Below are 72,089 nucleotides of genomic sequence, written 5' to 3' on the forward strand. Positions count from 1 at the left end.
AAAGGAGAAGATTAATTGTGTGTCGTCTGCATAGCAATGATAGGAGAGACCATGTGAGGTTATGACAGAGCCAAGTGACTTGGTGTATAGCGAGAATAGGAGAGGGCCTAGAACAGAGCCCTGGGGGACACCAGTGGTGAGAGCGCGTGGCGAGGAGACAGATTCTCGCCACGCCACCTGGTAGGAGCGACCTGTCAGGTAGGACGCAATCCAAGCGTGGGCCGCACCGGAGATGCCCATACTCGGAGAGGGTGGAGAGGAGGATCTGATGGTTCACAGTGTCGAAGGCAGCCGATAGGTCTAGAAGGATGAGAGCAGAGGAGAGAGAGTTAGCTTTAGCAGTGCGGAGCGCCTCCGTGATACAGAGAAGAGCAGTCTCAGTTGAATGACTAGTCTTGAAACCTGACTGATTTGGATCAAGAAGGTCATTCTGAGAGAGATAGCGGGAGAGCTGGCCAAGGACGGCACGTTCAAGAGTTTTGGAGAGAAAGAAAGAAGGGATACTGGTCTGTAGTTGTTGACATCGGAGGGATCGAGTGTAGGTTTTTCCAGAAGGGGTGCAACTCTCGCTCTCTTGAAGACGGAAGGGACGTAGCCAGCGGTCAGGGATGAGTTGATGAGCGAGGTGAGGTAAGGGAGAAGGTCTCCGGAAATGGTCTGGAGAAGAGAGGAGGGGATAGGGTCAAGCGGGCAGGTTGTTGGGCGGCCGGCCGTCACAAGAAGCGAGATTTCATCTGGAGAGAGAGGGGAGAAAGAGGTCAGAGCACAGGGTAGGGCAGTGTGAGCAGAACCAGCGGTGTCGTTTGACTTAGCAAACAAGGATCGGATGTCATCGACCTTCTTTTCAAAATGGTTGACGAAGTCATCTGCAGAGAGGGAGGGGGGAGGGGGAGGAGGATTCAGGAGGGAGGAGAAGGTGGCAAAGAGCTTCCTAGGGTTAGAGGCAGATGCTTGGAATTTAGAGTGGAAGAAAGTGGCTTTAGCAGCAGAGACAGAGGAGGAAAATGTAGAGAGGAGGGAGTGAAAGGATGCCAGGTCCGCAGGAGGCGAGTTTTCCTCCATTTCCGCTCGGCTGCCCGGAGCACTGTTCTGTGAGCTCGCAATGAGTCGTCGAGCCACGGAGCGGGAGGGGAGGACCGAGCCGGCCTGGAGGATAGGGGACATAGAGAGTCAAAGGATGCAGAAAGGGTTGAGGAGGCAGAATCAGGAGATAGGTTGGAGAAGGTATGAGCAGAGGGAAGAGATGATAGGATGGAAGAGGAGAGAGTAGCGGGGGAGAGAGAGCGAAGGTTGGGACGGCGCGATACCATCCGAGTAGGGGCAGTGTGGGAAGTGTTGGATGAGAGCGAGAGGGAAAAGGATACAAGGTAGTGGTCGGAGACTTGGAGGGGAGTTGCAATGAGGTTAGTGGAAGAACAGCATCTAGTAAAGATGAGGTCGAGCGCATTGCCTGCCTTGTGAGTAGGGGGGGAAGTTGAGAGGGTGAGGTCAAAAGAGGAGAGGAGTGGAAAGAAGGAGGCAGAGAGGAATGAGTCAAAGGTAGACGTGGGGAGGTTAAAGTCGCCCAGGACTGTGAGAGGTGAGCCGTCCTCAGGAAAGGAGCTTATCAAGGCATCAAGCTCATTGATGAACTCTCCGAGGGAACCTGGAGGGCGATAAATGATAAGGATGTTAAGCTTGAAAGGGCTGGTAACTATTTTAAAGAGATCTTAAAACCTTTTTAGCTTTGCTTTTCTTTAGGGTGCTTGTTTAGACTTTCAGTTTTTGTATTGTTCTTTAGTTTTTTTTTAATCCTCTTGTTTGTTCCGTAGTAAATATTTGTTTTTATTTTCAGCGTTTTTCATTTGTACTTTTTCCTGTGAAGCGCGTTGCATTCATGTGTGAACTGTGCTATATAAAAAAAGCTTGATTTGATTTAGTCATTGTTAAGAAGAGGTTTGGTCAAAATCAGATGTCGGGTACAATATTTATTGAATATTATATGAATCCTATAAACTCAAATTGCCAATTTGTGTTTAAACAATTAGCTACATTTCTCAGAGTTAAAATAAAAACTTAAAAAGCTGCGTTATGAAACACTTCCACTTGCATATAGCCCTAAATGTCTCTGATATAGCGGTAGTAAGGGTTTTCCTCTGGTGAAGGAGAAGCGGACCAAAATGCAGCGTGGTGGTTATTCATGTTCTTTAATAAAGGAACTCGACATGAAATAACTAACAAAACAATAAATGTGTGAAAACCTAAACAGTCCTGGTGAAAACATCTGGTGAAAACACAGAGACAGGAACAATCACCCACAAACACAGTGAAACCCAGGCTACCTAAATATGGTTCACAATCAGAGACAATGACTAACACCTGCCTCTGATTGAGAACCATATCAGGCCAGACATAGAAATAGACAAACAAGACATCCAACATAGAATGCCCACTCAGTTCACACCCTGACCAACCAAAACATAGAAACATACAAAGCAAACTATGGTCCGGGTGTGACAGTATCCCCCCCATGGTGCGGACTCCGGCCGCAAAACCTGAACCTATCGGGGAGGGTCTGGGTGGGCATCTGTCCGCGGTGGCGGCTCTGGTGCTGGATGTGGCCCCCACTTCACCGTAGACTTAGTCCCCCACCTTGTCCGCTTCCGTGGCCTCCTAGCCACGGCGACCCTACTTAATGACACTGGACTGAGGGGCAGCTCGGGACAGAGGGGCAGCTCGGGACAGAGGGGCCGGACAGGCGGGAGACTCCGGCAGCAGCGCCGGACAGGCGGGAGACTCCGGCAGCAGCGCCGGAGAGGAGGAAGGCTCTGGCAGATCCTGGCTGGCTGGCGGTTCTGGCAGATCCTGGAAGAGTCTGGCGGATCTGGAAGAGTCTGGCTGACTGGCGGATCTGGAAGAGTCTGGCAGACTGGCGGATCTGGAAGAGTTTGGCTGACTGGCGGACCCTGGCAGACTGAGGGCTCTGGCTGCTCCATGCTGAATGGCATCTCTGGCTGCTCCATGCAGACTGGCAGCTCTGGCTGCTCCATGCAGACTGGCAGCTCTGGCTGCTCCATGCAGACTGGCAGCTCTGGCTGCTCCATGCAGACTGGCAGCTCTGGCTGCGCTGAACAGGCAGGAGACTCCAGCAGCGCTGTAGAGGAGGAAGGCTCTGGCAGCGCTGAACAGGCGGGAGACTCCGGCAGCGCTATAGAGGAGGAAGGCTCTGGCAGTGCTGGAGAGGTGAGGCGCACTGTAGGCCTGATGCGTGGTGCTGGCACTGGTGGTACTGGGCCAAGGACACGCACAGGAAGCCTGGTGCAGGGAGCTGCCACCGGAGGGCTGGTGTGTGGAGGTGGTACTGGGTAGACCGGACCGTGCAGGCGCACTGGAGCTCTTGAGCACCGAGCCTGCCAACCTTACCTGGTTGAATACTTCCGGTCGCTCTGCCAGTGCGGCGAGGTGGATTAGCCTGCACTGGGCTATGCAGGCGAACCGGGGACACCGTGCGCAAGGCTGGTGCCATGTAAGCCGGCCCAAGGAGACGCTCTGGGGACCAGATGCGTAGAACCGGCTTCATGGCATTTGGCTCGACGCTCAATCTAGCCCGGCCGATACGCGGAGCTGGAATATACCGCACCGGGCTATGCACCCGCACTGGAGACACCGTGCACACCACAGCATAACACGGTGCCTGCCCGGTCTCTCTAGCCCCCCGGTAACCACAGGAAGTTGACGCAGGTCTCCTACCTGGCTTCGCCATACTTCCTGTGAGCCTCCCCCCCAAGAAATTTTTGGGGCTGACTCTCGGGCTTCCATCCGCGTCGCCGTGCTGCCTCCTCATACCAGAGACTCTCCGCTTTCGGCGCCTCCAGTTCTTCCTTGGGGCGGCGATATTCTCCAGGCTGATCCCAGGGTCCTTTACCGTCCAGTTCATCCTCCCATGTCCATTCCTTCTCTTGCTGCTGCTTTTGCTGCAGCTGCACCTTGGGGCAGCTACACTCCCCTGGTTTAGCCCAGAGTCCTCTCCCGTCGAGGATTTCCTCCCATGTCCAAGAGTCATGTGTCTTTGGCCGCTGTTGCTGCTGTCCGTTACCACGCCGCTTGGTCCTGTTGTGGTGGGTGATTCTGTAAGGGTTTTCCTCTGGTGAAGGAGAAGCGGACCAAAATGCAGCGTGGTGGTTATTCATGTTCTTTAATAAAGGAACTTAACATGAAATAACTAACAAAACAATAACTGTGTGAAAACCTAAACAGTCCTATCTGGTGAAAACACAGAGACAGGAACAATCACCCACAAACACACAGTGAAACCCAGGCTACCTAAAAACCTGCCTCTGATTGAGAACCATATCAGGCCAGACATAGAAATAGACAAACAAGACATCCAACATAGAATGCCCACTCAGATCACACCCTGACCAACCAAAACATAGAAACATACAAAGTAAACTATGGTCAGGGTGTGACAGTAGTAAAGAAATGTATTGCACTTAAGATAAATATTTGTGAAACCAAATTTGAAACTATATGAAGTTATTTGTTTGTTTACTGTCCAGTCAATGTTTACAAGCAGCAGTGTCTTCCTGGTTCATTGGTTGTCGTTCCTGCAGAGATCTACAGTATTTAGATAATAAACATGAGAAGGTGCAATGTCTGAAGTCGCAAGTTTTGCTTTTGCCAAAGGCACTTTTCTATCCTTTGACTGACAGATTCAATTCTATTCTATATTATATCTAATACGTGGTGTGTGTTTACCGTGATATATTGGTCCATTAGTTTATTATTTTCTCCATCAAGCTCAATCCATGCAGACCTATGATGTCGGCTGGTTGACTCAGTTTACACTGGTATCTTATAATCTATTTTAGTCTAATCTAACCTGAACACAATCTAATATCATCTAACACACCCACTATAGCTGGCTGCTCTCTGTCACTCACTCCTTTCCCCTCCTCCTCCCTCCCTCTCCCCTCATCCACTCATTCACCCAGTTGCTCTCCTCCTGCCACTCCATGCCACACCACTCCTCTCTGACTGACTGTAGGCTACAGTAACCAACACAAGCTGTATGTGTCTTGTAACATCTCAATCTGCATCCCAAATGGCATTCCCAATGTAGTTCACTACTTTTGACCAGGGCCCATAGGGCTGTACCTGCTATAAAATCTCAGTCTAATGTACTGTACTCGACGTCCTCCTGATCCTGAAGGGAGCTTGGCAGCCAGCCAGCAGGCGGGTTGGTGTCTTCTCCCTACCCTCAAAAGTCAGAACGCAGCACCCTCAACCCTCCACCCTAGACTCTGTGCCTTCAAATAGATGTCTCATCCATAATGCACTAGTACCAGTTCTGCAGATGTGGTTCATGGGACAGACTGATGGACTGATACACATGGAAGCATGTATGAGTACGTGTGCGTGGCACACACACACGGTTCATGGGATAGGCAGATCGACAGACAGACTAACAGGGAAAGACACAAAGGGACTAATATATCTAGGTTCAAATACTATTTGAATTATTTCAAATACATAGAGTTTGCTTTTGCCTGTCTGGAATGCCAGATGAATAGGGTTTGCAGTTGTGTGACTATTCTATTGGTCCTGCTGCACCAGGCAAGCCCAATCAAGCCCAGTTTAAGTATTTGAGATGATTTCAAATAGTATTTGAACCCAGGTCTGCTGACAGATATCTTCACTGAAATGCATGGGTGCAGCCCACAGGACAGGACAGGGCCTCACTGCCAACCCCAAGACAGGGAGTCATCTATAGCTCTCTCTCTCTTTATTCCCTCCCTTTCCTCCCTCTCTCTCTCTCTAACATTGTGGATGGAGTTTAGCTTTCAAGCCCTTTCTTCATGTTTTATTCACTTCATACTGCTCATACTGAATTCAAATTGATGTCCCTCTCCTCTCTCCTCCTTAGGCTGACTGTTTCCCCAACCTGTGCTATAAATTATGAATCTTAACTTCACTGGAAATTTCTCATAGACTTCTTCAGTCTTAATTGTAGGCTATAACGACAAGTGGTGCAGTCTTGGTGCATATGTCACTATGAACTTTAAAAAAAAAATATATATATATACAGTGGGGAGAACAAGTATTTGATACACTGCCCCGATTTTGCAGGTTTTCCTACTTACAAAGCATGTAGAGGTCTGTCATTTTTATCATAGGTACACTTCAACTGTGAGAGACGGAATCTAAAACAAAAATCCAGAAAATCACATTGTATGATTTTTAAGTAATTCGTTTGCATTTTATTGCATGACATAAGTATTTGATACATCAGAAAAGCAGAACTTAATATTTGGTACAGAAACCTTTGTTTACAATTACAGAGATCATATGTTTCCTGTAGTTCTTGACCAGGTTTGCACACACTGCAGCAGGGATTTTGGCCCACTCCTCCATATAGACCTTCTCCAGATCCTTCAGGTTTAGAGGCTGTTGCTGGGCTTTCAGCTCCCTCCAAAGATTTTCTATTGGGTTCAGGTCTGGAGACTGGCTAGGCCACTCCAGGACCTTGAGATGCTTCTTATGGAGCCACTCCTTAGTTGACCTGGCTGTGTGTTTTCGGGTCGTTGTCATGCTGGAAGACCCAGCCACGACCCATCTTCAAAGCTCTTACTGCGGGAAGGAGATTGTTGGCCAAGATCTCGCGATACATGGCCCCATCCATCCTCCCCTCAATACGGTGCAGTCGTCCTGTCCCCTTTGCAGAAAAGCATCCCCAAAGAATGATGTTTCCACCTCCATGCTTCACGGTTGGGATGGTGTTCTTGGGGTTGTACTCATCCTTCTTCTTCCTCCAAACATGGCGAGTGGAGTTTAGACCAAAAAGCTCTATTTTTGTCTCATCAGACCACATGACCTTACTTAAAAATCATACAATGTGATTTTCTGGATTTTTGTTTTAGATTCCGTTTCTCACAGTTGAAGTGTACCTATGATAAATATTACAGATCTCTACATGCTTTGTAAGTAGGAAAACCTGCAAAATCGGCAGTGTATCAAATACTTGTTCTCCCCACTGTATATTAAAAAACGTAAACCTTTATTTAACTAGGCAAATCAATTAAGAACAAATTCTTATTTACAATGACAGCCTACCTGGGAACAATCGGTTAACTGCCTTGACCAGTGGAAGAATGACAGATTTTTACCTTGTCAGCTCGGAATTCTTGATCCAGCTATCTTTCTGTTACTGGCCCAACGCTCTAACTGCTAGGCTACATGCTGCCCCTTTGTTGTGGATTGTACACTATATGGAATTGTGTAGATGTTCAAAATGTGTGTGCGTGTGTGTGATGCATCGCAGTGTACCAGTACCAGCAGGATCAGCGGGAGAGTTGAATTGAGGGATTGACTGTTCTCGGTTGAAGTATTCCCTAGAACACACACACACAAGGGCCCCTGACATGGTAGTGCAGTGGAGGGCCTGTCAGTGTACAGCCAGCCGTGACATCCAAAGAACAGCACACAGACACACACATCCACAAACACACTGTGGATCCTTCTACATGTCTGACTCCATGTCACCCTACCACCACCACACTATCTCCTGTTTTGCTATTATCTTCAAGGTTTGGCTGTTCTGACATGTTCAACTCCATGGTGGTTAGGAGAGGGTGGTGATAAGAGTTTTAAGACGTGGCTTTGGTGGTGGTTTGTTGATAATTTGTGTCTTCAGTTCTTGTGTCTGGTACTCAAGCATAGTGTGATGGAAGGGTAGGGCTGGCCCAGTGCACAATGTCACGTGCACAAGTTTTAATGTCACGTGCACAAGTACAGTGAAATGCCTTTCTTGCAAGCTCAAAACCCAACAATGCAGTAATCAATATCAATTTAGCACTAAACATAACATAAGGGGGAACAAAAACACACAAGAAATAATAAATAAGTAGAACACGAGAAAGTAAGAAGTTATAATCAGGGTCAGTTCCAGTACCATATTGATAATGTGCAGGGATACTGGAGTGACAGAGTGTCACGACATCCGCCAAAGTCGGTTCCTCTCCTTGTTCTGGCGGTCGACGTCACCGCTCTTCTAGCCATCGCAGATCCACCTTTCATTTTCCATTAGTTTTGTCCTGTTTTCCTGCACACCTGGTTTACATCTCATCATCATTACTATGTGTATTTAGCCCTCTGTTCCCTCCAAGTCTGTGTGGGTTATTGTTTATATGTCAAGGTTGACACGCTTCCGGCTGGTTTGCGTCTGGTTTTGTTTCATGCCCGTGCTTTGTGGCAGCCGGTACTTTGTACTTGGGTTTTGTACTTTGTGCTGCCTCACTTGTTCTTTGGGCATTTGTTTTGTGAGGCGCTTGTATTCTGTATTATGATTTCCTAAGTAAAGTGCTTTCCTGCACCTGACTTCCATGCACCAGCTACACCCACCATTGACACAGAGGTGGATCTGTACAGGGATAAGGCATCAGGATATGCAGAGTCGTACAGTATGATTGTATATGCGTGTGTGTACAGTGAGTATAAATATGTGTGCATGTTACAGTATGTGTATGCTGGAGTGTCAGTGAATGTATAGACTCCTGCAAATGTGCATAGAGACAGTGCAAAAAATAAAATACAAGGGTCAACTCAGATGTACCGGTTGCCGTACGAAAGCAGAGAGAATAGTCTATGGCTTGGGTGGCTGGAGTCTTTAAAGATTTTCCAGGCCTTCTATTCACACCGCTTGATATAGGGGTCCTGGATGACAGGGAGCTCGGCCCCAGTGATGTACTGGGCTGTCTGCATCACCCTCTGTAGCACCATGCGATCGAGGGCGGTGCTGTTGCCATACCAAGCGGTGATGCAGCCAGTCAAGATGCTCTCAATGGTGTAGCTGTATAACTTCTTGAGGATTTAAGGGCCCATGCCAAACCTTTTCAACTTCCTGTGGGGGAAGAGGTGCTATCACGTCTTCTTTATGACTGTGTGTGTCAGTGGAGGCTGGTGGAAGGAGCTGTAGGAGGATAGGCTCATTGTAATGGCTGGAATGGAATTCATGGAACAGAGTCAGTTATATGATTTCCATATGTTTGATGTGTTTGATACCGTTCCATTTATTCCATTCAAGCCATTACAATGACATAAGCCATTACAATGACATTAGCAATGTTTTAGCTTCTGCTTGTAAACAGGAAATAGAAGAACAGAGTCATGAACTGATTTGACGAATGGAGGACGAGGGAGGGCCTTGTATGGCTGCTTGTGGGTAGAGTAACAGTGGTCTAGGACTTTATCACCTCCAGTGTCGAAGGAGACGTGTTGATGGAAGTTGGGCATCATGTGTCTTAATGACGTGGAATTAAAATCGCCGGCAACAAGAAAGGCACCCTGCTTCATACAGGTTAAGTGCCAGCCTGTACGATTTCTTAGTATACATTGTGGAATGTATACCGCAGTCACGATAACAGCTGAAAACTCCTTCGAGAGGTAAAATGGTCAGCATTTGACCATTAGGTATTCCAAGAAGGGTGAACAATGGATTGAGAATATCACTGCGCTTGAGTCAGCACACCATTTGTTGTTGATGAAAAGACAAACCACTCACTCTCTCGATTTCCTTGACTTTACTGTCCTGTCCGCTGGGTGAATGGAGAATCCATTCAGGTGTCTGGTTCTCCCTTCACCTTAATCTCGCCAGGACTCCCCTCTCCTGTCTCTGTAACGCTGGCATTTCCACTTGCATAGCCCGAAAATTGGGTCGGCATTTCAGAAATAGACACAGATGAGTCGAAGTTGGTGCCCGAATTATAATTGCCAATGTGTTGTTCAAAGTTCTTGTCGGTTACAAGACATTATAGTGTATACATTTAGTGATAAGATAAACTAATATAATCACAAAATAGCAACGTCGGGTTGGAAAAAATGCCGGTCCTCCACTATGGCGCAATGTTCTTACTTGATTTTATTATTCCTTGGGGATATATAGTGCCTTCAGAAAGTGTTCACACACCCATTGACTTTTTTCAAATGTTGTTGTGTTACAAACTGGGATTAAAATGGATATACTGTAATTTTACGTCAACTATCTACACAAAATACTCCAATGTTGAAGTGGAAGAAATTTTTTAACATTTTTTTTAACGAAAAATATAACACTAATATAGACAACAACTAGACATTTACATACATTTCCACACACATTAATGGCATCACACTTGCTTAGACCCACATGTTCCCACCGTATTCACACCAAATGTTGTTTATAGTGCTCTATGATTTTTTTCAATATTTAATTAATAAAGCATTTGATTCTTCCATTCTCTTAATGTTGGAATATCATGTGACTTCCGGTATTTAAGTAATAGCTTATTCAATATAAGTGACGAAAATAATATTGTCCAACCCATTGGGTATCTCACCGCACTCCCATCTGCCATGTCTCGAAATATGTAGTTAGATAGATTAAAAGTAATACCGACAGACAGCTTTCTAACACTGCCCATAACTTTTGGACTTTACAGCACTCCCAGAAGGCATGAATTATTGAGTCATTATTTGTTTTACACTTAGGACATAACTCTGCCGTTTTGCTGAATACTTTATTATTTTGTCTCTTGTACAGTATAATAAATTCTATACATTTGTTTTAAACTGGATTAAGTGTTAAATTTTGTTAACCATCATTTCGTTCATTTAGTTTCCAACACTTCCTCCATTTCGTGCCAATATCAGTTATTTTTCAGTCTTGATTCCAATAGTTTATGTTTTTCTTCTAGGCTTATATATCTGGATTAGATCACCTTTGGCAGTTATTACAGCTGTGAGTGTTTCTGGGTAAGTCTCTCACACCTGTAAATTGAAATTAATTCCAGGTGACTACCTCATGAAGCTGGTTGAGAGAATGCCAAGAGTGTGCAAAGCTGTCATCAAGGCAAAGGGTGGCTACTTTGAAGAATGTCAAATATAAAATATATTTAGATTTGTTTAACACTTTTTTTGGTGATTACATGATTCCATATCAAATCAAATGTTATTGGTCACACACATATGGTTAGCAGATGTTAATGCGAGTGTAGCAAAATGCTTGTGCTTATAGTTCCGACAGTGCAGTAATATCTAACAAGTAATCTAACAATTACCCAACAACTGTCTAATACACACAAATCTAAAGGGATGGAATAAGAATATGTACATATAAATATATGGATGAGTGATGGCTGAGCGGCATAGGCAAGGTGCAATAGATTGTATAAGGTACAGTATATACATATGAGATAAATAATGTAAGATATGTTAACATTATTAAAGTGGCATTGTTTAAAGTGATTAGTGATCCTTTTGTTAAAGTGGCCAGTGATTTGAGTATCTATGTAGGCAGCAGCCTCTCTGAGTTAGTGATTGGTGTTTAGCTGTCTGATGGTCTTAAGATAGAAGCTGTTTTTCAGTCTTTCGTTCCCAGCTTTGATAGACCTGTACTGACCTCGCCTTTTGGGTGGTAGCAGGGTGAACAGGCAGTGGCTTGGGTGGTTGTTGTCCTTGATGATCTTCTTGCCTTACCGTGACATCGGTTGCTGTAGGTGTCTTGAGTGAGAGGTTGTTTTCCTGACACCACACTCCGAGTGCCCTGTTGGCTGTCTCGTCATTGTTGGTAATCAAGCCCACTACTGTTGTGTCATCTGCAAACTTGATGATTGAGTTGGAGGTGTGCATGACCACGCAGTCATGGGTAAACAGGGAGTACAGGAGGGGGCTGAGCAGTGTTGAGGGTGTGCAAAGTGGAGATGTTGTTTTCTAGCTTCACCACCTGGGGCGGCCCGTCAGAAAATCCAGGACCCAATTGTGCAGGGTGGGGTTGAGATCCAGGACCTCCAGCTTAATGATGAGCTTGGAGGGTACAATGGTGTTGAATGCTGAGCTGTAGTCAATGAACAGGTAGGTATACATACATAGGAATACATAGGTTTTCCTCTTGTCCAGATGGGATAGGGCAGTGTGCAGTGTGATGGCAATTGCATCGTCTGTGGACCTGTTGGGGCGGTATGAAAACTGAAGTGGGTCTAGGGTGTCAGTTAAGGTGGAGGTGATATGATCCTTGACTAGTCTCTTAAAGCACTTCATGATGATAGAAGTGAGTGCTACGGGCGCTAGTTATTTAGTTCAGTTATCTTGACATTATCTAAAGCCTTTTCAAAGTCAGCTATGAATACCAGGACTAGTTTAGCTATTTTTCATAGTGTTTGATTGTTTCCAGTGCTTGTCTTATGTTATCTCCAATGTATCATCCATGTAAAAAAGAACACCTGCCTGATTAGGATTAATAATATCCGACAATACCTTTTTAATTCTATGCATTTTGCATTTTGCTAGAATTTTTGCAAGTGGACTGAATCTTTATATTTACCACTTGGGTCCTGTTTCAGTAATAAATTAAAGCAGACCTTCTTGTTGAGTATTTGATCATTTACAATTTTTATATGAGTGGTTAGAACATGCGAATAACAGTCCTCTGAGTACATCAAAAAAAGGTTTTGTACACATCAACTGGTGGGCCATCCAGCCCTGGAGTTTTCCTGGACTTAAAGGCTTAAATTGCATCAAGAAGTTCCTCCTCTGTAATTTGGCCTTCACATGAGTGTTTCTGTACAGGTGTTAAATTTGCATTCATTTTACATTATTAGTCCTTACAATTAACTTTGGTTAGTGGAGATGGTACTTTGCTTCCTCTTTCAAAATATTGTTTTGTGAATCATGTGTGACTCTGTCATTTCTAACAAGTTTCAGTTAATTATTTTTGGTAGCATTTCTATGTTGACAATTTAAAATGAATTTGGTGTATTTTTCTCCATATTCCACAGTTTGCTTTATTTTTATAAAAATATATTGCACTTGATCTTTCTTGAATATGTTCCTCCATTTCTTTTTGTTTTTCCTCTATGGTACAGTTTTTATTGCTATCTATCTGTACTGTTAGTCCCTAAATTGCTTTTGCTTTAAAGATGAGTATTGAATTGCATGGCCTCTAATGGCACATTTAAAAGTTTCCCATACAATAAGGAGAACTGCAGGACCTACTGTATATTATGTCAGAAAAAGTCAGTTGTATATTCTGGTTAAAAACACCTTGTCATCCAATAGGCTTATAATGACATTTCCAATATCTTTGCCCATGTGAATATTCTGTAAGGGTAATGTATATGCCAATTATCTGATGGTCCAACAGCATTCTGTCCTCTATCAACAAAAATTACAGACCTCTACATGCTTTGTAAGTAGGAAAACCTGCAAAATCGGCAGTGTATCAAATCTCCCCACTGCATGTCCCTTCCATTTTCAGTCATTTAGAGCATTTACACTGTAATGAACTTTGATTATCTTACAGTAACAATTATCTAAATATAGATACATTTGTTTGAATAACCAAATGATAGAATCAGAATCAGACAGACAATTCCTTTCTATCAGTCCCACACAATATGATATGGCTGTAAGAAAGTTAAATGTAACAGAGTAACTAAGAGAGTAACTAAGGAGACCAGTGGAGGTAGTGATAGAGGTAAAATAATGACAATGAAGAGGGAGAGAAAGGGGGGGCGAAGGAAAGAAAGAGTGCCGGATAGGATAGAAAGAAAGGAGCCCTAATGACGTGGCAAAGGGTTGTGTATCGGAGAGGGAGGAGGGGGTAGAGTGAAACAGAGAGGGATAGACTGCTTATAAGCACGCTACAGTTCACTTCACCGCTAGCCTGGAGAGAGAGAACACCACGACTGAGTAGCAGAGCAAGAGAGCGAGATAGACAGAGAGGGGGAGAGAGCTTTCTCTTCCTACCTCCAAAAGAGTAAGTACCCACCATACATTGTATCTTTCTCAAAACTATTCAGCTGCTTCTGTTCTATTCTATTCTCTCTGCATGCATAGGCATTCTGCAGAGAACAGAACATTTGTATTGTATTGTTTTCATGATGTTTTTTTTTTTAGATTTAAACTTGGTGAATTATCTTTTATCAAAATTAGATCAATCAAAACCTAAGAAAGAGTTTATCTTCCAGTACCTTGAGATGAAAATAGAGTCTTATCAAGTTCATACAACAGCTACTGCTTCTGTTAAAATGTTTAGCACTCTGGGACAACTCTCATGGGTAGCAGCTTTTTGCCTGGCTACCCAGACTCTTTGCTCCTGCCAAATGCTACGCCACGCCCACAAACGTTAGTTTCTTCTCCCAAAGAGTCTGGATCTGCGTGCTTCCCCGAGCCTACACCGAATGCAATCACACTCGGGGCCGTCTGATTGGTCCCAGAAGTTGATGGGTTGGGTGAGAGCCAGAACACACATGGGTATAGTGGCGATTTGAAACTTCCTCATTGGCTTTGATACTCTGATTGGTTCGAGATGATCCAACCGCTGATGACTTTGTTTTGTATAAACGCCCCTCATTTTGACATCACCACAAACGACTTCAATGATGGCAGTCTCAGACTTGAAGTATGTAGCGAACGACAGAGCAGTGGAAACAATTCAGTTTGAGTCGTCAGGCAACTGTGCATGTTAAGAAATATGACATCTGATTTAATCTTTCATTGTTCCTTCTCTCAAGCTTACAGTATTGTCAGTCTTATGTCCAATAAACTTGATGTCCAGTGACATGACTCTTGCTCCATTGATGACACTGCTGGTGAATGGTTCTGGTGTATTCTGGGTTATTGCAGAACTGCTGTTATGGTCAACCAGATCTCACAGTCTCAGAATTAGACGTTCATCCATGTTTCTCAAATGTCAAATTTCAAAGTTGTTCCAAACGTCAAAATGCGAAGTGTTTATGGTTAAGTTTAGGCATTAACTCATATTTTTAAAAGTTAGGGTTAAGTTCAGGCATTAACTCCAAATACTTAAGGTTTTATCTATGAATGGTTAAGTTAAGATTTGGAAATGGCTTAAAATAAAAAATAATATCAAAAACATATTTTTATTGATGTATTTGAACTTGCTACCTTTGGAATCAGAGGCAGATGTTACGCCAATCCACCATCCCCGCCCACAACGCCCTAGAAAACCCGAAATCTACTTCAAGGTGACAGCGCTCACTGTTGCCCCTAGTGGTCAGTTTCCACGTCATCTCCCTACGTCTTCAGACATGGATGGACGTCGAATACTGACTTGTAATCAAGGGTGACCTAGCTGGTTATGTTCAGTAGCTGAGGAGAGGCAGTGGTGGGGAAGAAGCTGTGCATATACTGGCAGGCATTCATGCTTTATCCTCTCTTCTCTCTGTGTGTGTGTGTGTGTGTGTGTGTGTGTGTGTGTGTGTGTGTGTGTGTGTGTGTGTGTGTGTGTGTGTGTGTGTGTGTGTGTGTGTGTGTGTGTGTGTGTGCATCCGCGTGCGTGTGTGTGTGTGTGTGTCCACGTGCGTGCGTGCGTGCGTGTGTATGCGCTCAGTGTGTGGTTGTGCGCTCAGTGTATGTGTGTGTGCTGTATATGTGTGGAGGGAAGGAGTGCATTTGGGACCGCTATGCTTCCTGTGTGGGGTCAATTAAATACTGCGTGAGACAGAGCACTAAAAGCCTGTCCTGTGAGGAGAGGTGTGCCTTCTGTGTGTGTGTGCGTGTGTTGGTGTGTGCATGTGTGTGTGCATTCATATTTGTGTGTGTGTGTGTGTGTTTGCACTGGCGTGTCAGATTGCAATGCTTTGATTAAATTTGATGAACCAGCTCAGTCTAGAGAGGTGAAGACTCAGTTTCTGTCTCTCTCTGTTTCCTTCCTGTCTCAAGAAAAATACTCTTTAGTCAATCTACGAGTTGTTTTCTATTGGAATACAAGTGGAAATATAATGGAAATGTCACACCCTGACCATAGTTTGCTTTGTATGTTTCTATGTTTTAGTTGGTCAGGGTGTGATCTGAGTGGGCATTCTATGTTGGATGTCTTGTTTGTCTATTTCTATGTCTGGCCTGATATGGTTCTCAATCAGAGGCAGATGTTAGTCATTGTCTCTGATTGGGAACCATATTTAGGTAGCCTGGGTTTCACTGTGTGTTTGTGGGTGATTGTTCCTGTCTCTGCACCAGATAGGACTGGTTAGGTTTTCACATTTTCTTGTTTTGTTAGTTATTTCATGTCTAGTTCCTTTATTAAAGAACATGAATAACCACCACGCTGCATTTTGGTCCGCTTCTCCTTCACCAGAGGAAAACCCTTACAGGAAATGTGTGCCCTCTATACAGCTGGTTACACTTTAGAATTTCATGAATAAGTCATTACAAATGCTTGTAATTGTTAATAAATTCCTCATTACATGCCTCATTTTAAAACATAAAGGCTCATACATGCTTATAACAAGTTATAAAGCATTACATGTGCAGGCATTAAGTACATTCGTATCCTGTGTTACCCTGTTGGTTTACAAGGCAAGCGCTATCTAGGACACCTCACAACCCCATATTTACACCAATTCACCCACCAGAATGAACTAAAACCAAGTTCCCCAGTAGTAGAACCATAGAGGACTCTTGACAGAGTCGAAGATGAGTGCTCTATATCTCCCGATGGCCAAAACATCCATGCACTGACAGCTGCCATCTTTTCACTCATTATTGAATTTGAAGTAGGCTGCTGAGTGCCAGGCTTTCAATATAAACCTTCTCCATAGCAACATAATGTCTTAGATAATTAGCAGTATTCTTTTCAGATGAGCAAATAAGAAAAAAAAAGGCAAAATGATACGAATTGAATGACTTTAAGGGGGGAACAATATACATATTCATACATGTATGAAAATGACATTCCTAAATCCCTCTCATCAATACAATAATCCCGACACACCAATTGTACAAAGCTGAATCCTGGCATAGCCTAATTAGGCCAAATTCTAAATAACATGCACTAACCAGAAGGATTCAGACATTAAAGGATGCCTACAGCACAGTACTGTAGGTACTACAGTAGGTACAGTACATGGTGGCTGTACTATATGGATTAGCTGAATAAAGTAGTGTTTGGTGATGTATAATACACAGGAGGCATGCAGCACAGTGCTGCAGGTCTAGTTACAGTACATGGCTTCTATGGGTCTAATGAAGATGCAATTAAAATGTGAAGAGTACAGGCAGCACAGTACTGTAGGTACACATGATGGCTGTATATGGGTTAGCTCCAGTAGCTCCTCAGCGGAGATACTTTGAAGCAGCAGCAGCTCGGTGGAGTCAGGTTGAGGAGTCCCTGCGGGGATAAAAGACTAAGTATTCACAGCAACAGCACAGCGATGCAAGGCCAAGCCCACAGCCAGCCAGGCAGCCTAGTTGATGAAAGAAATGGCACCTTAGTCACTATAATAGTGCACAGCTTTCAACTAGGGCCACAGGCTCTGGTCAAAAGAAGTGCACTGCATAGGGAACCCCTGGTCAAAAGTAGTGTACTTACTCAGGGTTGGGTAGGTTACTTTCTAAATGTAATCGGTTACAGTTACCTGTCCAAAACTGTCATCAGTAACGTAACTTTTGGACTACCCAAATTCTGTAACGTAATTACATTCTGAGAATGCCAAGAGTGTTTGAAGAGGTCATTAAGGCAAAGGGTGGCTACTTTGAAGAATCTAAATTATAAAATATATTTAGATTTGTTTAACCCTTTTTTGGTTACTACATGATTCCATGTGTGTTTTTTAATAGTTTTGATGTCTTCATTATTATTCTACAATGTAGAAAATAGTAAAAAATAAAGAAAAACCCTTGAATGAGTAGTTGTGTCCAAACTTTTGACTGGTACTGTATGCATGTGTGTGTGTATATACAGTGGGGAGAACAAGTATTTGATAACCTGCAAAACCGGCAGTGTTTCCTACTTACAAAGTATGTAGAGGTCTGACATTTTTATCATTGGTACACTTCAACTGTGAGAGACGGAATCTAAAACAAAAAGCCAGAAAATCACATTGTATGTTTTTTAAGTAATTAATTTGCATGTTATTGCATGACATAAGTATTTGATCACCTACCAACCAGTAAGAATTCCGGCTCTCACAGACCTGTTAGTTTTTCTTTAAGAAGCCCTCCTGTTCTCCACTCATTACCTGTATTACATGATTCCATGTGTGTTTTTTTAAATAGTTTTGATGTCTTCATTATTATTCTACAATGTAGAAAATAGTAAAAAATAAAGAAAAACCCTTGAATGAGTAGTTGTGTCCAAACTTTTTACTGGTACTGTATGCATGTGTGTGTGTATATACAGTGGGGAGAACAAGTATTTGATAACCTGCAAAACCGGCAGTGTTTCCTACTTACAAAGCATGTGGAGGTCTGTCATTTTTATCATAGGTACACTTCAACTGTGAGAGACGGAATCTCAAACAAAAAGCCAGAAAATCACATTGTATGTTTTTTAAGTAATTAATTTGCATGTTATTGCATGACATAAGTATTTGATCACCTACCAACCAGTAAGAATTCCGGCTCTCACAGACCTGTTAGTTTTTCTTTAAGAAGCCCTCCTGTTCTCCACTCATTACCTGTATCAAATACTTGTTCTCCCCACTCTGTATATAAGTTGGATGGATATAATGGATGTAGCAACTACTGTGTGCAAGTTTGAGCATGTGCCTATTAGGCCTATGGACTTTTCTTTTTTTTATCAGCATGAATCAGATTGAATAAATAAAAATAAATTAGATTGCAATAAAATCCCCACTTTTATTCCATAGGCTGGGATCTGCACTATGCAGCTGTTGCAGGAGAGCATTTTTCACTGGCTTCAAAGACAATGATTGATAGGCAGCTTAAACTTGAATTCAACCATTATTGGCTTCAAATACACATTTGGATTTGTGAACAGCCATCCACAACAACCACTTTCCGTAAGGCGGCAATAGCTAAATGAGAGAGCAGCAGTGTGATTCACATCAATGCCCATATCGCCGTAGACTACACCACTGCTGTCATCCTTAACTCCAAGCGTTTACTCAAGGTGGATAATGTTTGGATGCCGACAGCAGTCACACCATTGGAAGGCGTAGCTTGGACTGTAGCCTACTAAAGCCTATTCCTGCTCTTTTCCTCGAGATCGATCCAACATATTTTGGTGTGTCATCATAGTGGTCTCTGACTTATGGTCAGACTCGCTCAGGTTGAACAAACTTAAAACCTGCGCCTTTATTCAACGGTGATTTGAATGTCATTGAGAAAACTCAATATTAGGAAGGTCTTCCTCATGTTTAGTACACTTCAGTTATTTGGGGAACGCCATTTCGGTGATAACCATAGAGATCACTACCTGGATCACTCCCTGGCCTGGGCATACATTCTCACCCCAGCCTTGGCTCTTGTTCCTCCTGCTCCTCCTGTCGTACCGTATGCCTCTGTCTATGCCTGTGTCGGTGTTTGTTCCTTCCTGATGATTCATATCATTACAGTGTCCTCATTGCATCAGCAGTGTTTCTAGCAGTGACTGGAGATGAGACACCTCCTATTTTTAACAGGGGGCATACAGGCAGGTGTGTGTGTGTGTGCACGTACGGTGGGAAGGAGGGAAGAACACTTGTCTGTGAGAACTGAGTGTCCTTGGTGGGGTAGCAGAGAAGCTAGGCTAGGACAGCTCACTGCTGGAGAGAGATGAAAGGTGCAGTGATGCATTTTTGTTGTAACGACGTGCAACGATGGTGGTGGTAGTTGATTGAAAGACGCACAGACGCACACACACACACACACACACACATACACACACAGACACAGACACAGACACAGACACATAGGCAGGAGTGCAGTAAGAAAGCACTGTGTGGTAATTAGATCAGGGGAGGTCATGGAGAGGAGATGATGACTGTCTCGCTGTCCTGGTGCTGGTCGCTTAGAACAGGATAAATGATCAATCTGTGTGTCTCTCATATTGATTGACTCGGGTCTTGCTCTCAATGTCTTGATCCCATTGCGTCGCCAGGGGACTATCTGGGCCGAGTTGAATGTCCTCGGACTGTAATTATATCGCTGTTAGCTCACATGCTCTGGTGCTCTGGTTGGTGTGTCAAAAACATATATCGTATTGGGTACCTGGGTGACAATACTTGACATAGCTCTCCTGTAACAGATGTTGTTCAGTGAACATCTGAACATCTGTTTTTTATGTGCACTCATCTTTTTAGTCAGTTTGAAGGAAACACCTCTGGTGGAAAAATGTGTTGGTTTTTTTAATGCATATTTTAGAACATTCGCAAAAATTCGCAAAATCTGTCGACAATTGCTGGAAAACTAGCTGTTCTGCTCTGCTGTTAGTTGTGTGGAAAACCTACATGACCCACTTGGAACTGGGTACCAGGACGGCCCCTGCTCTTGTACGGAGGGACCGGTTTTCATACTGGCTTTGATATTTTCTCCCTTTTCGAGAAAGCTTTTTGCAAGTAGGATGGATGTGTTACCAGGTCAGCACAGGGATGCGTTGGCTTGCATTGACTTGACTCAGTAGAGTGAAGTAGTGGAATGAGCTCATAGAAGATGTCAAATCACATTCAGGTCTTCGGAGTGGAGGCAACTGGCCTAAAGACTAATCCCTATACAGTATGGTGTTAACCGATGGCATGTCTGGCTTCAGTGGATTTGATTGGTCAAAGATATGAGGTCACAGGAGAGGAACAGGTCAAATCACACCCAGGGCAGGGCTGTAGACTGGAGCAACCTCTCTAATGACTGTGCGGGATCGGATCTCTATACGCAGTAGCTATAGTGTCCACTGTCTGATCAAATATCTGGCTCCAGTGGATTTGAGTATTGTTGTGTGCAATTGTCTAATTCGATTTAGTCTCTCTCTCTGTCTCTCTGTCTCTCTCTCTCTCTCTCTCTCTCTCTCTGTCTCTCTCTCTCTCTCTCTGTCTCTCTCTCTCTCTGTGTGTGTCTCTCTCTCTCTCTATCTCTCTGTGTCTCCCTCTCTATCTCTCTGTCTCTCTGTCTCTCTCTGTCTCTCTGTCTCTCTCTCTCTCTCTCTCTCTCTCTCTCTCTCTCTCTCGGGAATTCAACAATGCGCGGTGAACTTTGACAACCCCCAGTCCCATCCAGCCGTCCTCCTAGAGTCGCTCCACCACCCACCCCCCACCTATCCTCCTAGCCACCTAGCCTCCAAGGATTGTCACGGGTGTTCAGAGATATGCGGTGCCGGGGCTGTGAGGAAAGTAGGAGAGGGAGGAGAGGAGAATGGAGGGAGGCTATATTTAGAACGACCAACTCACAGCAAAAAAACATTCCGTTTTCAATCTCCAGTCCTTGGTCTGCTGAGATACTAACATTCTCTCTTTTTTTTTCTCTCTCTCTCTCTCTCTCGCACTTTCATTCTCTCTCTCTCTCTCTCTCTCACTCTCTCAATCTCTCGCTCCTCTTCTTTCTCTCTTTTGCTATCCCACCACTCTCGCTGCTCCCTCCCTCCTTCCTTTTTCACTCTGTTTTCGCCTCACTCTTTCTTTGTAATTTCTCTCTCGATCTGCACTCCCCTCCCTCTGAGTGAGTTAGAACTCCTCTGCGACTCGGTAGCTGTTCCAGCACAACACTAATGATGCAAATAGTCATCCCATCTTCTCGGTTCTAAGACCAGGGCTTTTGAAGTTTGTGTGTCTCTCTGTTTGTATGTGCATGTGTGTCCCTCTGTTTGTGCCTGTGTGTGTGAGCATGTGAGCATGTGTGTTTGAGCATGTGTGGTGAGCATGTGTGTGTCCACGTGCATGCCTGTGTGAGTGTGTGTGTAATTGTGTGTGTGTGTGTGTGTGTGTGGCCGTGTGCGTGCGTGTTTGTTTGCAATGCCTTGAATTAAATAAAAACGGCAACACATCCATAAAATATAGCCCTTAGATGTTTCAGCTGAAAGCAGTTGGTGCACTTTATTCTTTAGCAGCCAAAGTTGAATGAGAGGGAGAGTGGGGAGAGTGTATACTACCAGGTTAATGGCCCATCTTAAGTAGGGTCCTTAGTGCCTGGGGTAGCCTGAGTGGGAGAGCATGGGCCCAGGAACAATAGGGCTGGTGTGTGTGCGTGCGTGTGTGCGTGCGTGTGTGCGTGCAGTGCTGGGGAAGCTACTTCTAAAAATCTAGTTTACCAAACTGTCAATTACTTCGCACTGGAAGAAGTTAAGCTACACTAAAGTTACCCCTATGGAAAATATAGTTAACTGAAAAGTAGTTAAATACATCCAAACTAGTTCTTGACAAATAATCATATCTAAATCTGAAATATCATAGACTACAAATTGCATGAACAGATCATTCTGGAGTCAGATGTTAACGAAGTAAACACACAAACTATGTTTAAACTTAGAATAAGGCATGTCTGATGCCGAAAAAGAAAGACAATCATTGCTTGCTGTGTGTGCTTGAATGCATTTGTTAGTGTGTACATTACCCGTACATGCATTTGTGTACATTTCCCGCTATAGGATATCTCTCTACTAGCCTGTATAGAGACATATGATGGATATGGAGTGGAGATGAATCCTTGATGCTGACTCACCCCCTGCATCTCTATAGCTCCATGCATCACCTCTCTGACAGCAGCACGGAGCAGCACTGAGCGGACACACCCTTCCCTGCCCTGCCCTGCTCTCTGTCTCTGTTGTAGAACGGCTACACAAGCCCATTCTACCCTCCTTTCTCTGTCTCTGTCTCCATCTTAGGACTGCTATGGTAGCCCCTCCTCTGTCTCTCTGTCTCTCTGTCTTAGGAATGCTTGTTAGTCACTCTGACAACCCTACCATGCCCTGTCTCTGTCTTAGTTAGCCAACCCTGGTCTGCTCGCTCTGTCTCTGCTAGTTAGCCAGTCTAACATAACTCTGCCCTTCTCTCTGTCTCTTTCTCGATGAATCTTTCCTCGATTTCCCATGTCATCGCTCCTCGCTCCTTTCTCGAAAGCCATTGGAAGACAAGGTCCAAGGAGAAGGAAGCGAAGGGAGAGGACGCAAGGGACCGAGGAAAGGACTATTTGAGAACAAGCTATTGTCTCAGCACTGCTAGTGAACTATGGAAGCCATAGAGGAGGGACCAGGCAGTCGCTGGACTCTAATTGTAAACACAGCACTTTGCCGATGAAGGATGGTAAAAACCACACAGCTAATTGACAAAGTTTTAAGGCAGATATATTAAGTTATGGACTATATAGTCTTCGTAACCCTCCCTCTATTGGTTGTTACAATAGTATCATTATTATTGCTGAGTTCAGTTACATAACAGCTAGATCTCTTTGTTTAGTTTCTTTATGGAGGTGGCTGAAGACTACAGTGATGATGGGCCAATCAGAAATGACATCCTATTCCTTAGATAGTGCACCTTATTTCATATAGTACACTACAGTAACTTCTCATGAGGAATAGGGTGCTGTGTCAGTCACAGCCAGTGTTTTTCATCATGATAACCGACCACTCTCTGCTACTGGCCCATGGTGTTGGTTATATATCCTTCATGATCACAGTTATCACATAGAGAGGTTATCATAGAGGTATCACATAGGGAGGTTATCATAGAGAGTTATCACATAGAGAGGTTATCATAGAGCATTATCACACAGAGTTTATCATAGTGAGATTATAATATAGAGAGTTATCACATAGGGAGGTTATCATAGAGAGGTATATATCATAGAGAGTTATCACATAGAGAGGTTATCATAGAGCCTTATCACAGAGAGGTTATCATAGAGAGTTATCACATATAGAGCTTATCACACTGAGAGGTTATCACAAAGTGAGATTGTCATAGAGAGCTTTCACATAGAGAGGTTATCACATATAGAGGTTATCACATAGAGAGGTTATCATAGAGTGTTATCACATAGCGAGGTTATCATAGAGTTATCACAGAGATCCTATAGAGGGGGATGTGTTGTAAACAGTGGGAATATGTGTAATGTAAAGGGAGGGGTTCTAAATACAGTTACAAGCAGGAGAAACATAGTCTCCTTCCTGCAGAGGACAGGGATGTATTTTACCTGGCAGGAGAAATGAGGTCTGTGTGTTCTACAGACTAGAGAGAAGGGAGAAGGGGTATACTACAGTACAGGGGATAAGCAGTGTCATGGTAACTGGAGGGGCGTGTAGAAGAAGAATCGAGAGAAGGGGAAAGAAAGGAACAAGGTCTTCTTGCATAAAGGAACACAAAAAGAAGGAAGGAAAAGAAGGGAGAAAGAAAGTGTTTGAAGATTGGGAGAGAGACACTAGAGCAGAACCAACCCAGCCAGTGAGAGGGCATATATGGCACACCAAGCACCAGTACTGCAGTTAGGGCATACATCTTGTATAGGAAATGGCTGTTGAGGCATTCACCCCAGCCAAGGCAGGCAGGCAGGCAGTGCACTAACGTCAGGATGGAGCACTTAGGCCGAGCCTGTGCGCACTGCCTCTCTCTCTGCCTGTAACTAACGACGGGCTTGGAGGCTGGGGGAGAAGAGGAGGGGAGGGGTCTGCATGTGTGAGATGGAGAGGAAGAGAGAGAAGGCAGTGGTAGAAGCATGTCCGACTCGAGCGCTACAGGACTCATCGGTAATAAGGTATTGTGTTGCTCTCTGTTGCTTTCTCTCTCTTTCTCTCTCTCTCTCTCTCTCTCTGCAGCATCAGGCCATCTGTCTGTCTTTCCATCTGCTCTCTGTTTCCACAATCTGGTACCTCTCTTCTAATCTATTGCTCTAATGCTCTCCTCCTCACTCTCCTCCTACCGCTCCTCTCCTCTCTTCCGTTCTCTACCCCTCCTCGTGTTTTAAAAGTACTCGACCTACCTCAGTAGAAAGCCTGTTCTTGTTCAGTCACTCTGTAAGCATACCCCCCACTCTTCCCCTGCCTTTCCCCTTCCTTGTCAGGTATACAGGAACACATGTCTTCCCATCTCCCCTCTCTGGACTTTCTCTGCTCCACTTTGTACTTTGCATGTTGCTGTTGCAGTCTTGTGCGAGACATTTGTGCTGAGTACCGAGTTTGGAGGTGATAAAAGGGGATCAATTCCGTTAAAAGATATAGAATGGTATAACAAGTATGACATGTCATAAGAGATTTTGTGTAAAACAAATTCAAGCTAAATCGTGTTATCTCAATCAACAAAAACGTGGGTTTGCTAAAACAGAATATGAGCGGCTGAATGGAAATTGTCCATGAGTTTGTCTGAACTGTCATTTGGGGGAATGTGGTATTATTATTATTTATACTGGGCTCCTGAGTGGTGCAGCGGTCTAAGGCACTGCATCTCAGTGCTAGAGGCCTCACTATAGACACCCTGGTTCAAATCCAGGCTGTATCACAACTGGCTGTGATTGAGAGTCCCATAGGGTGGTGCACAATTGGGTTTGGCTGGTGTACGCTGTTATTGTAAATAAGAATGTGTTCTTAACTGACTTGGCTTGTTAAATAAGTCCAATACTGAGAGATGCTGACTCAACTGACTGCTGTGTGTGGGGTGCCACCACCTGGACAGACTATGTTGTTGCTACCTCGTGTATTATTCGCTGTTGCTGTGTGAAAGAGAAAATGCTTTATTATTTTCTTGTCAGAGAGGAATACGTGAAATGTGTGTGTCTGTGAGAGTGTGGTAGCTACTGTCGGCAATGTGCAAGGGTACCCCTGCACATCAACCCGGTTCTGGTATGTATATAGCCAAGTTATTGTTACTCCTTATTTCTCTCTCTCTCTCTCTCTCTCTCTCTCTCTCGCTACACCATATATGTTACAGCCACGCCAACTGAATGTCATCCCCTTCTAGGATCTTGTGTCTCTCCTAGTATCACATGACTGTATTGATCTGGCTTTGCTCAGATTCACAGACCAGGGAAGTGGAAATTGGAATAATCTAGACTCTATACTTTAGCTATGGTGTGGGACTGTGAGACCAGGACAGTGTCAGAGAGAGAGCGCCTTTATATCCATCGAGTCTATCCCTCTTCCGCTCTACCCCTATCCACTCCTTCTCCCTGCTCTCCGGCCCTCTTTCCTCTTTCCTCTCCCCTCCTCTCTCCTCCCGTCTCTCACACTTTACTCTGAGGATGCACTGGGTGGAACTTGACAGAATCCAGCCGGGGTTCCAACTTGCTGCTACTGGAAAGAGAGCAATGGCGTGTATTCATGGGATGCCAAGGGAATTGACCATGTTTCATAATTTTCCTTCAATTTGCAAGAGGCTGAATGTATCTCATGGGAGAAAGCATCCGAGCGAGTGAAACAGCGCCCCTCTGTCTCTCTATGTGTAGGACACCTATCTGATGCTGTCTGGTCCAAACGAGTATGACATTGTTGCCGCCTATTGCATTGAAGGCGAACGAAGCCAGCGAGCATCTGGCCACCCCATCTGGCCATTCAGCGTTGAGCTCAATGGCCATTCAGCAATGAGCTCCTGGCGCACCAAAACAAATTGTCAAGGGAAGCCAATTGGATTTGGCGTCACTCCTATGAAATCCCATTGGTAGTATACGTCATTGACAGAAAAACTTGATTTGTGTTGTTTTCCTCAGTGGGCTAGCTTAGCCAGCTAGCTAAAATTGTCCCTTTCCTAAATTAGCCATGGATGGAGATAGGGACTTGTATTTGTGGTTTTACTTAATTCTCCGTACTAGCCAATGATTATAAAGGCGATTCTGATCCAACCATTAATTCATACATTTTTGTGCCCTGTCCTGATAGGATGGAAGTTGAATATGTAGCCAGACATAGAAGGCTAAAGTTAACTAGCTTAACGTTGCCCATGAATGGAAGTTAGGCTAGCGAGCAAGCATTTTAGCCAGGTAGCCAAGGACAACAAAAACTAAAAGTGTGTACTGTATGACAGTGATAGACCGTTTCGTCAACATGAACGAGAGAAGGATGGCATTGGCGTTTCTCTACAAGTAGGGTGAGTCAACATTTTTTTCTACTTGCACGAACACACACACACACACACACACACACACACACACACACACACACACACACACACACACACACATACGTAAATCAGAACCATGGACAGCCACATCATATTTAGCTTACATTGATTGGACTAAATTGTCACTGTATTAGACGAAGCAGAGGTGATTTGATGATGTTGAAACGTTGAAGTTGAAACAGTGCTGGAATTAGTGGAGGCAGCTCCTGTTGTCTTTGTGACTTGAGGTAACTCTCCGTGGTCCCAAATCAATAGTTATTTTAGTGGTACAAAAATGTTGGAAACATTAACTTGCTTGGCCATGCTGCAGGTCATGTAACTGTCTGTTGCTGTACATGCAATATGCTTTGTGGACTCCACCGGGCAGAGGTTGCTATCCGGTTTTGAGATAATAAAAAAAAAAGTGTGGTTGAATTTATTCTGCCTCTGTGTCTTCTTATTATCTCGTCCTTTAGGTCTACGCATCACAGTCGCAGGGCATATAGATGAACAGGCTACAGTGCAAACAAAGCAATTGTCACCACACATAGGTTGTAATGTGGCATTGGTTGGGCCCCCCAGATAGCATAAGAACATGGCGGCTGGGTTTACACCTGCATGCAGAAAGGCATCTAGTGTGAAACACATACAACCGTTTCCTGTATTAGTCACTCCCATCCGCAGCACTACTAATCATTATTATAAGGCATTATAAAGGCTCATAGATGCTTCTAACAAGTTATAGAGCGTTAGCATAGATGATATGTTACACACAACATATCTTTTTCCTGTGTATTGTGTATTCGTCTCGTCCACCGCACTACTCACCGAACTGAACTAGCGCCTTTCTTGTTAATTCTGCTTTGTTTCTTCCTGTGGTCGAAGTGTCTTTGGACGCCAGCCCCTCTCGGCACGCTTTGATATTTAAATGATATCCACAGATATCCACAGTGTACTCTGGATCTCTAAATCCAGCTTGGTGCCCAAATGATTTTGGGACGAGGGGATGGGGAGAGAGGGGAGGAGACAGGTGAAAAGAGAAAAAGATTAAGCCCCCAAAAATTTTGGGATGGGGGAGAGAGAGGGGAAGAAGGGGAGCAGGGGGTGGAGAAAGACAAGTTAAAAAAAGAAGAAAAAAAATAGAGGAAAAACTGTGCTCTGGATCGAGCCTGCAGAAATGACTTGGGAGGGGGAGGGAGTGAGGGCGGGGGGAGGGGGGGAGAGGTGGAGGGAGGGAGGGAGGGAGGGGGGGGGGGGGGGGGGGGGAGGGAGGGAGGGAAGGGGGAGAAAAAAAGAGAGAGAGACAGGTGAAAAAAGAGAAGGCTGCCTGCTGCTGTGCCGTTGTTATTGAGCTATATTTGGAGCTGCTTTGGAAGTGGTGTGTGTGGGTGTTTTATGTGTATCAGCCTGGCATGTGAGGAGTCAGTCTTCCTCTGGTGTGTGTGGGCCAGCTGAGACTGAAAGGAGACAGGGATTGGAAAGTGGTGACGGTGAGTGAACAGCGTGTTGGGTTTAGGACTAACCGAGGAGGGGGAGATGAATTTTTTCCTTTGACAGGTTTGTCTGACAGTGAGCTGATACGACGAGGCAATTAGTGTCTTGGACTGCTCTTCCTTTAACCAGGTTTCTTTCCGAAAGTGTTGAGATATTTTAATAACTTGATACCTATCTTGGCTATGCTGTTCATGTCTCCAAAGTTATGGCTGTGATTGTGTGGTGACTTACTGATGGTGAGCGATATGATAATTGATAACACTTGATAATACTGTTTCGATTAGAAGATACACGCATGTTCAGAATCGTGTGGCTGAATGTGGTTGCAGCATTCTATTGCAGCACAATCGACGGTAGACGTACTGTATATAATACAAGGTTTCCCTTCATTCACTTTAGTAAATAAACATTGGAACGCTACCATATGTACTGCATGTTGTTGCAGTGCTTGCCTCACATACATGCTCCCCAGAGAGGACTGCTTTGGAAAGCAGGAACTGAAGAGGAACTGGAACTGCCAGTCCCAGCTAGGCAGGTCACATGGGTGCAGGGCCAGGCCAGACAGGTACATGCAGCAGGTAAAGGGACAGTACGTGCTCATCTCAGGTACTGGAGCAGGGAGTCCACATAAAGCCATCTGATCTGAAGTAATGGGTGACACTGAGAGCTTGGATTTGATTGATAGAAACATTATCAGCAATACAGTCGAAGTAAGTTTACATGAAATGGGCTCCTGTGTGGTGTTATGTTTCTCCCCTTCCTGTAGGCTGACTCTCTCATTCTTCCTCTCTCTGTCTCTCTGTTTCTATGTCTCTCTGTTTCTCTTTCTCTGTCTCTCCCTCCCTCTCTCTAGGGTTCAGCTGATTCCTACACTAGTAGACCCTCGGATTCCGACGTGTCCCTGGAGGACGACCCCGAGGCGTCTCGGCTTGAAGCCGAGCGCCAGGCCCAACTGCAGCTGGAGAGAGCCAAGGTAAGCAACTTCTCCTCCACCCGCTAGTCAGAGAGCCAAGATAAGCAACCTCTCCTCCACCCGCTAGTCAGAGAGCCAAGATAAGCAACCTCTCCTCCACCCGCTAGTCAGAGAGCCAAGATAAGCAAACTCTCCTTCACCCGCATCAGAGAGCCAAGATTCCTCCCCGCTAGTCAGAGAGCCAAGATAAGCAACCTCTCCTTCACCCGCTAGTCAGAGAGCCAAGATAAGCAACCTCTCCTCCACCCGCTAGTCAGAGAGCCAAGATAAGCAACCTCTCATCCAACCGCTAGTCAGAGAGCCAAGATAAGCAACCTCTCCTCCACCCTCAAGTCAGAGAGCCAAGATAAGCAACCTCTCCTCCGCCCGCTAGTCAGAGAGCCACGGTAGGCAACCTTTCCTCCACCCACTAGTCAGAGAGCCAAGATAAGCAACCTCTCCTCCACCTGCTAGTCAGAGAGCCAAGATAAGCAGCCTCTCCTCCACCCGCTAGTCAGAGAGCCAAGATAGGCAACCTCTCCTCCACCCACTAGTCAGAGAGCCAAGATAAGCAACCTCTCTTCCACCCGCTAGTCAGAGAGCCACGGTAGGCAACCTCTCCTCCGCCCGCTAGTCAGAGAGCCAAGATAAGCAACCTCTCCTCCACCTGCTAGTCAGAGAGCCAAGATAAGCAACCTCTCCTCCACCCTCTAGTCAGAGAGCCAAGATAAGCAACTCTCTTCCACCTGCTAGTCAGAGAGCCAAGGTAGGCAACCTCTCCTCCACCTGCTAGTCAGAGACCCAAGATAAGCAACCTCTCCTCCACCTGCTAGTCAGAGAGCCAAGATAAGCAACCTCTCCTCCACCCTCGAGTCAGAGAGCCAAGATAAGCAACCTCTCCTCCACCCGCTAGTCAGAGAGCTACGGTAGGCAACCTTTCCTCCACCCACTAGTCAGAGAGCCAAGATAAGCAACCTCTAATCCACCCACTAGTCAGAGAGACACGGTAGGCAACCTCTCCTCCACCCGCTAGTCAGAGAGCCAAGATAAGCAACCTCTCCTCCACCCGCTAGTCAGAGAGCCAAGATAAGCAGCCTCTCCTCCACCCGCTAGTCAGAGAGCCAAGATAAGCAACCTCTCCTCCACCTGCTAGTCAGAGAGCCAAGATAAGCAACCTCTCCTCCACCCTCGAGTCAGAGAGCCAAGATAAGCAGCCTCTCCTCCACCCGCTAGTCAGAGAGCCACGGTAGGCAACCTCTCCTCCACCCAATAGTCAGAGAGCCAAGGTAGGTAACCTCTCCTCCACCTGCTAGTCAGAGAGCCAAGATAAGCAACCTCTAATCCACCCACTAGTCAGAGAGCCACGGCAGGCAACCTCTCCTCCACCCGCTAGTCAGAGAGCCAAGATTAGTAGAGTTAGTAAGCAGAGTCAGGAGTTTTTTTAGTGAATTAGCTTGAAGCCAAACGTCAGGCCCAACTGAGTTATGGTAAGAGTTCAACTTTAGTCAGTAGAGTTTATATAGGAGTTTATTCAGGCCCAACTGCAGCTGGAGAGAGCTAAGGGGAGTGACCCTTCTTCAAGCTCTCTTTTCGCCTCAACTATTCCTCTGATCGTAAATGTGAACGTGTTCTCAGGCAACTAAGTGTTGAATATTTAAAAAATGAAGCAGTTATTCAGGTCCAGATAGCCAAGGAGAGATCCCCATAGGATGGAATATTGTCAGGTAACAGAATCATTTCATAAACACCTCATATATGTTGTGTCTCTCTGTCCTCCCCAGTCGAAACCGGTAGCATTTGCAGTGAAGACCAACGTGAGTTACTGTGGGGCTCTAGATGGGGACTGTCCTGTCCAAGGTGCTGCTATCAACTTTGAAACCAAAGACTTTCTACATATAAAAGAGGTGAGTGAAGCTCCGTCTGCATCATCATCAACAATCCCTGTCACTATATCACTAACAATCCCTGTCCCTGTCACTATAGAGCCACATTCACCACTACTGCCATATTGTTGGAACAGCATTGACAGCAATTTCATTTGGACTTGACTGATGTCCATTTTGTCTCTATGTCTGCAGAAATACAGCAATGACTGGTGGATCGGTCGGCTGGTGAAGGAGGGGGCGGACATCACCTTCATCCCCAGCCCGGTGAAACTGGAGGCCATGCGGATCAAACAGGAACAAAAACAGGCACAGAGGTCAGGGTTCATCCTCTCTCATACATCCCCATGCTACATTCAAAATCTCTTTCTCAGTATTCTTTCCTTGATTCCTTGTCCTTCTACTATCCTCTCCCTGCCTCCTCAAAACGTCAGCAAGGAATTCCTTGCATGACAGTTGGATGCACAGTTGGAAGCACAGTTGGCAGCTCAGTTGGTAGAGCATGGTGCTTGCAACACTAGGATAGTGGGTTCAATTCCTGGGTCTACCCTTAGGTAAAATGTATGCACGCATGATGTTGGCTAAAAGCGTCTGCTAAATGGCATGTATTTATTATATTATGTTAAGCAAGGAGAGGATTCAAGGAAAGATAACATGCTTGTATCGTCCTTGAATCCTCAACTTGTTCTCACGCACCATGTTGCTGTCCTGCAGGAAAGCAGCGAACGCATCGTCCAGCTGGAGGTCCACACCACCATCTGCAGGTGATTGACCTCACGCTTCCTTCTCGTACCTGATTCATGTGATGGCAAAGAAAAATGTCCGTCATGGAGGGACATTACAATTCTATACTACGCTATGTCGCAAAGCCTGTTTAGTCATTAGACTCGACCATGTGCGCAGTATCCCGAGTGAAATAAAGTCAATTCAGGAAGAATGCCTGAAATTCAGATTCCAACCCTGACAGTGTTGCTGTTTTTTACTGGATGAATGGGTATCAAAGGGAGCCACAGGATATCCTCTTTTCAGACACCATACCATCTGCTCTCCATGCAGACATGCGTCTTTGCTTTAATGCTAAATCTGTTTTCTCTTGTTTTTACAAGCCAAACAGAAGCCAAAGCAGGTATGTTGGTCGTGCAGGTTATTCTACTCTGTGTCAGATCCAGGAATAAAAATGGTACCCCCTGAATGTAGCCTCCTTATTGTTCTTTTATTGTGTAACTTGTTTTTGTGACTTCTTTTTTTTCGTGGTTGCTTTAGTTTATTTAGAAAATAACTCTTATTTTCCTTAAAATGCATTGTTGGTTAAGGGCTTGTAAGTACGTATTTCATGACGAGGTTGTGATCGGCGCGTGTGACAAATACAATTTGATTGATTTGATTTCTTGATGTGTAAAATACTCGACTCCACAGTCTTTTGTTCTTATTTAATTACACTTTGGTAGATCCTATTCTCAATGACTAGGGGGGTTATGCTTAGCCTCGTAATTACCAGGCTGATTATCGCTCCGTGTAGCAACATTTTGGGAATTTTCAATACATTTCCTGATCTTCCCAAAATCCCGGTTGGAGGCTCCCAGAATAAGAAGGGAATGACCTGACAACCAGGGAATTTATTAAAAGTTACCCGAATTTTGCAACCCTAAGCGAAACAGAATGTAAGCTTGCAAGACTTCCAGATGGTTGTATGAGGTTAGGTTATGCTTGGGCCCAGAGTTTTCCCTGACCACATGATCTGGTCAGGAAAAACTCAGGGCTCCGTCATGGTCTTTAAAGTATAAGTTGTTACAAGCCCAGTGTGTGTTGTCTCCTGTGCAGACAGAGCATCTACCACCCTATGATGTTGTTCCCTCCATGAGGCCGGTGGTGTTGGTGGGGCCCTCCCTGAAAGGCTATGAGGTGAGAAGCTGGTTGAAACACACACATGCAAGTACGCACGCACACACACCCTCACAGAGACACACAAGTATGCACGCACACACATCCTCACAGAGATACACAAGTATGCACGCACGCACACCCTCACAGAGACACACAAGTACGCACGCACACACACCCTCACAGAGACACACAAGTACGCACGCACACACACCCTCACAGAGACACACAAGTACGCACGCACACACACCCTCACAGAGACACACAAGTACGCACACACACCCTCACAGAGACACACAAGTATGCACGCACACACACCCTCATAGAGACACACGAGTACGCATGCACACACACCCTCACAGAGACACACAAGTATGCACGCACACACACAAACTTCCATCCCATTAGTCCATTAGGCCAACCCCATAAACTTATTATGATCAAATTACACTACATTATGATACAGTAACTATATGAATCATGTGCTGCCCACTCACAATCACATAGAAAATCAACACGTAGCCTATGTCTTATACTGTACATGCCCCATACAGATTACAATAGATGGGTAGGGATATAAGGGATAAGATGATACTGCATGCCATTTGACTGTAATGAGCTTGACTTAGCTTGCACCTAACAAACAAGTCTGCACAACTATAAGGCATATAATTAGATGAAATCTCTCTCTCCTTTAACATTTTCACTCTGCCTCTCTCTGCCACCCCTCTCTCTCTCTCTCTCTCTCTCTCTCTCTCTCTCCCGTGTGACTGCGGAGGCTGAGAGCCAAGCCGTTTGTTTTGTGTGTCTGTGAAATATTTATGCATTTCTCTCGTGATGTGCTTTGGGGATGCTCCGGAGGCATACGTCAGCCTTCTCTCTCTCCTTCTCCATCCCTCCCTCTCTCTGTCTTTCTCTCTCTTTCTCTTCGTCTCTCTCTGTCTTCTCTCATTCTCTCTCTCTTTGTCTTTCTCTGCCTTTCTCTCTCTCCCTTTCCCCTTCTCTCCCTCTCTCCTCCCTCTCTCCCTCTCCAAGACAGCAGGGAAGTTGCAGCAGTAGGAGTTCTTGGTTTTATCCCCTATTTCACAAGGCATCTTTTTATTTTTTTAAAGGAGGCCGCTCCTCGTCTCTCTCTTTCTCTCTCGTTTTCACACACAGGCTGGGCCAGGCAAAGGTTTCTCTGTCTGCTCCTCCAAAGAGATTACCGCTCTCCAAGCTCCACTGCCACAGTCAGACTAACAATGTCTTCAGTGAGATGAAAAGACATTAACACTCAGACCCATGTTGTCTACTTCCTAAAGTTACACAAACAGACCACACACATAGATCTGTCCTTATTTAATAAAGGATATAGAGATGTTGGTTCCTTGACTTTCTAAGCATTTCAGAGAGGGAGAGTGGGAGGGAGAAGGGGAGGCCGAGAGAGAGGTTTGTTGGCGAACAATGGCCAAATCAGATATAAAGTGACATTCAGTTGACCATCTCCGTATTTATTTATTATCACCATCGAAATGCTAGATCCAACAAGAACATCAAGGGGTTAGAAACCCAGTCGATGTTTGCCGATGGTTCAAGTTTTTTCTTAAGTCTGCAATCTAGATCCCTGCACAGTCTCATTGAAGATTTTGATCGCTTTTCTTGTCTCTCTGGACTAAAACCTAATTATGACAAGTGTACCATATCACGTATCGGTAGTTTACCAATTCAACGAGCGGATGGTGAAGTAGACAATACTTGGTATTCATACAGTATCTCAAAAAAACGAAATGAACTTACCACAACCAATTTCAATAGAAAAGTTACAATTAACTCTTTGGTCTTATCACAGTTTGCTGGAATGTTTGCATCATGCAGTTACAGTGCCTTGCGAAAGTATTCGGCCCCCTTGAACTCTGCGACCTTTTGCCACATTTCAGGTTTCAAACAGAAAGATATAAAACTGTATTTTTTGTGAAGAATCAACAACAAGTGGGACACAATCATGAAGTGGAACAACATTTATTGGATATTTCAAACTTTTTTAACAAATCAAAAACTGAAAAATTGGGCGTGCAAAATTATTCAGCCCCTTTACTTTCAGTGCAGCAAACTCTCTCCAGAAGTTCAGTGAGGATCTCTGAATGATCCAATGTTGACCTAAATGACTAATGATGATAAATACAATCCACCTGTGTGTAATCAAGTCTCCGTATAAATGCACCTGCACTGTGATAGTCTCAGAGGTCCGTTAAAAGCGCAGAGAGCATCATGAAGAACAAGGAACACCCCAGGCAGGTCCGAGATACTGTTGTGAAGAAGTTTAAAGCCGGATTTGGTTACAAAAAGATGTCCCAAGCTTTAAACATCCCAAGGAGCACTGTGCAAGCGATAATATTGAAATGGAAGGAGTATCAGACCACTGCAAATCTACCAAGACCTGGCCGTCCCTCTAAACTTTCAGCTCATACAAGGAGAAGACTGATCAGAGATGCAGCCAAGAGGCCCATGATCACTCTGGATGAACTGCAGAGATCTACAGCTGAGGTGGGAGACTCTGTCCATAGGACAACAATCAGTCGTATATTGCACAAATCTGGCCTTTATGGAAGAGTGGCAAGAAGAAAGCCATTTCTTAAAGATATCCATAAAAAGTGTCATTTAAAGTTTGCCACAAGCCACCTGGGAGACACACCAAACATGTGGAAGAAGGTGCTCTGGTCAGATGAAACCAAAATTGAACTTTTTGGCAATAATACAACACGTTATGTTTGGCGTAAAAGCAACACAGCTCATCACCCTGAACACACCATCCCCACTGTCAAACATGGTGGTGGCAGCATCATGGTTTGGGGCCTGCTTTTCTTCAGCAGGGACAGGGAAGATGGTTAAAATTGATGGGAAGATGGATGGAGCCAAATACAGGACCATTCTGGAAGAAAACCTGATGGAGTCTGCAAAAGACCTGAGACTGGGACGGAGATTTGTCTTCCAACAAGACAATGATCCAAAACATAAAGCAAAATCTACAATGGAATGGTTCAAAAATAAACATATCCAGGTGTTAGAATGGCCAAGTCAAAGTCCAGACCTGAATCCAATCGAGAATCTGTGGAAAGAACTGAAAACTGCTGTTCACAAATGCTCTCCATCCAACCTCACTGAGCTCGAGCTGTTTTGCAAGGAGCAATGGGAAAAAATGTCAGTCTCTCGATGTGCAAAACTGATAGAGACATACCCCAAGCAACTTACAGCTGTAATCGCAGCAAAAGGTGGCGCTACAAAGTATTAACTTAAGGGGGCTGAATCATTTTGCACGCCCAATTTTTCAGTTTTTGATTTGTTAAAAAAGTTTGAAATATCCAATAAATTTCGTTCCACTTCATGATTGTGTCCCACTTGTTGTTGATTCTTCACAAAAAAATACAGTTTTATATCTTTATGTTTGAAGCCTGAAATGTGGCAAAAGGTCGCAAAGTTCAAGGGGGCCGAATACTTTCGCAAGGCACTGTATATGCAACTGCAGGCCTTGTAAAAAATGTACTCACATCTGTCATCACTATTATGTTGATTGATTGATTCCATTTAATCATTTTGGATTGAAAACGTATTGGCAGTCTAGCTAGCCAAAGTTTGAATACAAACCAAATTTGATCACATTCATATTTTCTCCTGATACACAAATGGACTATAAATACATAACGTTACCAATTAGTTTACCCTGAACAAATGGACAGGGCACATAGGCTGTATGCATCTGCTCTTGTTAGTAGCCTACTGTTGATCAGACTGAAAAATTGTCTAGCTTTCATCCCATACAGCATGTCAGATCTCTAATGTTTAGGTGTAGCCTAGGCTGCTGCAACATTTATATCATTCGTATTTGTTTGTGTCTGTCCGGAGTGATTATGTGTTTTCATCTTTGCTAAATAAATACCCGGAGGAAAGTGGAAAGCCTACCTGAGGGCACGCGAAATGGATGATGCGATGGAAGCTATGAAATCAGTCGGAAGTTCGATATTGTCTGCAAGTAAAGCATTGTTACGTGGGATTAACTCTGCGAGCTCTTTGTAGTTTCCCTTGTCGGGGGAACTGTCCCTCTCGTAGTGTCCTCTAAAAGAAAATTCTTGCATGCCCAAAAAACGCAGTGGTGTTGATAAGCCGCTTGAGAACATCCCTGTTTCTTCTAACTTTCTCGTTGTGTCGCGCAGTTTGAATACGCAGACCTTCGTCATGATGGATGCAGCTTTTCCCCAGTAGCTTGAATCTGATGTGGGCATGTATATGCTGCCTGCTAAACAATCTATGTTCTTCGGGTCACTGTACCCACCTTTTGACCAAGGCTCAGATTTTCCAAAGAGCTGGCAAGGCCAGCAATACAGGCGGCTTGAAGGAAGGCTCCTTGCTAACCGGCTATACTTTTGATACCAGTTGGTGTTGAACGCACTCACCTTTTCATCCTTCTTCATGAAACTTATCTCAGGCAGAGGTCGACCCTCATTTTTAATTTGCACCGTGTTCCCCAGAGAATGACAGAGGTTCTTCAACAAAAAGACCACAACATTTTCGGCAGCGTTGGCCATTCTACCATTCTGGCGGAGAAAACTGCACAATCACGCTGGTAACGTTAGCTAGCTAGCTACTGAAGTTAGCAATGCACATTTAAATAAATTCCACTAGCTGGACACAAAAATAAAGTTCTAAAACCAAGAAAACAATTTATAATATACTTCCTCCGTCTCCTGTAATTGAAAAAAAGATTTTGCTGTGAATATTGTTGGTATTGCTCCTATGTAGCTTGTTTCTGGTCACAGAAAACATCACAACATTCACTTAAAATTAACCTTACAAATAGCAGTGTCGGGTAATTTAGAAATCCATATTCGATCAGTCAATAATATAATAATACTCGTAGGAAATTTTTTCATCTTGAGCTCACAATCTGTGGATACTATTCGATTAGATAGGTTCAAAATTCATGTAAAACATCACAGCACAATTGAAAAATATATGGCACATGGAAACCAAACAAGGGTGGTCCATGGTGATAGGTGGGATGGGCTGAGAGTGGCTGAGGGGTGGGATTAAAGAGCTGAGGTCTATGGTGATAGGTGGGATGGGCTGAGAGTGGCTGAGGGATGGGATTAAAGAGCTGAGGTCTATGGTGATAGGTGGGATGGGCTGAGAGTGGCTGAGGGGTGGGATTAAAGAGCTGAGGTCTATGGTGATAGGTGCGATGGGCTGAGAGTGGCTGAGGGGTGGGATTAAAGAGCTGAGGTCTATGGTGATAGGTGGGATGGGCTGAGGGGTGGGATTAAAGAGCTGAGGTCTATGGTGATAGGTGGGATGGGATGGGCTGAGAGTGGCTGAGCGGTGGGATTAAAGAGCTGAGGTCTATGGTGATAGGTGGGATGGGCTGAGAGTGGCTGAGGGGTGGGATTAAAGAGCTGAGGTCTATGGTGATATGTGGGATGGGCTGAGAGTGGCTGAGGGGTGGGATTAAAGAGCTGAGGTCTATGGTGATAGGTGGGATGGGCTGAGAGTGGCTGAGGGGTGGGATTAAAGAGCTGATGTATGGTAATGTATTATTGTTATGTGACTGCTGTATAGAAAAGTACCATGCATGTGAAATGTATATAGATGTGGCAAAAAAATGTGTCCTCCTGAAGAGAGGGGGGGGGGGGGGTATGGTGGATGGCTTAATAAGCATCCAGTTGTCCAATCATATGGTTCACTGCAGCTCAGCGGTCAGTGGGGGGGTGGTAAGTGTGTTGTTGTGATCGGGAGGGTGGTGTGTTCAGGAAGTGTCAGCATTTGAAGGCCTGTAGACCAGTGTCTGTGATGTCACCAACAACATGCTCTGGAAGACTATTCCATATGGACTTTTAGTATGTAGGAAGCTTCTGTCCAGGGAGCATGTTGTGGCGAACGATCGTTTTGACTAGATGGTATACAGTTCACGTCAGAATTTACCAGAATGGACTTTTCGTAGCAGGTTAGGAGAACTTAGAAAGTCTAAGCTCTTGGGGGAGTGGGGGGGGGGGGGGTGGAATCGTTTTAAGATGGTCATAGCATGGATCATTTAGCTATTTGATTTTGAATGTTAGCTAAATTGTCAGAGGCGGTCTCATATTGTTATACCACCAAAATGTCCCGATTAAGGACAGTAACATGACGTCCATTCTAAAAGCTCTGTGACTCTGGCCATGACCATTCAGGGGTCAGTGCTCTCTCCTAACCAATCATCATCCTCCCCTCTGTGTTCCAGGTAACGGACATGATGCAGAAGGCCCTGTTTGACTTCCTGAAACACAGGTTTGATGGGAGGTGGGTACAGCCAGAACCATTACGGATTAAGTTGTCAAATTGTTTTGTGAAAATGCTTGCTGATTTTGAATGCAGTGTACCCGCTTGTGTGGATGGAATTGTATTCTTAAATAGTCCAATTAAATTGAATCTATCCATCTGAATGTATCTATCTTTTCAGAATCTCTATCACACGGGTGACTGCTGATCTGTCATTAGCCAAAAGGTCTGTACTGAACAAGAAGGCCATCATGGAGAGGTCCAACACACGCTCCAGTCTAGGTGAGTGGAAGATGACTTGTTCTGCATCCCTCATCAGCTTTAATTACTACAATTCTGGAGCTTTCAAATGTTCATCTTCATTTTGCGTCTGGAATAGCCCTCAGTCAGTCCTGTGGGAAATCGTTTAGACAGCTGTGTTGATGGTTGTACTATATCCCTCAGGACCAACATCACACTTTCTCTTCTCTCTTCTCTGTACTTACTGTGCCTTCTGTGGTTCTGTTGGTCTGTGCCACCTGACTGTAATTCTCTGTGTATGTTGGGGTGGTAGCTGAGGTCCAGAGTGAGATTGAGAGAATTTTTGAGCTGGCTAAGACCTTACAGCTCGTAGTTCTGGATGCAGACACCATCAACCACCCAACACAACTCCTCAAAACATCCCTGGCTCCTATCATCGTTTATGTTAAGGTGTCCTCTCCAAAGGTAAGGACTGATCCACCACCTGCACACTGTCAGTCAGTCAGCAAAAGAGCCAGCGAGACAATCAGCCAGCCAGCCAGCCCGCCCGCCAAACCAGTCAGCTAGCCACCTAGTCAACCAGACAGTCAGCCAATAAGCCAGCCAGACAGCTAGTCAGCCAGCCAGACAGCTAGTCAGCTAGTCAACCAGTCAACCAGTCAGCCACCCAGCCAGCTAGTCAGCTAAACAGCCAGTCTGCCAACTAGTAAAGACAGCCAGTAAGCCAGTCAGTTAATATTTTTCTCCCCTCTCCCAGGTTCTTCAGAGGCTCATCAAATCTCGGGGGAAATCTCAAAGTAAACACCTCAACGTACAGATGATGGCAGGAGACAAACTAGCACAGTGTCCACCCGTATGTAATGAAAATAATGCATATACATTTATTTCCATTGTGCAACAATCACAAAGTGTACGGTACTGTCTTTCCACTCTAATGGAATGCATGCCCTCACCAGTTAGGGGCGTTAGCATCATTCCCTTGAGGCTTACCATTTAGATAAAGTGTTCATTTGAGTTGGGTTTTTAACGTTGCCATCTGCAGTGCATTCAGAAAGTATTCAGACCTATTTTTCCACATTATTGTTACGTTACAGCCTTATTCTAAAATGGATTAAATAAAGTTTTTTTCTCATCAATCTACACACAATACCCCATAATGACAAACTGAAAACAGGTTTTAGAAATATTTGCAAACGTATAAAAAATAACAAACAGAAATACCTTATTGACATAAGTATTCAGACCCTTTGCTATGAGACTTAAAATTGAGCTCAGGTGCATCCTGTTTCCATTGATCATCCTTGAAATGTTTCTACAACTTGATTGGAGTCCGCCTTTGGTAAATTCAATTGATTAGACATGATTTGGAAAGGCACAGCCCTGTCTATATAAGGTCCCACAGTTGACAGTGCATGTCAGAGCAAAAACCAAGCCTTTCCATGGTAGAGTGACCTAGGTTGAAGGAATTGTCCGTAGAGCTCCGAGACAGGATTGTGTCGAGGCACAGATCTGGGGAAAGGTACTAAAACATTTTTGCAGCATTGAAGGTCCCCAAGAACACAGTGGCCTCCATCATTCTTAAATGAAAGAAGTTTGGAACCACCAAGACACTTCCTAAAGCTGGCCGCCCAGCCAAACTGAGCAATCGGGAGAGAAGGGCCTTGGTCAAAGAGGTGACCAAGAACCCCATGGTCACTCTAACAGAGGACAACCATCTCTGCAGCACTCCACCAATCAGGCCTTTATGGTAGAGTGGCCAGGCGGAATCCACTCCTCAGTAAAAGGCACATGACAGCCTGCTTGGGAGATTGACAAAAGGCACCTACAGGACTCTCAGACCATGAGAAACAAGATTCTCTGGTCTGATGAAACCAAGACTGAACTCTTTGGCATGAATGCCAAACGTTACATCTGGAGTAAACCTGGCACCATCCCTACGGTGAAGCATGGTGGTGGCAGCATCAAGCTGTGGGGATGTTTTTCAGCGGCAAGGACTGGGAGACAAGTCAGAATTTAGGGAAAGATGAATGGAGCAAAGTACAGAGAGATTATTTTTTTTCAATTTAAAGTTGTATTAAGTTTTCTTGTTTTTCAATCAACCAACAAAACACATTCCACATTCACAGATGTGACAGGCTTAAAAAAATAAAAAATAAAAAGTCAAAAAATATAATAGTATATTTGAAAAAATTAAAATACAATTAAAATTAAAGATTAAGAAAAATAAGTGTTTTTATTTTTATTTGACTTTATCTATTTATTTTCCTTGGTGCATATATATATATATACATATATACATACACACACATACCCATACATACATACATACATACATACATACATACATACATACATACATACATACATACATACATACATACATACATACATACATACATACATACATACATACATACATACATACATACGCACACGTACTCAAAAACAAAATTAAAATAAAAACACACAAAAAAACGTATATAACACTTGCAGCAGCACTATCAAGGTTCTTATCAGCTATTTCTAGCATTCGCTGAGACGACGGGCCAATAATTAGTTTTTAGGTTTTACAGTACCTTACACAACATGTATCTGCGCATTTCCCTAGTCTGTCCAGTTTGAAATATAGTTGAGTAGTGGAGACCAGAGTCTATCAAACTTGGGCTGTCTCTTGTGGAGGTCATAAGTGAGCTTTTCAAGAGGGAGAAAGTCAATAATCTGGTCAATCCACATTTTAAATGTAGGAGGGGTATTAGAGGTCCACAATAGAAGAATACATTTCTTAGCAAAGTATGTAATAGTCATAAGCAAATTTTCTCTGTCAGGATCAAGAACAACGTCCTGCTGGGCATTAAGAAGATAGATACACGGGGTCATATCAAACTGTACCTCTAGTATTTTCTGTGCAGCAGTATGTATAGATTGCCAGAATCTGGCAATCTCACAGAGAGATTCTTGATGAAAACCTGATCCAGAGAGCAAAGACTGGGGCGAAGGTTCACTTCCAACAGGACAACCGCCCTAAGCACACAGCCAAGACAATGCAGTAGTGGCTTCGAGACAAGTCCCTGAATGTCCTTGAGTGGCCCAGCCAGAGCGCAAACTTGAACCTGTTTGAACATCTCTGGAGAGACCTGAAAATAGCTGTGCAGCAACGCTCCCCATCCAACATGACAGAGCCTGAGAGGATCTTCAGAGAAGAATGGGAGAAACTCCCCAAATACAGGTGTGCCCAAGCGTCATACCCAAGAAGACTTGAGGCTGTAATCACTGCCAAAGGTGCTTCAACAAAGTACTAAGTAAAGGGTCTGAATTGATGAGGTAAAATAACTATTTAATCAATTTTAGAATAAGGCTGTAACATAACATAATGTGGCAAAAGTAGAACAGTCTGAATACTTTACAAAATGCACTGTATCTCATCTCTCAGGAGATGTTTGATGTGATCCTGGATGAGAACCAGCTGGAGGATGCATGTGAACACCTGGCAGAGTACCTGGACATCTACTGGCGCGCCACTCACCTGCCCTGTTCCACCCCCCTCAACCCCCTATTGGACCAAAGCGTGGTCACTCCGCCCTCTGCTAACTCCAGCCAACAGGCGAGCTCCTCTCAGCATGATGTTTGATGACCAATAGGTTCCATGCATGTCTTTTTTTAAATTGTGCAGGGCGGAGGGAAGAAAAAAAATGTGACCTTGTATGCCACCAGAATCTGGCCCTGAATCTGTGGTCAATCTGTTGCTTGCTATTCTCTCATTCATCCTTGTCTTTTTGTGTTTCCAGTTCTCAGAGACTCAAGAGTTAATAGAATGATCACTACCTAGCTACCACAGACACACACCTAGGTAAGTAGGACCACCTCAGCGGTCACTATCCCTCCCTACACTCTTAGAAAAACATTTTTTTCTCTAGAACCTAAAACGTTATTCGGCAGTCCCCATAGGGGAACCATTTGAATAACCCTTTTTGGTTCCATGTAGAACCCTTTCCACAGAGGGTTCTACATGGAACCAGAAAGGGTTCTAACCTGCAACCCAAAAGGTTTATACCTGGAACCAAAAAGGGGACAGCCGAAGAACCCTTTTTCAAAGAGTGTACCATTTTTCTTTATTCTGCTCTACTCTGTTTTATTCTATAAGAAGCAGCCACTGCTGTGGTTCAGAGGTAAGGGGTCAGAAGTCCGAGGTCACTGGGGGTCACTTGGGGACCAGGCGTCAGCAGCCTTCGTTCCTGTCTGGATAGGCACCATCTCCACAGGCCTGCCCCTCTCAAGCCTGGAGAGGTAGAAGGAGGTGGACGACAGGGGGACAGGGCAGCTTGCATCTGAGAAAGACAGAAGGAGAAGGAGGTTGAGGAGCAGTAAGAGGAGCATGACGAGGAGGAGGAGGAGGAGAACACCCCCCCCCCCCCCTGATAAAGATGGACCCCCATCTCCACGCTGCCCCCTGCTGGAGAGTCCACCCAGAGTCCCCTGACTGATCCCACAGCCACATGATGCTTCTCAGGGCCACGCACTGCAACAGCACGCAACAGGAAAACAAACCAGAGCAGTGACCAGACCTCCAGCTTGACCCAGACCAAACCCTCTCGCCCCTTACATCCCCAAACCTCACTCTTCGCCCCCACCCTAACCCTCACCGCTATTAGCACTCAAAACCTCTTAGCGATAGCACCCAAACAGTTATGTAAAACCCACTGAACCAGCCCATGTGTTTCCACTAAGGGCAGGCCTTTCCAGACACAGATGGGTTGGTTCAGGTCTGGTCTTAGACAGTTCGCACTCTGAAACAACAAGTGTAATCTAATGCTTAATAATGCTTAGACTGTTGCATAGTGTGGCATAGGTCTCTTCCTAAAATCACTGTCCAATCGGAATTTATGAATGTGCTTAGAGTACAGTACAGTAGGGTAGCGTACAGTACAGTTGGGTAGAGTATAGTACAGTAGGGTAGAGTACAGTAGCCCCCACAATCAACAACTCCTCTCTTTAAAGCTCTAAGGTTTCTTACGCTTTCTAAAGATGTACTGAGGAACATGGCAATGAAAGACAATGACATATCTCCCATATTTACAAACCATTTCTGGATGGCTTCCGCCACCACCATTTTCTGTGAGTCGCGATTTACAGATTGGACCAAATTGTTTGCTGTAATTAGGGCACACTAGGCACCACCGTGTTCCGATGTGTTCAGGCACCTGGTCAGTACCGTATGTAATGACCAGAACTGTTCTCTTCCTTTATTGCTTGCGTTCTCTTGCTTGACAGCTTGTTTTTTTTCATGGCCTGTTTGGTATTGTGTTCCCGTAACAGACTGGTATTGTAGGCCTTATATAGTGACACGGAGGAATAAAGTATGCATGAATCAAAGCACATCAAAGTACAAACTTGCACATTGCCATCTACAGCTCTTGTGTATCTTTATCATGTTTCAACAGAATGTATCAACAGGAGGTCAGAGGAGCTTAGCCATTAAATTCACCAATCTGATCGCAGACAGGCACCCAGATAGGAGGAGTCAGATCGCGCACGTTGTTTTTTATTTATTTTTATGACCAAAAACATCATCAGTACTTGAGGAGATACATTAACCATTTGTAAGTTCAAAACATTTAGGGCACACAGAAAAACTCTCAGAAAAAACAATTCCAGTTTCTCCTTAATGTATTCTTGCATGCCTTATCACTGTACAGCCCACATTACAGGACTTTACTGTGTCTCTCTTCACACTGTTCAACCTGTCAGGATCCAACCTGCTCTCTCCTCAAACACTACATTCCACTCAACATATATAAGCAGTTGATTGCGACTTCTGATAACAAGTTCAGTTTAAGTTCTGATAAAAAAGTGTAGTTAAAGTCCCAGCACTTCAATGGTGAGTAGCCTATAAAGACTATGCTTCCACAATAATTCAATTCTCATGAATTATGATGTAAATCTACCTATCCACCTGTTCCACTGTTATCCAAGCTTGTCCGTTTCACTTCCTGTTTTTCTTTCGTTGGGAGCGAGGGACCTCTAGTGTTGGGCTTGTGTCATGACACCCGAAGTAACACGTTACTGTATGTCATCCAACTTAATACCATCGCCCAAATGTCAACTCATGTATCTGAATAAAATAGATATGTTCACTAGTTATAGTGCTCTGCTTGAGGACAAGGAGAATGATGATATGTTGCCAATATGTAGATCAAAAACTATTTTTATGAGCTTCCAACCATTACAGGAGCTACATGTATGTTTTCGCATTGTAGTAATACATACCTGAAGCTTTCCCAAGCAAACAAGACCATAAATCACAGCGCAGGATGCATCTCACTATTGAAAAACACGCACATGCCATTAATTGATAATTGTTGCTATATCATTACAAAACTGTATATGAATTACGTGAATTACTACCACAGTTATTTAATCGAATGTATGTGCATGATAAATCATATTTATTTTAGTAGAAGCACATATTTATTTTACAAGTAGAAGGGCTTTACAGGATCATAGTCAGTCACTGGAGCTTTTCACATCTCATTCTGAAGAGAAAATGAACTGATGACTTGCGTAGCCAATTAATTACATTATGTATGCACTCTAACGTCACTTACATGTATTGTATAATTAATATTCATTCTCAGTTCTTCCTCAGTGATAACAAGGTGCACAAAATCTATAAACTGTTGACAGAAAATCATCTGGAAAATGTACTGTAGGTCTACCTGATCATGTCTTCAAAGCCTCATAAGCATGTATTTATACATAAATTGTGTATTTTCTCAATTTTTAGTATGAAACGTGGAATCTGTCCAAAATGGCACCATTTTCCCTTTTGCCATTTTCCCTATATTGTACAATATATAGGGAATAAGATGCCGTTCCAGATGCAACCACAGTAGTTATTTGGAACCATCTTGAGTATTGCCTCCATTGATTGACCCCTAACCCAACATGTTACAATTTTGAGAAATTGTGTAAAGGCTGGCTTATACTTAGTCTAAGGATATGTCTGTAGACCACTAGATGGCGACCTCAGACAGTCAGTCGTTAGACCTACTGTAACGTAACCTTGAGACTTGAGAACTACAAAACATGCACACCAACCAAGCACAGTTCTACCACTGAAACACAACAATCAGCATCAATCCCACTTGCAAATATTACATTTTTCATGCAGGTAATTTATATAAATAATAATATAAGTCAAATTGATGGATATCCAAGGCACATGTTTTTCACAATTATCAATGCCTATTGTTTTGCTGTAGTTTTTCCAGACATACCTAAATTCTGTATGCAATACAAAGTCTTCTATCATTGACAAGACAGTAGCTGAGACTATCAAGACTCCTCTTCTGTTAAGACGGGGTAATATTGCACTATTTTCATTTTATGTCTGCTTTATATTTATAATGCTATAAGTGCACTAAATGTAACTCTGCTGTACCCACCACCTACAATACTGAGTATGATGTCTGGTGTGATAGCCCATGTCTATGACTTCAGAAAAGTCAACAATTGAAATGTCCTACTACTGTACCTAATTATGTACAGAATGCATCTGATTTCAATATCACATTAGGAAAAATAAGAAAAAATAAATAAACTGAACGTTTTATTGATGTTTACAAATGGTGTGGTTATTTTACTTCTGAAAACAACAAGTAACCGCAGTAGTTATTTGGAACCATTTTGAGCAGCTACCAAGTGACTACAGTGGCTAACGCCCTTGTCCCGAAGCTAGCACCCGTTAGCCACGAGCCAGGCGCATATCCCGACTCGCAAATGAAATTTCTCCAGCTGCATTACCTATTTTGCCAATTGCCTGGACCCGTCAATCCATCACGACTGGTCTGCCAACGTAATTCCATCCGATGTGCCCTCAACCGGCCTTTGCCGGTTGAGGGCAGCTCCCCTGTTTCATCTATTGCTGTTCACTGGACCCTATGATCACTTGGCTACATAGCTAATGCCTGCTGGAATGTTCATTAATCACGGAATTCTATTTGGTTTGTTTTGTTTATCTGTCGGCCCCAGCCTTGAACTCAGGCCCTGTGTGTAATTTACTGACTGTTTCTGCCCATTCATCGCCATTTTACCTGTTGTTGTAGTCTTAGTTGTTGATGGCTTACCCGTTGTTGTCTTAGCTAGCTCTCCCAACCAACACCTGTGATTGCTTTATGCCTCACTTTATGTCTCTCTCTAATGTCAATATATGCCTTGTATACGGTTGTTTAGGGTAGTTATCATTGTTTTATTTTACTGCAGAGCACCTAGTCCAAATCAACATGCCTCAGATACCTCTTTTGTCCCACCTCCCACACATGCGGTGACCTCACCTAGCATAACTAGTGCCTCCAGAGATGCAACCTCTCTCATCGTCACTCAATGCCTAGGTTTATCTCCACGGTACCCTCACCCTGCCATACCCCTCTCTGTACATTATGCTGTGAATCTATCCTACCACGGCCAGAAATCTGCACCTTTTATTCTCTGTCTCCAACGCACTAGACAACCAGTTTTGATAGCCTTGGTACCCTCATCCTACTCCTCCTCTGTTCCTTGGGTGATGTAGAGGTTAACCCAGTCCCTGTGTGTCCCCAGGCGCTCTCATTTGTTGACTTCTGTAACGTTAAAAGCTTGGTTTCGTGCATGTTAACATCAGAAACCTCCTCCCCAAGCTAGTTTTACTCACTGCTTTAGCACACTCCGCCAACCCTGACGTCCTTGCCATGTCTGAATCCTGGCATAGGAAGGCCACCAAATATTCTGAGATATCTCCAACTACAGCATTTTCCATCAAGATAGAATTGCCAAAGTGGGAATCTACTGCGGAGATAGCCGCAAAGTTCTGTCATACTTTCCAGGTCTATACCCAAACGGTTCGAGCTTCTAACTTTAAAAATGAATCTCTCCAGAAATAAGTCTCTCACTGTTGCCACATGTTATAGACCCTCCTCATTTCCCAGCTGTGCCCTGGAGAACATATGTGAATTGATTGCACCACGTCTATCTTCAGAGTTTGTTCTGTTAGGTGACCTAAACTGGGATATGCTTAACACCCCGGCCTTCCTACTATCTAAGCTAGCTGCCCTCAATCTCACAAAATTATCAAGGACCCCACCAGGTACAACCCTAAATCTGTAAACATTGACACCATCATAGATATTATCCTGACCAACTTGCCCTCCAAATACTGCTGTTTTCAATCAGGATCTCAGTGATCACTGACTCATTACCTGCATCCGTTATGGGTCCGAGGTCAAACAACCCCTCCTCATCACTGTCAAACGCTCCCTAAAACACTTCTGCGAGCAGGCCTTTCTAATCGACCTGGTCCGGGTATCCTGGAAGGATATTAACCTCATCCCGTCAGTAGAGGATGCCTGGTTGTTCTTTAAAAGTAATTTCCTCACCATCTTAAATAAGCATGCCCCTTTCAAAAAATGTGAAACTAAGAACAGATATAGCCCTTGGTTCACTCCAGAACTGACTGCCCTGGACCAGCACAAAAACATCCTGTGGCAGACTAGTCCCCGCGATATGCAACTTTTCGGGGAAGTCAGGAACCAACACACACAGTCAGTTAGGAAAGCAAAGGCTAGATTTTTCAAACAGAAATTTGCATCCTGTAGCTTTTACTCCAAAACGTTTTGGGACACTGTAAAGTCCATGGAGAATAAGAGCACCTCCTCCCAGCTGCCCACTGCACTGAGGCTAGGAAACATTGTCACCACCGTTAAATCCATGATAATCAAGCATTTCAATAAGCATTTCTCTAAGGCTGGCCATGCTTTCCTCCTGGCTACCCCAACCCTGGCCAACAGCTCTGCACGCCCCAGAGCTACTTGCCCAAACCTACCCAGCTTATCCTTCACCCAAATCCAGATACCACATGTTCTGAAAGAGCTGCAAAACCTGGACCCGTACAAATCAACTTGGCTAGACAATCTGGACCCTCTCTTTCTAAAATTATCAGCCGCCATTGTTGCAACCCCTATTACCAGTCTGTTCAACCTCTCTTTCGTATCGTCCGAGATTCTTAAAGATTGGAAAGCTGCCGCGGTGACACTAAAGTTGTAGACTTATATATCTCTCACTAACTTTAAGCATCAGCTATCTGAGCAGCTCACCGATCGCTGCAGCTGTACACAGCCCATCTGTAAATAGCCCATCCACATCCCCATATTGTTTGTATTTACTTTTGGGGGCTTTTTAGACACCAGTATTTCTATTTGCACATCATCATCTGCACATCTATCACTCCAGTGTTAATTTGCTAAATTGTAATTACTTCACTACTATGGCCTATTTATTGCCTCACCTCCTTACTCCATTTGCACACATTGTACATAGATTTTTCTATTGTGTTATTGACTGTTTTTTGTTTATCCCACGTATCCCATGTGTTGTTGCCTACTGTCGCAATGCTTTGCTTTATCTTGGCCAAGTTGCAGTTGTAAATGAGAACTTGTTCTCAACTGGCCTACCTGGTTAAATAAAAAAACAGGACAATGACCCAAAACACACATCCAGTCTGTTTAAGGGCTATTTGACCAAGAAGGAGAGTGATGGTGCTGCATCAGATGACCTGGCCTCCACAATCACCCGACCTCAACCCAATTGAGATGGTTTGGGATGAGTTGGACCGCAGAGTGAAGGAAAAGCACTCAACAAGTGATCAGCATGAGTGGGAATTCCTTCAGGACTGTTGGAAAAGCATTCGTCATGAAGCTGGTTGAGAGAATGCCAAAAGTGTGCAAAGCTGTCATCAAGGCAAAGGGTGGCTCCTTTTGAAGAATCTAAAATCTAAAATATACTGTATTTTGATTTGTTTAACACTATATGTACAGCACTAGTTGAATAGGATGGCCTTGACTATAATACTGTATATACATATGAAATGGGTAAAACAGTATGTAAACATTATTAATGTGACCAGTGTTCCATTATTAATGTGACCAGTGTTCCATGTCTATGTACATAGGGCAGCAGCCTCTAAGGTGCAGGGTTGAGTAACCGGGTGGTAGTCGGCTAGTGACAGTGACTAAGTTCAGGGCAGGGTACTGGTTGGAAGTGGTCTGATGGCCTTGAGATAGAAGCTGTTTTTCAGTCTCTCTGTCCCAGCATTGATGCAGCTATACTGCTTCCGCCTTGGTGGTGGGGTGAACAGGCTGTGGCTCGTGGCTGAGGACCTTGATGATCTTCTTGGCCTTCCTGTGACACCGGGTGCTGTAGATGTCCTGGAAGGCAGGCCCTGGTGTGCCGACAGTGATGTGTTGGGCAGACCACACCACCCTCAGGAGAGCCCTGCGGTTTGGGACGGTGCACTTGCCGTACCATCAGGTATACAACTAGAGATAGGATAGCAGAGAGAGGGGAAGAGAGAGAGATCGAGAGAAAGAGAGAATAAGAGCTAGAAAGAGAGAGAGAGAGACAGATCTGCTGCAGCAACAGAATATTACATTCAATCCCAGCCAAATGTATTAGACTCATCATACTTGCTAGGTCAACACCGCCATCTGATGGTGGCACACTGTTGTTGTTTGCAACTACTTTTTATTTTTTTAACTTTTTTATTTCACCTTTATTTAACCAGGTAGGCCAGTTGAGAACAATTTCTCATTTACAACTGTGACGTGGCCATGATAAAGCAAAGCAGTACGACAAAAACGACAACACGGAGTTACACATTAACACACGTACTGTCAATAACACAATAGAAACGTCTATGTACAGTGTGTGCAAATCTAAAAGAGTAGGGAGATAAGGCAATACATAGGCCGTAGAGGCAAAATAATTACAATTTAGCATTAACACTGGAGTGATAGATGTGCAGATGATGATGTGCAAGTAGAGATACTGGGGTGCAAAAGAGCAAGAGGGTAAGTAATAATATGGGGGAGGAGGTAGTTGTGTGTGCTATTTACAGATTGGCGGTGAAAAGGTACAGTGATCAGTAAGCTGCTCTGACAGCTGATGCTTAAAGTTAGAAAAGGAGATATAAGACTCCAGCTTCAGTGATTTTTGCAATTTGTTCCAGTCGTTGGCATAAACAACTGGAAGGAAAGTCGGCCAAAGTAAGTGTTGGCTTTGGGGATGACCAGTGAAATATACCTGCTGGAGCGCGCTACGGGTAGGTGTTGCTATGGTGACCAGTGAGCTGAGATAAGGAAGGGCTTTACCTTGCAAAGACTTATAGATGACCTGGAGCCAGTGGGTTTGGAGACGAATATGTAGTGAGAGCATACAGGTCGCAGTGGTGGTTAGTACAGTGCCTTGCGAAAGTATTCGGCCCCCTTGAACTTTGCGACCTTTTGCCACATTTCAGGCTTCAAACATAAAGATATGAAACTTTATTTTTTTGTGAAGAATCAACATTTATTGGATATTTCAAACTTTTTTAACAAATCAAAAACTGAACAATTGGGCGAGCCCCCTTAAGTTAATACTTTGTAGCGCCACATTTTCCTGCGATTACAGCTGTAAGTTGCTTGGGGTATGTCTCTATCAGTTATGCACATCGAGAGACTGATATTTTTTTCCCATTCCTCCTTGCAAAACAGCTCGAGCTCAGTGAGGTTGGATGGAGAGCATTTGTGAACAGCAGTTTTCAGTTCTTTCCACAGATTCTCGATTGGATTCAGGTCTGGACTTTTACTTGGCCATTCTAACACCTGGATATGTTTATTTTTGAACCATTCCATTGCAGATTTTGCTTTATGTTTTGGATCATTGTCTTGTTGGAAGACAAATCTCCGTCCCAGTCTCAGGTCTTTTGCAGACCATCAGGTTTTCTTCCAGAATGGTCCTGTATTTGGCTCCATCCGTCTTCCCATCAATTTTAACCATCTTCCCTGTCCCTGCTGAAGAAAAGCAGGCCCAAACCATGATGCTGCCACCACCATGTTTGACAGTGGGGATGGTGTGTTCAAGGTGATGAGCTGTGTTGCTTTTACGCCAAACATAACGTTTTGCATTGTGGCCAAAAAGTTCAATTTTGGTTTCATCTGACCAGAAGAGCACCTTCTTCCACATGTTTGGTGTGTCTCCCAGGTGGCTTGTGGCAAACTTTAAACAACACTTTTTATGGATATCTTTAAGAAATGGCTTTCTTCTTGCCACTCTTCCATAAAGGCCAGATTTGTGCAATATACAACTGATTGTTGTCCTATGGACAGAGTCCCCCACCTCAGCTGTAGATCTCTGCAGTTCATCCAGAGTGATCATGGGCCTCTTGGCTGCATCTCTGATCAGTCTTCTCCTTGTATGAGCTGAAAGTTTAGAGGGACGGCCAGGTCTTGGTAGATTTGCAGTGGTCTGATACTCCTTCCATTTCAATATTATCGCTTGCACAGTGCTCCTTGGGATGTTTAAAGCTTGGGAAATCTTTTTGTATCCAAATCCGGCTTTAAACTTCTTCACAACAGTATCTAAGACCTGCCTGGTGTGTTCCTTGTTCTTCATGATGCTCTCTGCGCTTTTAACGGACCTCTGAGACTATCACAGTGCAGGTGCATTTATACGGAGACTTGATTACACACAGGTGGATTGTATTTATCATCATTAGTCATTTAGGTCAACATTGGATCATTCAGAGATCCTCACTGAACTTCTGGAGAGAGTTTGCTGCACTGAAAGTAAAGGGGCTGAATCATTTTGCACGCCCAATTTTTCAGTTTTTGATTTGTTAAAAAAGTTTGAAATATCCAATAAATGTCGTTCCACTTCATGATTGTGTCCCACTTGTTGTTTATTCTTCACAAAAAAATACAGTTTTATATCTTTATGTTTGAAGCCTGAAAGGTGGCAAAAGGTCGCAAAGTTCAAGGGGGCCGAATACTTTCGCAAGGCACTGTATATGGGGCTTTGATGACAAAATGGATGGCACTGTGATAGACGGCTATTATGTAAATGACATCACCGAAGTCGAGGATCGGAAGGATAGTACATACTACCTCAATAAGCCTGATTAACTGGTGTCTGTATATAGCCTTGCTACTCTTTTTTCAAATGTCTTTTTACTGTTGTTTTATTTCTTTACTTACCTACACACACACACACACACACACACCTTTTTTTCACACCATTGGTTAGAGTCTGTAAGTAAGCATTTCACTGTAAGGTCTACACCTGTTGTATTCGACGCACGTGACAAATAAACTTTGATTTGATTAGTCCGTTTTATGAGGGTATGTTTGGCAGCATGAGTGAAGGAGGCTTTGTTGCGAAATAGGAAGCCAAATCTAGATTTAATTTTGGATTGGAGATGCTTAATGTGAGTCTGGATGGAGAGTTTACAGTCTAACCAGACACCTAGGTATTTGTAGTTGTCCACATATTCTAAGTCAGAACCGTCCAGTAGTGATGCTAGTCGGGCAGGAGGGTGCGGGCAGCAATCAGTTGAAGATCATGCACTTAGGTTTACTAGCATTTAAAAGCAGATGCTTGTTTGGAGGTTTGTTAGCACAGTGTCCAAAGAAGGGCCAGATGTATACAGAATGGTGTCGATTTCTGTTGAAAAACAGATGATAGTTCCAGTGGCGACCCGTCACTCAGGGCGTTTTGAGCCTCACATTTTTTGCTTGCCTGTTTTGCATGTTATTTTGGCATCAATAGTACGCGTCACATATCAGTTTGCAAACAATGTAAAAAAAAATATATATATATATCATTGAGTTAATAAACCCGCATGCAAACATGGTCTCCTTTTTGTTTTCTTGAGTAAGGCAGCTCCAAAATGCAGGTGTTTCAGCCTAGCTCAGTGCTTTATGTAGTGGTGGGGCAAGCCAGTAGAAAATACTGAGTGTTGCGCCGTGATTGGCTCAGTGTTCTCTCTCTCATGGGGACACTACGTCACCGCCAAGTATAAGGGACGACATTGGAAATTCTAGCCCCTTATGTGCTGCCATAGAGTTACATTAGAAGTGTCTATCCAAGAAGGCTCAAGGTCATTGGTCACAGATAAAAGTCCAATCACGTTATATGTACAGTAGCTTTGATTACTCATGTCAAAATCATACTTTCAAAATCTTAGCTAACAGTCATCATCATGAATCAAGATGACAATCTACTGGCAAATCATGTGAAGAGAAATAACGAAGAGAAATTATAGATCAAATGTTTCGGTGCTCATAGTTACAGTGCAGTTAATGTATTGTTTAGTGTTGTAGTGTGTTTGCTGGCACTTTGTTTTTGTTTATTTCCACCAAGATTTACATGCTAAAATCGGCACTGGATAGTCTCGTTAAGGTCAAAGCAGATGCGATGGCGTATCACTGCAGAATACTTTGGTAGCCATGTGTAAAGGAGTTCGTAACTGGCTGCAGGAAAGTCAGGCGCAGGAGAGCAGAAATACATAGCAAACGGAGCCCTTCATTGAGGCAAACAACACACGGCACTCAGAAAACTAAACGCACACGGGTTACAATAACCCGGCGCAAACCAGCCTGGAGTACACATACATTTACATAACAATTCCACACACAGACATGGGGGGAAACAGAGGGTTATATGCAAGACGAGTAATGAGGGAATGCAAACCAGGTGTGCGGGAAAACAAGACAAAACAAATGGAAAATGAAAGGTGGATCAGCGATGGCTAGAAGACCAGTGATGTCGAGCTCCGAACGCCACCCGAACAAGGAGAGGGACCGACCTTGGCGGAAGTCATGACACCATGCTGGTTAAGTGTGCTTTCAATTCTAAATAAATCACTGACAGTGTCATCAGCAAAGCTCCCCCATACCATCACACCTCCTCCTCCATGCAGGGAACCACACATGCAGAGATCATCCGTTCACCTACTCTGCGTCTCACAAAGACATGGCAATTGGAACCAAAAATGTCAAATTTGGAGCAAAGGACAGACTTCCACCGGTCTGATGTCCATAACTCATGTTTTTTGGGGCCAAGCAAGTCTCCTCTTCTTATTGGTGTCCTTAAGTAGTGGTTTCTTTGCAGCAATTCGCTTGATGGTTTTTGCGACTGCACTTGAAGAAACTTTGAAAGTTTCTCTTTGCTTATTTGAGCTGTGCTTGCCATAATATGGACTTGGTCGTTTACCAAATAGGGCTATCTTCTGTATACCAGCCCTACCTTGTCACAACACAAGTGATTAGCTCAAACGCATTAAGAAGGAAAGAAATTCCACAAATTAACTTTTAACAAGGTACACCTGTTAAGTGAAATGCATTCCATTTCATGAAGCTGGTTGAGAGAATGCCAAGAGAGTGCAAAGCTGCCATTAAGGCAAATGGTGGCTACTTTCAAGAATCACAAATATAAAATACATTTTTATTTATTTAACACTTTCTTGGTTACTTATTTCATAGTATTGATGTCTTCACTATTATTCTACAATGTAGAAAATAGTAAAAAATAAAGAAAAACCCTTGAATGAGTAGGTGTGTCCAAACGTTTGTCTGGTACTGTATATACCCTGCTCAAATAAATAAAGGGAACACTAAAATAACACATCCTAGATTTGAATGAATGAAATATTCTTATTAAATACTTTTTTCTTTGCATAGTTGAATGTGCTGACAACAAAATCACACAAAAATGATCAATGGAAATCAAAATTATCAACCCATGGAGGTCTGGATTTGGAGTCACACTCAAACTTAAAGTGGAAAACCACACTACAGGCTGATCCAACTTTGATGTAATGTCCTTAAAACAAGTCAAAATGAGGCTCAGTAGTGTGTGTGGCCTCCACGTGCCTGTATGACCTCCCTACAATGCCTGGGCATGCTCCTGATGAGGTGGCGGATGGTCTCCTGAGGGATCTCCTCCCAGACCTGGACTAAAGCATGAATGGAGTGAGACATGATGTCCCAGATGTGCTCAATTGGATTCAGGTCTGGGGAACGGGCGGGCCAGTCCATAGCATCAATGCCTTCCTCTTGCAGAAACTGCTGACACACTCCAGCCACACGAGGTCTAGCATTGTCTTGCATTAGGAGGAACACAAGGCCAACCACACCAGCATATGGTCTCACAAGGGGTCTGAGGATCTCATCTCGGGACCTAATGGCAGTCAGGCTACCTCTGGCGAGCACATGAAGGGCTGTGCGGCCCCCCAAAAAATGCCACCCCACACCATGACTGACCCAAAGCCAAACCGGTCATGCTGGAGGATGTTGCAGGCAGCAGAACGTTCTCCACGGCGTCTCCAGACTGTCACGTCTGTCACATGTGCTCAGTGTGAACCTGCTTTCATCTGTGAAGAGCACAGGGCGCCAGTGGTGAATTTGCCAATCTTGTTGTTCTCTGGCAAATGCCAAACGTCCTGCACGATGTTGGGCTGTAAGCACAACCCACACCTGTGGATGCCGGGCCCTCATACCACCCTCATGGAGTCTGTTTCTGACCGTTTGAGCAGACACATGCACATTTGTGGCCTGCTGGAGGTCATTTTGCAGGGCTCTGGCAGTGCTCCTCCTGCTCCTCCTTGCACAAAGGCGGAGGTAGCGGTCTTGCTGCTGGGTTGTTTCCCTCCTATGGCCTCCTCCCTCCACGTCTCCTGATGTACTGGCCTGTCTCCTGGTAGCACCTCCATGCTCTGGACACTACGCTGACAGACACAGCAAACCTTCTTGACACATCTCACATTGATGTTCCATCCTGGATGAGCTGCACTACCTGAGCCACTTGTGTGAGTTGTAGACTCCATCTCATGCTACCACTAGAGTGAAAGCACCGCCAGGATTCAAAAGTGACCAAAACATCAGCCAGGAAGCATAGGAACTGAGAAGTGGTCTGTGGTCCCCACCTGCAGAACCACTCCTTTATTGGGGGTGTCTTGCTAAATGCCTATAATTTCCACCTGTTGTCTATTCCATTTGCACAACAGCATGTGAAACTTATTGTCAATCAGTGTTGCTTCCTAAGTGGACAGTTTGATTTCACAGAAGTGTGATTGACTTGGAGTTACATTGTGTTGTTTAAGTGTTCCCTTTATTTTTTTGAGCAGTGTATATATTTATACTTATACTCCGGACTCCAACATTGCTCGTCCTGATATTTATATATTTCTTAATTCCATTCTTTTACTTTTATATTTGTGTGAATTGTGTGTTGTCAGATATTCCTGTACTGTTGGAGCTAGGAACACAGGAATTTCGCTACACCCGCAATAACATCTGTTAAAATGTGTATGCGACCAATAAAATGGCCGCATGATATGATTTGATGCTGTGGTACAAGCATCCATAGAGATGAATGTATCTCTATTCCCGTCTCTCCCCGTCTTGTGCTGTGCTGTGTGCCAGGCTTTGGTCAGGGAGGTCTAGCTCTCTCTCTCCATCTGATTCTGTGGCAACTTTTTCTCCCTGTCTCTCCCTCCATTTCCTGTATGCCAGCCGGCAGGGTAAAGAGTTTGGTCAGGGAGGTCCAGCTCTTTCTCTCCATCTGATGCTGTGGCAACTTTCTCTCCCTCCGTTTCCTGTATGCCAGCAGGCAGGGTAAAGAGTTTGGTCAGGGAGGTCCAGCTGTCCGTCAATAACAGGGCTATGTGACATCAAAGAGATTTAGAAGTGTACGTTAATTCAGTGTCTTTGGCTTCGTGAGGGTTGTCACTGCCATGTGACCTGCTGGCAATGGGACTGGGATGCATTACATTTGCGTCCCAAATGGCACTCTATTCTCTACATATTGCACTACTATGTCAAATGTGGTGTACTATATAGGGAATAGGTTGCAATTTGGTACTGGAACATACAGTACTTACAGAAAGAAAGAGCAAGAGAGAGATCCCTTTCATACATAGACCAAAATCCAACTAATTTACCATGCCTGCTTTTATACCAGCCTTTTTGTATATCTGAAAGGGGTATTGGGTGAGAAACATGACAAATTAAAAACCACCTAAAGACCTACTCATGATTCCTGGATTTTCACAGACCATGTAACCAAAGTACAGGTATTGATTCTGTGTGAATGATTCTCTGCTTTTTTGCAGGTCAATTCATTAACACTTCCATTGTTTAACACCTCCCTAATTTTAAATGCAAACAGCCCCCATGGTTGAACAACACACCCCACCCTTCCAATTTGTCAGTTAACCACTGATCTGTATAAAAGGGGTATGTATACCTGCACATAAGTAGTAAAAACAAAAAGGGGGATATTTGAAAGGGGGTCATATAAATATTTCCTTATATGTTTTATAACATGTAAAGTACCACATCTTCTGTCTGAAATGAGTAAAAGAGACACTGCTGGAGTTCTTCCTCCCTCCCTTATCAGCCCACACTGTTGTTGATTAGTAGAGCTACATGCTATCCATCCCAAATTAATATCACTGTCTCCATAATCTGCCCTCTATAACACATTGCTTTATGCTCCATTTCCTATCAGAAGCTTATTTCTACTTTCTCTATTTCTAATTTCTGTCGTCGTTTTCCTTCCTTGGGCATCATGGCACCATCTCTTTCTGACAGAGTTATTCAACATCAGTACACCCTCACTCACTCATCACTCACTGGGAAAGACAGACAAACCACTTAGACGTATCGAGGAAGAAAACGTCAACACTCTTCCTGAATGGACTTAGATTTCCTTATACATGGGCATCTTTATGAATAGTGCAGATGGGTCGCTCAGTTGCATGTTTGTGTCGAAAACATCAATCACTGTGAATTTCTTCAATTGAATGAATTTCATATCTGCAGGAGGATTCTAAATCTATCTTACAGCTAGATGTATCATACAACTTTTCATGTGGGTCCCTAAGACAATCAAATCCTTCTGAGGGTGTGTAACCCTTTCCTGCCCCCAATGACAAAAATCGCCCTCATTGGCCTGATGGCTGGAATGTTATTCATATTTTTCATAATTCCATAATTCATAATTATTATTTTTTTGTGATGAAAATCCAGTGTTTCTATGTCAAACAGTTTTGTCATATTTTAGTCTTCTGTGAATTATATAAAGTGTAATATTGGGACGCAAACTCAAAAAATGTTATACATTTCAACTCTTTATCTGACAGGGTACAGGTGTTTTATTTTTTTAAGCCCATAACCATGTGTGTGAGGTGTTTACTTTTGTTTGAAAGTAGATGTGTTTAAGATTACCAAGAATCATGCCGTGTGACCCTGATTTAGCCCCTTGCAGTAAAAGGTTAAAAGTTTCAAATGTTAAAAGGTTTTAAGGTACATTTTGAAGGCTTCTGAGTTTAGGTTGCAAATACTGCAGCAACACTGTCTCTGGGGTTACAAGGTGTCATCTCTCTGCCCTCCCAACAGTCACAGTTCATCTCCCTTTGTGTCGGCCATATTGGGAGGTGTCACTTTAAGCCCCCTGATTATTCACAGCCACCTGTCCTTCCACTGTCTCGCTGTGTCCTCTGGAGTCATGCATAATATGGTCCTCTGTGGCTCAGTTGGAAGAGCATGGCACTTGCGATGCCAGGATAGTGGGAACCGGGACCACCCATACGTGAAATGTATGCATTCATGACTGTGAGTCGCTTTGGTTAAAAGTGTCTGCGAAATTGCGTTTATTTGAGTTTGATCTACATAAGATCATATTAGCCTGCTAAGGTAAGTGGTCTCAAACAAAATGTCCACTTACTGTAATGGGTCCTTTGCACGTTAGTGGTGAGGCTATTGCAGCTCAGTGCCCAGTACTCCCCCTCAGTCCTCTGTTCCCTCTCTTTGCTCTGTGACAGAATGTGAGCCTACAGCGCTGATTTACTCTTTTATTCACTAGGCCCCGTCTGCTTACTTAAGAGCAGAACATGAAGGTGTGTGTGTCTTTGTCGAAGTACAGTTGAAGTCAGGAATCTATCATATACCTCAGCCAAATACATTTGTTTCACAATTCCTGACATTTTAATCCTAGTAAAAATTCCCTGTCTTAGGTCAGTTAGGATCACCACTTTAAGAATGTGAAATGTCAAAATAAGAGTAGAGATAATGATTTATTTCAGCTTTTATTTCTTTAATCACATTCACAGTGGGTCAGAAGTTTACATACACTCAATTAGTATTTAGTAGCGTTGCCTTTAAATTGGGTCAAACATTTCAGGTAGCCTTCTACAAGCTTCCCACAATAAGTTGAGTTAATTTTGGTCCATTCCTCCTGACAGAGCTGGTGTAACTGAGTCAGGTTTGTAGGCCTCCTTGCTCGCACACGCTTTTTCAATTCTGCCCACAATTTTTCTATGGGATTGTGAGGTCAGGGCTTTGTGATGGCCACTCCAATACCTTGACTTTGTTGTCCTTAAGCCATTTTGCCACAAATTTGGAAGTATGCTTGGAGTCATTGTCCATTTGGAAGACTTATTTGTGACCAAGCTTTAACTTCCTGACTGATATGTCTTGAGATGTTGCTTCAATATATCCACATAATTTTCAATCCTAATGAAGCCATCTATTTTGTGAAGTGCACCAGTCCCTCCTGCAGCAAAGCACCCCCACAACATGATGCTGCCCCCTGGTCATTATGGCCAAACAGTTCTATTTTTGTTTCATCAGACCAGAGGACATTTCTCCAAAAAGTACGATCTTTGTCCCCATGTGCAGTTGCAAACCGTAGTCTGGCTTTTTTATGGCGGTTTTGGAGTAGTGGCTTCTACCTTGCTGAGCGGCCTTTCGTGTTATGTCGATATAGGACTTGTTTTACTGTGGATATAGACACTTTTTAACTTGTTTCCTTCAGCATCTTCACAAGGTCCTTTGCTGTTGTTCTGGGATTGATTTGCACTTTTCACACCAAAGTACGTTCACCTCTAGGAGACAGAACGCGTCTCCTTCCTGAGCAGTATGATGGCTGCATGGTCCCATGGTGTTTATACTTGCACATTGTTATTGCTGTTACCTTCAGGTGTTTGGAAATTGCTCCCAAGGATGAGCCAGACTTGGAGGTCTACAATTTGTTTTCTGAGGTCTTGGCTGATTTCTTTAGATTTTGCCATGATGTCAAGCAAAGCGGCACTGAGTTTGAAGATGGGCCTTGAAATACATCCACAGGTACACCTCCAACTGACTCAAATTATGTCAATTAGCCTATCAGAAGCCTCTAAAGCCATGACATCATTTTCTGGAATTTTCCAAGCTGTTTAATGGCACAGTCAACTTAGTGTCTGTAAACTTCTGACCCACTGGAATTGTGATACAGTGAATTATAAGTTAAATAATCTGTCTGTAAACAATTGTTGGAGAAGTGTATTGTGTCATGCACAAAGTAGATGTCCTAACCGACTTGCCAAAACTATAGTTTGTTAACATGAAATGTGTGGAGTGGTTGAAAAACAAGTTTTAATGACTCCAACCTAAGTGTATGTAAACTTCCCACTTCATCTGTATGTGTTCATACCTGTGCATTAAGTGTGTGTGTGTGCACGCACGTGTATGTTTGTGATTTCCATCACTAACACAGAAAGGCTGCTGCCTACATACAGACTTGAAATCATCGGCCACTTTAATAAATCGATCACAAGTAACTTTAATAATGCCACTTTAATAATGTTTACATATCTTGCATTACTCATCTCATATGTATATACTGTATTTTATACCTTCTATTGCATCTTACCTATGCCCCTCTGTCATTGCTTATCCATATATTTATATGTAAATATTCTTATTCCATCCCTTTCTTAGATTTGTGTGTATTAGGTAGTTGTTGTGGAATTGTTAGATCACATGTTAGATCTTGCTGCACTTTCAGAACTAGAAGTGCAAGCATTTCGCTACACTCGCAATAACATCTGCCAACCATGTGCATGTGGCCAATGCAATTTGATTTGAATCTGTCCAAGCTGTTTCTCACATTCTGTTCTGTGATTCATAGCCGACGCTACATGGCTTTTTGTCTGCTTGATTTAGCAGAACAGACCCTCTTCTTTTCTTAGTAATGCTGCTGACAGATTTACCGACTTACTTCACCAACAGGGCACACACACACACAGAGCAGAGCAGAGCTAATGTGCTGCTGGCAACAACCATTGGGTCTTGGCTTAGACCTCCACAAGACAGATTGGAAGCTCTCCTCAAGCTGTTCTTCCTTTACAACAACAGCCAGCGTCTCCACATTGGGAGAATAGCAGCACTATATCAGTCTTTCCTCTCTCGCTCTCTTTCTCTGTTTCTCTCCCTTTTTCTCTCTTAGGGGTTAGGTTTATGATCATAACTAGGGTTAGGGTTAGGAGATAGGGTTCAGTTTAGGGTTAAGGTTAAGTGTTTGGGGTGAGGGAAAATAGGATTTTGAATGGGAATCAAATATTTGTTCCCACAAGGATAGTAAAACAAATGTGTGTGTGAGAGAGAGAAAGGGAGAGAGATGGACGGAAGGAAATAGATGGGGAAAGAGCGAGCGAGAGAGCATACTGTGCAGTGTAGACCAACAATAATGTTGCTGAATATCATATGCTTTAGAAACTATTCAGGGATATTGCTGTAGTTAAAGGAGATTTTCAAAGTACCATGCTGTGGGTTTACCCATTCATCCATGTCGTGAGTGTTCTCAATGTCCACCCCGATGGATCGTCTTCCCCTCTCTCAATACACGCAGAGTGAAAAGCCCTTTGTCTGACTGTCTGTCTGTCCGTCCCCGTCTGTCTTGTCTGTCTGTCCGTCCCTCTTCACGATTCTCATGACATTTCATTTTTCACTGCTGCTGTCATGGAAACTAAATATGGTTTTCTACTATCATTTACACCACGGGAAAAATGCAACACATGATTACAAATGTCATAAGGCACACAGGAACTCTTTGCGGTTTTTAATAACTCCCCAGACACCGTTTTCATAGAATAGTCTCTCATGCAAAGTATTTTGTTTTATTTTATTCCACCTTTATTTAACCAGGTAGGCTAGTTGAGAACAAGTTCTCATTTTCAACTGCGAACTGGCCAAGATAACTGGCCAACTGCAAAGCAGTTCGACACATACAACAACACAAAGTTACACATGGAATAAACAAACATACAGTCAATAATATAGTAGAAAAAGTCTATATACAGTATGTGCAAATGAGGCAGGATAAGGGAGGTAAGGGTAAGTAGTTACAATATAGCAATTAAACATATTTATATATATAAATATATATACATATAAATATATATAAATAATTTATATATAAATATATATAAATAAAATATATATACATATAAATATATATAAATATAAAAATATATAAATATATATGCAAGAATATGCAAGTAGAGATACTGGGGTGCAAAGGAGCAAGATAAATAAATACAGTTTGGGGAAATCAAATGATGTATTACATATGGCAAAGAAATATGAACTTACAATGCATTTGAAAAGTATTCAGACCCCTTGACTTTTTCACATTTTCTTACGTTACAGCCTTATTCAAAAATGGATGAAATTATTTTCCCCCTCATCAATCTACACATAACACCCCATAACGACAAAGCAAAAACAGTTCTTTGTTTTAAAAAAAATCACATTTATTTATATTTTTTTTTAAACTGAAATATCACATTTACATAAGTATTCGGACCCTTTACTCACTACTTTGTTGAAGCACCTATTACAGCCTAGAGTCTTCTTGGGTATTGCGCCACAAGCTTGGCACACCTGTATTTGGGGAGTTTCTCCCAATCTTCTCTGCAGATCCTCTCGAGGTCTGTCGTGTTGGATGGGGAGCGTCGCTGCACAGCTATTTTCAGGTCTCTCCAGAGATGTCAAATCAAATCAAACTTTATTTGTCACATGATCCGAATACAACAAGTGTAGACCTTGCTGTGAAATGCTTACCTACAAGCCCTTAACCAACAATGCAGTTCAAGAAAGACTTGAAGGGGGTACCAGTACCGAGTCAATGTGCGGGGGTACAGGTTAGTTGAGGTAATTTGTACATGTAGGTAGGGGTAAAGTGACAATGCATAGATAATAAACAGCGAGTAGCAGCAATAAACAGTGAGTGGCCATTTGATTAGTTATTCAGCAGTCTTATAGCTTGGGGGTAGAAGCTGTTAAGGACCCTTTTGGTCAAACTTGACTATGTTGTTGGACGTGTTTGGCCTTTGCAGTCATGGGTGAACAGAGAAAATAGGTCCTGGATAAGCAGGAAGCTTGAGGGGCCCAGTGTGAGGATCAGCATGGCAGACTCTCTGTTGCCTTAAGGTAGGATGCCGAAGAGTTGCATACAAGGCAGTGATGCAACCGATCAGGATGTCGATGGTGCAGCTGTATAACTTTTTAGGCTCTAGGGTCCCATGCCAAATCAGAGGTTGTTGTCTTGGTGGGCACTATGGTGTCTGACCTGCTCCCTGTAGTCAATGACTCATCTCAATCAGGTGTTACCCCTGTTGTGTCCAGGTTAATTATGTTGTTGGAGTGCGATCGAGATTGCATCAGTGTGGGTGAACAGAGAAAACAGGAGGGGACTAAGCACGCACCTACTGTCTCAGGGGCCCAGTATTTATGGATCAGCATGGCAGGGGGCTAGGGTGCAGTCTGTTACCACCTGGGTATTTCTCCTGTCTTATCAGGATCCAGTTGAATTTAGGGAAGTGTTTAGCACCAGGGTCCTTAGGTTAGTGATTTCTTTCTTGGGCACTATGGTGTCTGAAAGCTGAGCTGTAGACCATGAAAGGCATTCTCACATAGGTGTTATTTTTGTCCAGTCCAAAGGGCAGTTTGGAGTGCTGCTCCAGTTTGCATCATCTGTGGATCTGTTGGGGCGGTATGGAACCCTGACCTGTTCACCGGACGTGCTACTGTCCCAGCTGTTTTATGCTCTAGAGACAGCATGAGGGGCTAAAGATTGTTATATCTGAATTTCCCTGTCATTTATCCTGAGGTGTCCTGTGTGAATTTAAGACATACCACTGTTATTATTATTTGACCCTGTTGGTCATCTATGAACATTCTGAACCTGATCTTGGACCATGTTCTGTTAGGACTACCTGGCCTGATGACTCCTTGCTGTCCTCAGTCCACCTGGTTCCTCTCTGCTCCAGTTTCAACTAGGTTCTGCCTTTCTAGGGGCTATGGAACCCTGACCTGTTCACGGACGTGCTACCTGTCCCAGGTTTCTGTGCAGCAGAGATATTAGCTGAAGTAAGAAGGGCTTTAAACATTTTTTTGATTGAATTTGATTTGAGTCTAGGGTATCTGGGATGATGCTGCTGATGTGAGCCATGACCAGCCTTTCTAAGCATTACATGGCTACTGACGAAAGTGCTAAAGGGCGGTAATCATTTAGGTAGGTTACCTTCACTTCCTTGGGCACAGGGACTATGGTGGTCTGCTTGAAACATCTAGGTATTACAGACTCGGTCAGGGAGAGGTTGAAAATGTCAGTGAAGACACTTGCCAGTTGGTCCGCGCATGCTTTGAGTACACGTCCAGCCATCCCTCTGTTCCCATTCTGTGTCAGGTTCAAGTCTGGGCTCTGGCTGGGCGCCTCAAGGACATTCAGAGTCTTATCCCGAATCCACTCCTGCATTGTCTTGGCTGTGTGCTTAGGGTCGTTGTCCTGTTGGAAGATGAAACTTCACCCCAGTCTGAGGTCCTGAGCGCTCTGGAGCATGTTTTCATCAAGGATCTCTCTCTGTAATTTGCTCCTTTCATCTTTCCCTCGATCCTGAATTGTCTCCCAGTCCCTGCCGCTGAAGAACATCCCCACAGCACAATGCTGTTACCACCACGCTTCACCGTAGGGATGGTGCCAGGTATCCTCCAGATGTGACGCTTGGCATTCAGGCCAAAGGGGTTTCATCTGACCAGAGAATCTTGTTTCTCATGGTCTGAGAGTCCTCACCAAGGCCCTTTTCCCCCAACTGCTCAGTTTTGCCGGGCGGCAAGCTCTAGAAAGAGTTTTGGTGCTTCCAAACTTATTCCATTTAAGAATGATGGAGACCACTGTGTTCATATGGAAATTTAATGCTGAATAAATGTTTTGGTACCCTTCACCAGATCTGTGCCTCGACGCAATCCTTTCTTGGAGCTCTATGGACAATTCCTTCGACATCGTGGCTTGGTTTTTGCTCTGACATGCACTGTCAACAGTTGGACCTTACATAGACAGGTGTGTGCCTTTCCAAATCATGTCCAACCAATTGAATTTACCACATATGAACTACAATCAAGTTGTAGAAACATCTCAAGGAAAATCAATGCAAACAAGATGCATCTGAACTCGATTTCGAGTCTCATAGGAAAGGGTCTGAATACTTATGTGTAACGATCATCGTTGCATGAAGAAGTGAACCAAAGCGCAGCGTGGTAAGTGTTCATGATTTATTAAAAGAACTGAACACTGAATAACAAAACCAACAAAGAGCACGAACGAAACCGTTCTGTCTGGTGCAGACACAAAATCAGAAAACAACTACCCACAAAACACAGGTGGGAAAAGGCTACCTAAGTATGGTTCTCAATCAGAGACAACGATAGACAGCTGCCTCTGATTGAGAACCACACCCAGCCAAACACACAGAAATAGAAAACATAGAACAAAACATAGAATGCCCACCCCAACTCACGCCCTGACCAAACCAAAATAGAGACATAAAAGGATCTCTAAGGTCAGGGTGTGACATTATGTAGATAAGGTATTTCTGTTTTTAATTTTTTAAACATTTGCAAAAATTTATAAAAACCTGTTTTCGCTTTGTCATTATGGGGTATTGTGTGTAGATTGATGAGGAAACACATTAATTGAATCCATTTTAGAATAAGGCTGTAACGTAACAAAATGTGGAAAAAGGGAAGATGTCTGTATACTTTCCGAATGCACTGTAATAATGAAAGAAAAGCTCAATAGCGAGAGATCAGATTTGTTGCGCTGGGGGAGCTGTATCCGAAGACACTTGAGCCAACCCAAAACCCTAGTTAAAGGCAGCATGTATTGTCCTGTGTGAATATAACAGTGTGTCCAATTCCCTCTCTCCATTCAGTCAAACCTGGCCTCGGGTTTTCTATGTCACGTATGACGTCTGGACCTCAAATGTGATGTTTTTCCATGTCACTGGGTTTGGCTAGATGGTGATTTTCATCCACTGATGCCTCTTTGTAAAGATAAACACTGCATTGTTTGGAAGTCTTAGGACAAAAGGAGGACTGGCTCACGTGACTGACACTCGGTTAACCTGACTCCTAGACTTACAAAAGGCTGTCTTACAGTACGTTATTTGACTGAGCACCATAGCATCATGGGCCTGGAATTGTACCTGTGCATTTTTTACAATCAAAACGTTGTTTTCTAGCTGATCACTGGCATTTTTTATCGTTGCCTCTTTGAACACTCTTGTGAACAAACATAAAGAACCATTTACATAATTAGGAAGGGAAGACATTGGCGTACAAGGAACACAACTGTTAGATGAGTTCAGGCTGAAATGCTCTCCTGGTCACACCCCTGTTCCAAACAAAAAGCACAGAATCAGGAAAATAAATGCAGATTTACCAACTGGCTTCCTCCAAACAATCAAAGTCCCGACGTATGCAGAGAGAGAGAGAGAGCAATGAAAGTGAGGAAAGACAGAGAGAAGGAAGCTCTGAAGTACTCTTACATAGGAATTTCTTCAGATGGTGCAGCAGACAGTGTTGCATAGTAACAGGGCTGTAATTCTGTATCTTACCTGGGCCCAGCCAGGCATTGATTAAAAAATGTCTGTTTTATCTTCCAATCCCATTCCTTTTGTTGTGTAGTGATGCACACACACTCACACACATGCGCACACATACACACGCACACACACTGCACATCTCCGCAAACCTCTTTTATTTATGACTGCCATTAGACATCTGAGAGGTGTTTAGCCTACTGAGCGAGGAAGGAGGAGGAGGATCAGAAGAGAAAGAGAGAGAACTGTGTGTGGAGAAACTGGTGAAGAACTCCTGTTCCCCCGTGAGATAGGAATAACGACATCAAACAGGATTACCAGTCATTTGAACTGTGGCCAGCGTACACCGATCTCTCTCGCTCAAATGTCCACAACACCCTAAGCATTTCATCTGGACGCTTTCACCACTGAACTCTGAGCAACACTGTACATGAAGAATTGGGCCAGGGACGTTGAGGGTTGTCAGCGGAAGGATTGTAAGCTAGAGATGTAGGATCTTCATTTGAGCCAGTTTGCTTCAGCAGGACATTTGGATTATTATGTGGATTATAATTCACGGACATTTTTGTAGGGGTTGACATTTTTCTTCAGGGAAAATCCAGTCTGCAATTTCAAAGTGGAAATTACAAACTTCATAAGCCTTTTTAAAAACTCAAATACACTGCAAATTTCCAACAACAAAACAGTGATCAAATTAAGAACCTACATCTGTACATCACATACTGTACAGTACCTTTCTCAAATGCCATGACCTATTCAACTTGTGCCGACGAAGCCAGCAAGGGGCAAGTAAATGTCACCTAGTGTGTCCCCAGTCGCTATACATGGAGGGTTTGGTGTTGGCATGGGTTGGCATGGTCTGTGTTGTCACTCCTCATTGGCATTAGGCTACAGGCCATTACCACCATGACTGTGAATGTCATGTCTAGGCTTGTATAGTATTGGATAAAGTTTCTGGTAGAACAGTTGAAGTGGGTATGTCTCCCTGTGATGTAAAACCGCAAGGAAATACACGCTTTAGATACATACCTGATGTTGTCATGACAACACACTCAACATTCACTGGCTGCTTCTTATATTGGGGACAGTCCTTCTGTACTTAATGTGAATTAACTTCAAAGGTAAGAAAGATAAAATGGTATTTAGAGTTGAATATAATTTATCGAGAAGTCTAAAGCCACAATTTGCTTACCTTGTTTTTCTTTAGCTTCCTTCCTTCCTTCCTTCCTTCCTTCCTTCCTTCCTTCCTTCCTTCCTTCCTTCCTTCCTTCCTGTGAGACCTAGAACTAGGCTGTGGCCGGTGAGACCTGATCCCCCAATGCCCCTCTCTTCTCTTCTTACATTTCCAAACAACATCCACATCACCGTATGTTTCAGTTCCACTTTTGAGTACATTCTGAGAACATCCACTCCTTCCAGACTGTGGATGTATTCTAAGAACATCCACTCCTTCCAGACTGTGGATGTATTCTAAGAACATCCACTCCTTCCAGACTGTGGATGTATTCTAAGAACATCCACTCCTTCCAGAATGTGGATGCATTCGAAGAACATCCACTCCTTCCAGACTGTGGATGTATTCTAAGAACATCCACTCCTTCCAGACTGTGGATGTATTCTAAGAACATCCACTCCTTCCAGAATGTGGATGTATTCTAAGAACATCCACTCCTTCCAGACTGTGGATGCATTCTAAGAACATCCACTTCTTCCAGACTGTGGATGCATTCTAAGAACATCCACTTCTTCCAGACTGTGGATGTATTCTAAGTGCTACTCTGAACAGGTCCATTGTCACTCCTCAATAGCAGGACAACCATGATCCACCAGTATCTATTTTAGGCCAACACAGTTTTCTCTTTCAACCATGATCCCCCCCCCCCCACATGGTAGATACCTCCTCCTGATCACTGCTCACTTTGCAGTTTATAGATGCATTCCACTTCAAGAGGCAGGAAGCTAAACACACATCTCACGCTCCCCCATCCCATTAAGGCACATGCTCCGGCCTGTAGCCATGGTTTCCTATAGGGGAGTCAATCAAGTGACAGGAACAAAGACAGGCAGAGAGTGGTGCCTGCAGTGTCCTGCTTCCCCCTTTGTCTCCCTCCCACTCTTTCTCTTTTGCTCCCATCCTCACTACCCTTTCTACTCTCCTCTCCCCTCTCTGCACCGCCCCTGGGGCCGCATACACACAGACATACACATACATTAGATTGATCACTAATGGTGACGTGTGATCGCTCCAGATCACATTTGGAACGTTGTCTGTGCTTATTGTGCCTCGACGAGAGGCTATTAAAATAATGAAGCTATCTGTGTTCTGAATCCCTGTTGATAGACATGGTGGAGATATATTCCTCATCTAGGCCTTTTCAAGTGGTGACATTTGATTTTGATAATGCTTTGGTGGAGTAGCAATCATAACAGTCTGTCTGTACGTGCCAATTAACATAATAAGGGGTGGGAGGGCGGGGAGACAAAGACAGGAGAGAGACACAATACAACGCACACAATACAGACTAATAATCAGCTGACCTAATTTAGCATATTAATCAGCACAGCAGCAACAAGGAGCAGGAAGGACAGCGAGAGCAGCGGCTCTTCTAGTTGCTAGTCTCTCCATTAGTGCAGTTCAGAGGAGGCTTGGCAAGAGTGTAACACACACACACACACCTACGCACACACACACTAAAGGCTGAGGGGTCTGTGCTGGAGGCTTCCTTGTTGTTTGGCTTGTGAAGACACAGGACATGGATGGGAGCCAAATCCTTGGGGCGAGTCTGTGTCTGTGTGTGTGTGTGTGTGTGTGTGTGTGTGTGTGTGTGTGTGTGTGTGTGTGTGTGTGTGTGTGTGTGTGTTCAAAGCAGACTCTTTCACATTATGTACATAAGATGCCTCGGCCTTTGTGTTCTGTTGCCTGGTGATCACATATAGAGACGGGGAGTGTGTGCATGTATACTCTGTGTGTGTGTGTGTGTGTGTGTGTGTGTGTGTGTGTATGTGTATGTGCATGTGTGTGTGTGTGTGTGTGTGTGGGGGGGGGGTATTTTTAGTCAACAGATTGCAATGAATTATTGGTCTGGAATTGTCATTCACCAGAGATTACTTTTGTGAAATAGCTTTTTCACAGAAAATGGACCATGCAGGTAAATATACATCCTCATGTGGACAAAAAATGTATTAAACTAAAACCAATGATTACTCAGCCAGGTGTGTGGATGTCCTGCATGTGAGAGTGCGTGCATGTTCCTAACTTGCTTGACTGCGACCCAGACATGTTGTTAGCTCTGTCCTCTTTAATACGATGCGAAGTGTCCTAGAAACAAGGTGATTTCTGTTGAGTCTGTAAAAACCAACCAGAAGAATGACTTGATGCTCTCACAGGGTCACAGGGAACCATAGGGAACATTAAGCAATTGCTCATCATGTCTGACTGTGTGGCTCAGTGGAGTAGCGGTGTGGGTGAGGTATGGGATCAGGGTAGTGCTTCAGGTGCCAGGGGTGGCGCTCAGGGTGGGTTATGGGTGGGGGCTGGGGATGCCAGGTTTGGGAGTGCAGGGTTGGGGTGTAAGGGCGGGGGGGTGAGGCGGGACACAACGGCTGGCTAGTCCCTGAGACAATGTTCACTCACTGTCATCATTGCAGTGACCATTCAAATGTGTTTAGAGATGGTTTAGTAATACTATAACAGGATGTGATGATGTCACGTAAATAATTTCAATATCATCAAACTCGATACAGATAACAAAGACAAGGCTCAGGATGTCTTCCTATTTTCCCTCAGGTGGCTAAGTCATACATCCTTGACCCTTGACACTTTAGGAATGGCTAGAAACACAACACCACAAAGTACACAGACAAAATTAATGTGGCTCACAACCGTCCCTGACAATTTGCTGTAGAATAAAAGAGCCATCCACGCAAGCCTACAAAGGAGAGGCTAGTGAGAGTGAGGATATGTAGTGGCATAGTGTGCCGTCCCAAATGGCACCCTGTTTTCTATGTATTGCACCACTTTGACTCGGGCCCAGACACAGCCGTAGTGT

At 43.8% G+C, this 72,089-nt stretch overlaps 1 protein-coding gene across 1 annotated transcript; it reads left to right on the top strand.

Annotated features, from left to right (window-relative positions):
• Positions 1 to 26,707: 26,707 nt before the first annotated feature.
• cacnb3b (calcium channel, voltage-dependent, beta 3b) lies at positions 26,708 to 47,103 on the top strand. Its single transcript, XM_064955994.1, has 15 exons — positions 26,708 to 26,745; positions 28,189 to 28,252; positions 29,110 to 29,229; positions 30,990 to 31,112; positions 31,287 to 31,408; positions 31,806 to 31,855; positions 32,198 to 32,217; positions 32,913 to 32,993; positions 39,217 to 39,275; positions 39,436 to 39,536; positions 39,808 to 39,959; positions 40,252 to 40,347; positions 42,925 to 43,095; positions 43,280 to 43,341; positions 43,636 to 47,103. The coding sequence occupies exons 1-14, from the start codon at positions 26,708 to 26,710 to the stop codon at positions 43,307 to 43,309; spliced, it is 1,227 nt and encodes a 408-aa protein (XP_064812066.1). The 3' UTR covers positions 43,310 to 43,341; positions 43,636 to 47,103.
• The last annotated feature ends 24,986 nt before the right edge of the window (positions 47,104 to 72,089 follow it).

Source organism: Oncorhynchus masou, chromosome 33 (genome assembly GCF_036934945.1).
Source record: "Oncorhynchus masou masou isolate Uvic2021 chromosome 33, UVic_Omas_1.1, whole genome shotgun sequence".
Lineage (NCBI taxonomy): Eukaryota > Metazoa > Chordata > Actinopteri > Salmoniformes > Salmonidae > Oncorhynchus > Oncorhynchus masou.

Bases quoted from the DNA above. Each gene is read 5' to 3' on its own strand.
- cacnb3b (XM_064955994.1), top strand. From the start codon at position 26,708: ATGAACGAGAGAAGGATGGCATTGGCGTTTCTCTACAA. The intron at 31,856-32,197 runs GTGATTGACCTC...TGTTTTTACAAG, and splicing joins GTCCACACCACCATCTGCAG to CCAAACAGAAGCCAAAGCAG. The intron at 32,994-39,216 runs GTGAGAAGCTGG...TCTGTGTTCCAG, and splicing joins CCTCCCTGAAAGGCTATGAG to GTAACGGACATGATGCAGAA.